The sequence below is a fragment of the Apium graveolens genome, chromosome 3, assembly GCF_009905375.1.
Source record: "Apium graveolens cultivar Ventura chromosome 3, ASM990537v1, whole genome shotgun sequence".
NCBI lineage: Eukaryota > Viridiplantae > Streptophyta > Magnoliopsida > Apiales > Apiaceae > Apium > Apium graveolens.
In genome coordinates this window covers 222,760,856-222,832,944 of record NC_133649.1, presented here as the reverse complement: position 1 = coordinate 222,832,944, position 72,089 = coordinate 222,760,856, and the positions used below count along the sequence as shown (strand labels likewise).

The following is a 72,089-nucleotide window of genomic DNA, read 5'->3' as shown; positions in this document are numbered from 1 at the left end:
ATGAACCAAGTTTGTTATTTTAACGCGACCAAGTCGCAAAATATTCAGTATACATATACATATATACTTTTCACAATCTTTGAAATCCTCTGACATGTATAATATACACAGAGTTCCAGTTTATAACTGTATAAAATATCGTTGCAAGGTGATCTCATATATCTAACCTTGTCTCAACGTTTTTCTGAAAATCTTTGACATGCATAAGATAATCATTTACTAGATATAAGTTTAAAAGATGAAGTTACAAGATACTCCAATATACTTATATCTTTTCCAAATACTACTTAAACTACCACCGTTCAAGTTATAATCAGTTTCAAAAGTTCATCACACTGATGAGACTATAAGATAAGACTTGAATAGATTCAATCTTTGAAATATCATTATAAATAATGAAGTTACGAGATACTTCATTAAGTCCTGATATATATATATACACACACCTATATATATATACATTTCATACACTCCTTGAAAACCTCTGTTATGAAAATTATAAACAGAGTTGTAATATCCAATGAATTTGGAAAGGAGAAAACCTTGGCATAAACCTGATATCTTGCTGATCAGGCAAAGATACCAATAAGTAACATTTTCTACTAGTAGATGGACGAATTCCCCACCGGTCATCACCCTGGCCGCAATAGGACCTAATGCTGGACTGCCACTCAGCCACTTACGCATTCGATGGACTCCCACTGAGCCACTTACACTTTCATGGACGCCCACTGAGCCCATGTTGCTTATGCCAACTCAATAGATGGACTTACTTCCCGAACGTTGGGTAAGTAATCAATTCATTTATCAAAACAGCAACCTCGTTGTGAATGTAAAATACACCACTGAGCCGGATCCCTCAAGTTTTGAGCGAGTATTTAAATCCCCTTCGAAAGGAAGATCTTAAATATAAAAATGAGTTTTGGGATCCTCTCTAACTTTTAAAATCATTTTGAAGACTCGAAAACATTTTTAAGAATGTTTGGAGTAATGCTGATTTAATGAAATAAATCAGTCCCGATATATTAGAAAATATCTGAATATTATTATTTAAATAATATTCCCAAAAGGATAATCTCTATATAAATAATTTGAAGTAGAAGTTTTAAAACTTATACTTGAAATGAATATTAAATAACCAAAGATATACTTATACGAAAGTACTATCTTTATTTGAATAATCAAAAATAAGTTTAATTATCGAAACATTATTCTTTAATAAAATAAAGAATAATATTTAGTAAATAAGCGGAGTCATAAGTCCTCAAATGAATATTCAAAATAATATTCATTAAATAAATAAAATAAAGTTATCGAATAAACCTTATTCGATTAATAGTTCTGAAAACTATATCAATATATATATATATATATTATACTCGGGAACATCGACTCCCGGTTTAGAAAAATGTTCACCTTTGGGTCCCCTATACTAAGGGTATACGCAACTACTGCTTATCTCTAGCATAGGTATTATGCAACTATAAGCATTTGAATCAACAGATATATATCAAGATTACGAAACAGACATGCATATATACCATATCATATGCTCCAATATATCACAAGATTTGCTAATTAACCATCATGCATCTATCACAAGATAATGCATATACATATGTATACATCACAATAACAGTATAACGGGTAGAAAACTTGCCTGAGTGCTCCCGGATAGACTTAAGCTTAGAGTGGGTCCGATAACCTATGAACAACATCATAAGTTGGAATTAAACCCCGGTCGCTTAAGAAACTAGACTTTAACCAATTGAACCCTAACGTTCGCTTATGGTCACTCCTACGCTTAACGAATCACCTAAGTCGTTCGAGTACCCTCGGCTCCACCATTTTTAATAAATTAACCATTAAGAGTTTTAAGGCGATTCTTTTGCGAGTACCTTACCAACTGCCTAATGCACTTAACATAATTGTTTCATATCCCAATTAGTCATTTAAAGTCCTTAACCAAGGTTTCAAAGTAAGGCGAGGGGTAATGGTTCGTTCGCGAAACGCCGTTACTTAAAACGGTTGTTTCTCCTAAACCGTACATCGGATTCAAACGAACCACATATCAAAACGAAGCTCGTAACATGAACTATCTAAGCTTGGCAGTGGTCAAAACCTAACAGTGAGTTCTCGGGTCCTGATGTTAAGAACAAAACAGTCTAAAGTAAATCGGACATTACGACGACTATGTTTACGCGATTAGCAATTTTTATCCTACTCCAAATCAACCACCAATCAACCACAATTCAACCATACAACCAAACTCCATACATACAATGCTACAACAGCCCCCAACAACTCAATATTTCCAATTTACACTACTTCCCAATCATGAACTAAAAGCTTACATAAGTTCTTTAACTAATCAACAAGATTTACAACTCCAAACACATCACAAAACCAACACATCTCTAAATACACAATAATCAAGCTTCTCATGAACCATTCCAAACACAAAAACTCTAAATATACAAAAGTAGGGCTAGGGTATGAGATTATACCTTCCTTGGTGAGTAGAAGTAACTCCCTTGAAAGTCCTTACCAAAGCTTAATCTAAACAAAATCTCAAGAACAAAATTTCAAGTTCTTGAAAAAACTATTCACCAAGAACTTTGATGAATTGATTAGCTATGTTAAACATGGAATCTTGAGCTTAAACTTATGGCTCATCTAAGTTATGAATTATGGAAGCTAAAGAAACAAACCTCTTGAATTATGAAGGTGTGTAGCTTGATTTTTGAAATTTTTCCTTTGCTTTTCATGGAAAAGCCGAGAGCAATAGATGGGGGAAGAAGAGAAATGAGTTTGTTTTGGTTGCTTTTGATTTTGGTGTTTGTGAAATGAATACTTGGTGGAGATTGCTTTGATAAAGTGATGATATCACTTGGATGACCTCACCTCCAAGCCACATGTCTTTCCCTTAAGGTTTGATGATGTCACCTTCTCTTTTAACCACTTGTTTTAGCTTTTCTTGGAAGCTTTCTTCCCATTCTACTTGTATGTGCTTGTCCCTGGGTCGTTTATTTGTTTTACGGTTCGCTTAACTCTGTTCTCTTTCATTGTTTGAGGGATCACATCCGGGATCTTATTACTTGGGTTCCCCTAAATCTTTCTCAATATCTTATAATCCTTTAATGATCCTCTCTTATAATACTTGAATTTAAATCCCTTTAACCATGTTACCTTATACTCAATTCCTTCGGTATCTGGTGGATTTTCGGGAAAAATCAAAGTGTTCGGATTTGGATTCTGACGATCTTTACATACACTTATATACCACATAGAGTACTAATAATATCTCAGAAGATCAATAAAAGAACCCCTACATAGTGTGGTATGAAAAGTTTTCTTATTCAGCATAATCGGCAAAATCACTATTCATAAGGGTTTCAAAAATTCCAAAAATTGGGGTTATTACATTAAATTTGATTAATTAATTAATCATATTTATTCTACATCGTGAGGCATACCTCTCAGCATATCGCGACTATCCGGATAATACGAATTCACAGCTTAGAATACCAAGAACCTATTCAGTGAGTAGTTACCGTACAATTAATTCCTTCTACCCTGCAATGTCATGATTAAATACAAGGCATGGAACTTGTGTCAAGCCTATCTTATTTAATCACTTGCTTTACCATTCACTATGCTTAGTTCTATTTAATGTAAATTAGAAACTCCTTTCTAATTTCATTCACTCTGGCCAGAGATTCCTGAACTAGCATAAGTGGATCAGCATTGAACATTCTCTTCCTTCACTGGAAGGGGTCGATCCTTTATTGATCATACACTATCTTTGTGTACAAATTCCTATACCCAGTAGAGCCCTTATAATTGTCCCTTGAGACTAAGAACTAAACCAAAGCATAGTTCAGTGTACACAAGATGATTATGATGTCCTCAAGTCTAAGGATACTTGTACAACTATCACTATGTGAACAACTGCTGACACGTGAGTGAACTCCATCAGTTGTTCAGCTGTGTGAGTCATGTTCAGTGAACTTATTCTATAATAAGCACCTACATACTAGCTATAGTGTCACCACACAAATGTCTATGAGAACAGACATCCTTCATAATGAAGCAAGCATAGTATGTACCGATCTTTGAAGATTATTAATTACCAATTAGTAATCCTACGACCAGGAACTATTTAAGTTTAGAGTTATCATCTTTTAGGTCTCATTATTATGATCTCATCACAATCCATAAAAAGCTTTACTCTAAACTGTGGTATATCTTATTTAAACATTTAAATAGATAGACCCGCAATAAAAACAAAACAAGTCTTTTATTAATATCAATGAAATCAAAACAGATTACATAAAAGTTATTCCTAAATCCTCATACATGATTGGACTTAGGACATATCTCTTTCAATCTCCCACTTGTACTAAAGCCAATCACTCTGGTATCTAATACCCATCTTATCTAATACCTATCATTCTTCTAGATCTATCTCTATAGATCTTCATACCGAGAATGTAGGATGATTCTCCCAAGTCCTTCATGGTGAAGTTCTTTGATAGCCATACTTTGACTGATTGTAGCATCGGTATATCATTTCCTATAAGAAGTATATCATCCACATACAATACAAGAAATGTTACCGTACTCCCACTAACCTTCTTGTAGACACATGGTTCATCTATGTTTTTTGATAAAACCAAACTCTTTGATTGTCTCATCAAAACAGATGTTCCATCTACAAGAAGCTTGCCTTAAACCATATATGGTTCGCAGCAGCTTACACACTAGGTGTTCATTTCTCTTGGAAAGAAAACCCTTTGGCTGTGTCATATACACTTCCTCCTCAAGTTCCCCATTGAGGAAGGCCGTTTTCACGTCCATTTGCCAGATCTCATAGTCGTAGTAAGCAGCAATCGCAAGCAAAATCCGAATTGATTTTAACAGGGCTACAGGCGATAAAGTTTCATCAAAGTCAATCCCTTGCCTTTGTTTGAATCCTTTTGCCACGAGCCTGGCCTTATAGGTCTCCACCTGGCCATCTGCTCCAATCTTTCTTTTGTATACCCACTTGCACCCAATAGGCTTAACACCTTCAGGCGCCTCAACCAGAGTCCATACTTGGTTGGTATACATAGATTCTATTTCGGATTTCATGGCACTATGCCATTTCTCTGAGTCAACACTACTCATAGCCTCATTATAGGTCACAGGGTCGTCATCATCAATGATTGACAACTCATTGTCATTCTCAATGACAAGGCCATAATACCTCTCAGGTTGGCGAGACACTCTCCCTGTCCTACGAATGGGCTGTTCCACAGAAGGTTGTTCAGTCTGAACAGGTGTTTCCACTTGATCCGTAGTAGTTTGTGCTTCTTGAACTTCATCAAGTTCAATTTTGCTCCCACTGTTTCCTTCAAGGATAAACTTCTTTTCCAAGAAGGTAGCATGTCTGGAAACAAACACCCGATGATCGGTGTAAAAGTAATACCCCAAAGTCTCTTTAGGATATCCCACAAAATTACATTTTACGGATCAAGATTCCAGCTTATCTGGGTCAACTTTCTTGACATAAGCTGGACATCCCCAAATCTTAACATGTTTAAGACTCGGTTTCCTTTCTTTTCATATCTCATATGGTGTTTGAGGAACAGATTTGGAAGGCACCTTATTTAGTAAATATGCTGAGGTTTCCAATGCATAACCCCATAGGAATACTAGAAGATTCGCATAGCTCATCATGGACCGAACCATGTCTAACAAAGTTCGATTTCTCCTTTCAGATACCCCATTTAACTGTGGAGTATATGGAGGAGTCCACTGGGAGACTATACCATTTTCTTTGAGATAATCTAGAAACTCTCCATTCAAGTATTCACCACCTCGATCTGATCGAAGAGTTATAATACTGTGTTTGGTTTGTTTCTCCACTTCATGTTTATATTCTTTGAACTTTTCAAAGGCTTCAGACTTGTATTTCATCAAATACACATATCTGAATCTAGATCTATCATCTATGAAAGTAATGAAGTACGAAAATCCACCCATAGCTTGCGTAGATATTTATCCACATACATCTGTGTGTACCAATCCTAGCAAATCTGCAGCCCTCTCTCCATGTCCACTAAATGGAGATTTGGTCATTTTACCCAATAGACAAGACTCGCATGTAAGATATGATTCAAAATCAAAGGGGTCAAGTAACCCTTCCTTATGCAATGTCCGCAGTCTATTTTCACTAATATGACCTAGCCTACAGTGCCATAAATAGGTCAGATTTTCATCATCTCATTTTCTTTTATTAGTTTGTTCAATCGGAAGTAAATCATGCTCTACGTCACATACATACAGACCATTATTTAAAATGCCACGTCCAAAAAGAACATTATCTCTAAGGATAGAACATTCATTATTCTTAATAATAAATGAAAAACCATCCATATCCAACATAGGAATAGAAACAATATTCCTCGCAATAGAGGGAACATATTAACAATTATTCAAAATAATAGTCTTGCCCGTAGGCATATGTTTACTAAATGATCCTACAGATATGGCCGGAACCCTTGCTCCATTGCCTATACGTAAAATCACCTCATCTTTTTCAAGAGTCCTACTTCCCTTTAGTTCTTGCAACGAATTGCAAATATGAGAACCACAGGCGGTATCTAATACCCAAGTAGAAATTTGACCTAGTGACATATTAACTTCGATCATGAACATGCCTGAATCAGAAGCGGTAGTCTTACTACCCTTCTTCTTCTTCAATTCTGCAAGGTAAACCTTGCAGTTCCTCTTCCAGTGCCCCAACTTGTTACAGTGAAAACAAACAGCTAAATTAGGACCAGTCAACTTGTGAGCATCTAGTATGCTCCGGAGTGATAGTGCAGAAGACATGACGAATATAGTAAATTTGTAAATGATAAACACAACAACACTTACCAAATATTCAATTTCATTTCAAAACACTATATGAATCGGGTCTTTATTAATAAGTGTCTCCCACTAGTTTATCTAATTTTTTCAACCCCCTAAGTGAAAATTAAGCATTCGTAATGCTAGTGGGAATAGGGATCCTACATTCCATCACACAACCTCGGCTGTGGCACGAAACGTCATGTGATGTTCAATAGGCAGACAACTCTTGTCAATCACATCTTATGTTATTCCCTAATATAAGTTTAACCTCTTTAATAATTGAGTCACGGTTGTGGCACGACAAACTCAATATTCTAAGCCAAGTCTAACCCAACATTTCGTACAATTGAATCAGTCTCCAACGGCCCACGGCTGTAGCACATACCGACCTTTAGATTCTAATTCAATGTACACATCTCTATGTAATAGACAAGTATTTCTTATTTCGAAATCAAAGCCCTCAGCTGTAGCACGAAACGACAATGATTTAAAAATAAGAACTACTTTCTACCATGTTGGAAGGCTATGACCGACACAAGCCCGTTGTGTCATTGGCCAATTACTATTTGATATTATTTAATTTTAGAGGGATTATATTATGTTACAATCATAATTATATTATAAAGAGATTCTTCCTTTTAAATTAAATATTTCAAATCAATAATCGATAATCAGATGATTCCCAGATCGGGTGGAGCATTGTCAAGAGGCGTCAGTTAATAACCCTTTCTTACAGATAGAATTCTGTTGTTGACAGAATCATCCTTTCTCTCAATATTGAAAATTCATATTCAATTACGTGTTTCATAAACACAAGAATCTCATGATCGTATTCATAATATTTATTGTTAAGGCAAGAAATGATTCCTATTCTAGATTTTCTAGAGCACGCCTTATATTGATTTAAGTTCACCTAAATCTATCATCGCATGGTAAACATAGGCATATATCTCATATATATAATTAAATAAATAAGTAAATGTAAAGTGCAATAAAGTAAATGTGTTTGGTTATGGCCCCATCCTATGTGATCTTTATCAAGCTCATGATAAAGATCAAGGTCAATCTAATATGGTGATGGAAATAAATACAACTACTTATTACATAAGTCTTCTTTTTTGTTTAGACTTCTTGTATGCCTCGTCTTCTTCTTTGTATCACCTCCATTGGATAGCCTTCTTGAGTCTTCAATTACATTACATGATTGAAAGTAAAACTAATCTAATGAACTTACAAGAATAACTTGAGTTACATTCGAGATTTATGATTACAAAGATTGACGACATGCAAGTCGTATTTAAAATCAAAACCAAAACCATTACACTACGGTCGAAAGGCCATAACCATCCACCATGCTCATACAACACATAAAAGCATGTTAAAATACATAATCTGATCTTAACATATCATATTATCCATGATCTAATCATAAAAAGAAAATATGACAAAAATCAGAAAAATCATAATCAAATCAGAAAAACAAGAATCACTGTTTACGGGCAGTAAACGACGTCAAACGCCTTACAGACGAGTCGTTGATAGCATCAGCTATCAGTTTTGTTCAGACGCTCGTTTACCTATGAAATAGGGTATTCGTTTGCGTAAATCGGACACCAGACCCAGATTTCAGCAAATCAATTCAGAATCCGTATCTAATATGATTCTCATAATTAGAACAAACATAAATCATGTATATATAAGTATATATACAGATTACATAATCATCTTATGATTATAAAACTCACATGAATATCATATATTCAAAACCATACATATATAAGCATATTATATCAACATCAAATCATGGTGAATCACGTACATGCTCATATATCGAAAACAGTTAAACACATAAACGAATTTAAAAACTTTCCGCAAGTACCTCTGATGCCATTGAGGGTTTTTAGCACATAAACGCAGTGAAAACGTAAATTTAAATCTTAAAAAACCGAAACCCTTCGCAGGATCCATGCAAAAAATAATATTTAATTCGTAGTTCGGTCTGTTTACCTTAAGAAACGTTAATGGAAAGATGGAGGTCTTTAATGGCGATCCAAAAATGATGAACGGAGATCCTTAGCAGCTGTTCCTCAAGTGTGAAGCACTCCACCGGTATCCACCAAGAAAACGATGTAATGGAGAAGGAGGAGGTGGAGAGAATTAGGGTTTTGTAAAATTTTTAGGTTGAGGCAAAAATAAGGTCTATAATAGTATATTTATAGGCAAAAATTTCAGCTAAAAATTTTCCCATAAAATATTATTATTATTAACCCTTTATTATTCTCACTAATAATTAAAACACCTTTTAATTATTAATCATTTTTCTAAACTCTTTAGAAATAATTCTCTCACTTGATTTAATTTCCAAAAATTAAATTCTTAATTAATAATATTAAGAACCTTTTCTTAATTAATTTATAATCAATTAAATCTCATTTAATCAATTATTAAATTTGCCAATTAATTATTTATTTCATAAATAAATAATTATCAGTCATTATTAATTAATTCCTCCACCATTAAATTATTCTCTTTTATGGTGTGACCCTGTAGGTTCAATATTAAGCCGGTAGTAGAAATAAATAATAATAAAACTATTTTATCATTATTTATATAAATTCTCTAATTCATTAAATATGATTAATTAATTAATCATATTTAATCTACATCGTGAGGGATACTTCTCAGCATATCGTGACTATCCGGATAATACGAATTCACAGCTTAGAATACCAAGAACCTATTCAGTGAGTAGTTACCGTACAATTAATTCCTTCTACCCTGCAATGTCACGATTAAATACAAGGCATGGAACTTGTGTCAAGCCTATCTTATTTAATCACTTGCTTTCCCATTCACTATGCTTAGTTCTATTTAATGTAAATTAGAAACTCCTTTCTAATTTCATTCACTCTGGCCAGAGATTCCTGAACTAGCATAAGTGGATCAGCATTGAACATTCTCTTCCTTCACTGGAAGGGGTAGATCCTTTATTGATCATACACTATCTTCGTGTACAAATTCCTATACCCAGTAGAGCCCTTATAATTGTCCCTTGAGACTAAGAACTAAACCAAAGCATAGTTCAGTGTACACAAGATGACTATGATGACCTCAAGTCTAAGGATACTTGTACAACTATCACTATGTGAACAACTGCTGACACGTGAGTGAACTCCATCAGTTGTTCAGCTGTGTGAGTCATGTTCAGTAAACTTATTCTATAATAAGCACCTACATACTAGCTATAGTGTCACCACAAAAATGTCTATGATAACAGACATCCTTCATAATAAAGCAGGCATAGTATGCACCGATCTTTGCGAATTATTAATTACCAGTTAATAATCCTACGACCAGGAACTATTTAAGTTTAGAGTTATCATCTTTTAGGTCTCATTATTATGATCTCATCACAATCCATAAAAAGCTTTACTCCAAACTGTGGTATATCTTATTTAAACATTTAAATAGATAGACCTGCAATAAAAACAAAACAAGTCTTTTATTAATATCAATGAAATCAAAACAGATTACGTAAAAGTTATTCCTAAATCCTCATACATGATTGGACTTAGGACATATCTATTTCAGATTGATGGTGTCGGCTTGAGTCTGACTGGTAGACAATGATATAGGGGAAGTGCTGCCCAAATTTTTTGAAATTACCCTACATGTAAGGATAAAGAAGTATATTGTCGTTCTTGTCAGTACTCCAAATAACTGTGATCTCGGTTCTTGAGAAAGTTATCATGCCCAAACTGACTTTATATAATTGGTCTTTGATTCCAGTTAGCTAGTCAGCACTTGGTTTCATTGATCCGTTCATTGATCAACTTTATCAACTAATGGTTAGCTAAATGGGGATCGATTCCAATTAGATTGAGTCAAGCTCTAACATGATTTTCAGATCCGAAATCAAAGCGGTTAGCAAATTGAAGGAAGTGATGGCATTAGCAGAAATTGAAAGTTTAGTGGAATTAGCGTGATGTTATTGCAAACATATGCGGGATTTTATCTAGATGAATACGCCCTTTTCGATAAACAAGAGGAACAGAAAGTAATTGGTACATGCTAGTAGGAAAAATATTTTCAAGAATTGAAGGTTCAAGATAAGCAAAGAGATTCTATCATCTATAATAGCATTCCAGGAAGGACTTGAAAGTGTACCCATATCGAATGGCGATTGAATAAAAGTTTTAGAAAGCTCGTGAATCCAAGTCTTCGAGGTAAGACGAAGACTAACGAAGTCTGCATGTGAACTCAGGAAAAAAAATGTTGATCAATGGGAAAAAAAGCTGAATATGCGATCAATGATAATTTAAGTGAGGTTAAGAAAATTAGGTTTTATGATTTTTAAATCATAAATAAATCATTTAATAAATATTTAATAATTAAATATTAATCGTTAAATAATTAAACCTCGAATAATTATACTTTTAAAAGAATATTGATATAATATTCCTCAAATAGTTTATGTTTAAGTAATTTAATAATCTTTAATATTTAATCGGGTTGAAACAAATAATCGTTGGAGTATGCTTCTCCCATAATCAATGAATAGTTATATAATATTTATTATTCGAACAATAAAATATAGTTGAGGGAATACGATCTTTGGAAATCGATTTAATAAAAGTTTGAGGTATTTAATATTTTGTAAGCGGACGTCAAGTCCCTTAAAACGTACTACTATGGACTTTTAATCGTCCTATAATATCACCAGAATGATTTCCGGGTTTTTATTTTTAAATCCCGACCGACTCTCGGTCTTGTAATTATACATCACGCTTAGAGCGGAGTTAAACATTTTACGACATATACTTATCGTGCAATATCGCTACATTATACGAAAACTCAATTACTAAGTATCATGACAAGCATGGTATTTATGCAATGATAATAAAATAATACTTTCTCAACACAACAGTAAATGGAGTTGGGTTCGTAAACTTGCCTGGGTATCTCGAGGTGGAGGATGCTTTAGGTTCCGCTCGAAAATCTATAATCATAAACATAATTCGTTTTGTTAGGTCCCGTTCTAATTTACGGTGACTCACACTCATATGCTACTTATTATGCACCCTCTCAACTCATATTATCCTTATCATTTCTTTAAGTCCTAATTTACATTATGGTCGCTTCCTTTTTCAAAGTATCTTAAGTCCGTTTTCCATTTTCATCGTCAGCTCCGCTTACGGATTCTACGGTTTTCTAATCGCATGGTCTCGGCTCTAATATTTTTATAAAATTGAAAATTCATTATTTTTACTTGCAATTTTATGGAAGTTAAGGAACTATATTTAATACTCTCTGTAAAAATTTCATGATTTATGAATATTTTTAAGTCGATCCTTTTTATTTTTAAAGTTCGTAATTCGTAGCAATTTTTGCCGCGTAAATCACTTTTAGTAAAACGGCCATAACTTTTGATCCGTAAATCGGAATCCCGTGATTCAAGCGCCTAAACGATACTTATAACATTTTCTATCATAATAAAGTGTTATTTTTCAAGAAACTACCGTTTACATCTTCGGGATTTTCTGCAGAAACTTTAATGTTACATTTTATTTGTTTTAGCGAGACTACGGTTACGATCCGAGTTTCGTTTATGCCTTAAATATTTATACTACCACCAAAAATCAACATATCATCATCAACACACTAATTCCTCTCAAGAACATCATGTTCTTGAGGCAACAACCATCAACCTTAACTCTACTTAGCTAAACATCAAGATTACAACAATACTTTCACCAAAACTAGGTTTATAACTATGTTCTAAAAGAATCTTGAACTTAAATCTTAAGTAAGGATGGGTCAAAGATTTATACCTTTCTTGAGAGCTTGAGATGTGTTCTTGATGATGATGAAGTCTTGGGAGTGCTTGGTACGGTTTTTGGAACCTAAAATAACTATTAAAATCAAGAAACCAAATAAAAGTTACTATTCATACTATTCACTATCATCTTTCTTGAATTTATTTCACCCATCAAACCTTGATAAAAAGAGCTTAAAGATTTATCTTACCTTAGTTTAGGAGGTATGAAGCTTGAGAATTAATGGGGGAATTTTTCCATGGCTAGAGCTTGGTGTTTTGAAAATGATTTCTTCTTCTTTTTGTAGGGCCGAATGAAGCTTCTTGGGAGAGAGGGAGAGAAATTTGTGTTTGCTTCTTGGAATAATGCTTGTGTTTAATTTTTTATTCTCTAGTATATGTCCTAGGATAGATTTATGTTGGCAATCCTTGGACAAATCTAGCTAGCCCTTTCTAGAATTACAAGTTAAGCTAGTAGTTTAGCCATTAGCTTTACTATTCTCTTAGCCTTAGATGATCACCCTACAACCTTAGATTACTATTTGATAAAGTAACCATGGTTACTTTTCTACCATGGTTAGTTAGTGCGATACGTTTATTTAATCATTTACGCGTTTGTTCAATCGTTTAAACATTTTCGTAATAATTTCTCGTAAACGGTTCGCGGCGTAAATCCTTTCGTATATATTCTTTATATTTTGAAGTATCATCCTTGTATATAAATCCGTAGGGTTTTAAATTTATGATTATATTGTGATTCCCGTAATCCTCGATGATTCGTAAATATGGTCATTTTTCAAAGTTCATTTTCTTCGAAAACTATTAGCGTTTGCATATACTCATTTGGTACGTATAATCATGTTATTAACTCCGAAACTCAATTTCTCATGCACAACATAGTGTGGGCTAAAAAAAATTTCCCGTCTATCAGGGTTACTATTCATTAATCATTTTACAAGGTCTCAAAGATTCGAGTTATTATATTACTATTCATAAAGGTCTTTTACCGATGACAAAAATTTGGGTTCTTATAGAGACTCTTTGGAAAATTTAAGAATATGCACCTATGCAACAATGATATGGTTATTATCCAATGCTAAGACAAATAACAAGTTGAGATTGTTTATAACTAAGAATTAAACTAACAATTATAACTAAGAGAACAAGAATGGTTGAATTAATATATATGACAAATATGGGATCCTAACTTCATTAAATACTTCATTCAATAGCCTTTTTGTTCCTAACCTTAGCATGTAATGGTGATGACACTAATCAGATAACACAAAACTAGTAAACACCAACTTTCATTGTACGAATACCCTACTACCAAGCATCCACAAAAGAGATAGAAGTTGAATAGACACCAATTATGCTTAGTCCTTATATGTCTATAAGAATTGAAAACATAACGGTTTAATGCGCAAGTTATCTATCGTGATTACATAGGGCAAGTAAGATGGTTAAAATTACTTACGAATCATGCATAACAATTATACATGAACCTATGCTAGCATGGCAAGTTCTAAATCTCTATATTCTCTTTCGCTTCAATAGAGATTAACACGCTATCTTATATGTTAGCTACGCACATAAGACGAATAAGCACAACCAATACTAGGATATCAATCAATCACCACACACCAAGATATTGAAATAAATTAACTATAGAAATCCATAAGTAAATCTGTTAGAACCCCACGATAACGATTAGTTCATAATCGAACTCATCATCACCATGGGTTCCAATGAAAGCATGATATAAAATAACTTAAGAGTACTAAGGTTCAAGAACAAATCGAAAACAAGCATATAAGTATAAACTATATTAAGGAAAACAAAAGTCTCCTTCTCCATAGCCTTCTCGTGCTCTCTAGGTCTTCTTATTGCTCTCACAGGTCTCCTTGTTAAAAACATCTTTTTATAGGTATATATAGGCTCCAGGATGAGCAGGATTCTCAAACTCTTCAATTTCGACTAAAATCAGGATTCTGGGGTAGAAACCGGGCGCGGGCGTGCTGTTTTCGGGCGCGGCCGCGCTGAAATAGTGTTTTCAGTGGCGCGGGCGCGCTGACATTCTGGAATTTTTCTGACAAATCTTCTTTTGGCCATATCTTAAGTTCTGCTCGTCAGAATTAGGCGATTCAACTGCCCACGCGAAGCTAATGAGATTCTCTACAAATTGAGAATGGCCTAGGCTTCCAATTCTGAACTCTTTTCAGCATATTTCCTTGAAAAACTCTTTTCTTCGTATAACTGATGTCTTAAATGCAATAACACAAAGACACATCAAAAATACCAACTTGAGCCCAAAATACCAACTTAAGCCTGAAATGAAGCATTCCAAGTAGATATAAAATCTACTTATCAAGTACTCCCAAGGGGGAGCTATCTAAAACCTCTCCAATTCAATTGGAGGTTCCTCATATAGGGACAACTCCCCTCACAACCCTAGCAGATATTGCCTTGACAGTTGAAGCTAGGAGTACAATTTCCCATGATCCTGTCATAGGGGAGGAAAGCGTAGCACATTCAAGTGCCAGTGTGTTGCAAGATACACAAGGATTTGAGGCTGGTGTACATGACAGTAACCCAGTCAAATCCCCTCCAATTCAATTGGAGGTTCCCACTACAAGCGGAGGACAACACACTATCAAAACCACAGAGCCATCTGTGAGTCAAACTGTGACCCCAGTCACAGGTGTTTTTCGATGAACCATCCATCTCACAACCTCAACAACCTCACATACTTTCTCAGTGGCTGCAAGAATCTTCTTCTCAACCAGCTTCTATAGATGATCTACTAGTAGAGCAGATATCTGGACTGGCCAACATCTCACAACATCTCTTGACTTCAAATATGAGCAACCAGGACTATCAAGCTATAATGCTTGCTTACAATAAAGAGGTTGAGGAGCAAAAGGAGAAAATTGTCAATGATGTTGAGCCAGATGGGAATATGGATGCATGTCTGTCTAATGAATTTTCCTTGGAGTTGAATCAAGTTCTGGCCAGATTCAGAGAAGAGTATGTTACTATTCTGGGCAGTAATGCAAAAGACTTGAGTTCGGAAGCTATCTATGATGCCATTACAGATGTATACAAAGCTAAGCTCAAAGCATTTCATCTGTTTGGTAAAGCTCTTGAAATCAAGCTTACTGGCCATGACGGCAGAATCAGGAAACTGGTGGATGAGAAAATGGACAAGATCATACCATCTCAAGAGAAGATCTCTTCTAAATTCAAGCATTTTTCTGAGCAAATGGCTAGGATGGATCTTGCCTCTATTGAGAAGGAAGTCAAAAACCTCAAACTATCCTTCGACAATCTCCATACAGTGGTCCAACAACAAATTACTCACTCAAATGAGACCAAGGTCTAGCTGGATCAACTTCACCAGAGCAGATTTAAGCCTTCATCTTTGCTAATGGAACGAATCAAATAGGTTGTAGAAGAACACTTTGGCACATCTAGCAGCTCTTATCAGCCTGGATCCACTTCAACAAATCTGCAAATTCAGTCTCTTCAAGGTCAAGTCACAGCATTACAAGACTCCAACTCTTCTATCACTACACAAGTTCAGACCTTGACATCTCTTGTCAAGAGCCAACAAACAGATATCTAAACCCTGGTGGACTCCCATAAGCATCTTCAAATGCAGAATTCTATAGCCTTGGGAGCCATCATGGGTAAACTCAACATACCACTACCTTCTTTGCTTGAACAAGTAAGGCCTGATATTCCTACTCCCCTTCTAATGCCTGTCAACAAGACTATGGGGGAGATAGAGGCTAGGTTGACACGATCAAGGTCATCTCAACAGCAAGTCCTGGGCGCTGAAAAGAAATCTAAAGAAGTTGATCTTGATATGAAGAGACTTATTAGGGCTGCTGAAGGACCTAGTCTGAGCAAAGAGTTTGACGAACTACTCACAGCTCTAAAAGCTTCTCTTAATAATAATCACTTCACATACAAGAAGGCCCTGGACAAGACAATCAATTTCATAAGAGTGATCGTGGTCAATCAGGACAACTTTTTGGACAAGAGAATAGTGATCAATGCAAATGACTCGGGGACATACAGATGTATGCAAGTGTCCTTAAATTACCTTGTCTCAAGGAGGGCACCTGATTTAGATATCTTCATCAGCAAAGTTAAAGTTATAACTCATGAAGATACCTTGCTATTGACTGAATTGAGGGATGCTCAAAGGGCTGCTTTTCCTGAAGCATATTTACAGCCAAGCAAGGGCATAACATACATCTGTCCAAACACCAATCAATTCAAACATTTTCAGATCCCCAAACTATGTGTCATGAGCAACAAGAAGCTTATCATGATCCTAGAAACTGGCTTAAGAGCTAAGGAAAACAAGAACAATGATGATATGGAAATGATAAATCTACTGAGGAGATATCTGGAAAATGCACAAGCCAACTTTCCCAAAACTCAAATCAACAAGGATGACTTGGATGATGGTGAGCAGAAGAAAAATGATCAAAATCCTTCTGGCTCAAATCCAAGTGGGTCCAGTAAGCCATCTGGCAGCAAGGATGGAGAGAAGAAGAAGGAGGATGACAAGAAAGATGAAGAAAGGTAGAGAAAAGGTGAGAGGAAGAGCAGAAAGCCTCATGATGATTCAGAAACTCAGAAAACCCTAAAAATCCAAACACAACCAACTCAAACCTCATCTCAATCTACAACATCAACTATCTCAAACATTAAACCTTCCCAACCATCTAAGCCAAAATTTATGTATAAACAAACATCCAATTCTTTTCTAAAATTTCCAATCACCTCAAGACAAACTAATCTCAAGAAAATGACAACCCAACCTTTAGCCAAACCTTCACTAAAATTCAAGCTCAAATCTGTTGGGAAAAAACCTAAGAAAGTCAAGCCTATAAAGAAAAGAGAAGTCACTGAAAGGGCCATCTGGAATTGCTTTAAGGAATCTGAATTTCTGCCTCCAAATTGGTGCATTTCAGATGAAGACCATTTCCAATTTCTAGCTGAGGAAATTGTTAAAGTTTGGATTATATCCTTGAGAGAAGTTAGAATTTATTTTGAGGATGGTACATTCACTCTTCTAGATAAAAGTTTAATGGATTCTTTGGCTCCCACAGAAATTAAGAGAGTGATAAGTTTGTTAAAAGACAAGGATACTGCTACAAGGGCATGGAGATCATCTCTAGCTGAATGGTTGATTGAAAGGGAGGAAACAAAGAAAAAAATGAGGCTGGAGCTGAAGAAAGAAGAAGGAGGCATGACAAAGAAATAGACATGTACATAAAAAGATCAGAATAGTTAAAAGCAAAAGGAATGAGCAGAATTTTTAAAGATGGGAGATTTCTAAACATCAAAGCTGGTGGATTCTCAAGATTCTGCCTAGAGGTTCTGGATAATGGTTATCCTAAGGCAACAAGATAAAAAGTTGTAGAAGCTCTAAGTGGAACAGTTATCATAGAAGAACTTGAAATTCTTGACCATTTGAAGGATAAACTTAGAGAAGAAGCATATGCAAAAACTGTCTTTACCTGAGTCTTATAATCATTGAACCTTGTGAATCTTATGTTGTACAAGTTGTAATTCTATCAAACTCTATGTATTAATTTTATTCTCCATCATTTCAAACTTGGGGTTAGTCTTGTTAACATGCATGAATTTATGTTATGCAATCTTCTCAAAAATTGGGGGAGATTGTTGCAAAAGACATGCTTGTACTTTAACAAGACTAAGACATTTTGTCAACCCTAAGTAATTTGTATTGTTATCTTAATCTGTATTTTGTACTTGTAACATTTAAAGTCTGTAAAAATGTCAAAGGAGTGATAAGTGGCATTTTATACCACTTAGAACGTCTTAAAATAGCTTAAATTGGTGTCTTGAAATCAAGTATTTTGTGTATTTGATGCGTTTTTCTAGTGTTTGTGCATTTCAGGGTATTAGTTGCATTTCGGGGGAGTAATCATCAAGAATAAGCCTTGACATGTGTCTATCATTGCGAGAGGAAAGAGAGGAGCATATTACAGCGAAGAAACGGAGCAAACTCAGAAAAATTCCAGCAGGGGTCTGAGCGGCCGCTCAGCTATGCTGAGCGGCCGCGCAGGGTCGGGAAAAAAGAATATTTATTTTAGACTTCTATTTCTGTTTGTCTTCCAACTTCTGTGTAATCTGAGTTTTATGGGACTTCTATATAAGTAGATTCAGAGACGTTTTCACTAAGGTTGAATCGTTGTATTAAGCAAGGAGAGAAGGAGATAAGGAAGAAGACCGTTTTAGCACACCGCAACGAAGAGGAAGCATATTTTCTTGTGATTCTTTATTTCGTTGTAACATTGGATGCTAGTTTTCTTGCTTTGAACCTATTTACTCTTGTGACGTACTCTGGTTTAATATAATTAGTTTAGTTATTATTCTCTTGTGTTTATTTATCATGTTTTCATATAAACCCGTGATGACGATAAGTACTATCATGGGCTAATCGTGATCATGGGGTCGTAACGGATTTACTATGGAATTCTTTAGTTAATTGTTTAATACCTTAGTGTGTGATGATTGTATGATATCTAGTATTGGTTGTGCGTATTCGTCTTATGTGCGTCGCGAACATATAAGATAGGGTGTTAATCTCTTGTGAAGCGACGGTGGATCTCGAGATTTAGAACTTGCCATGCTAGCATAGGTTCATGTATGATGTTGCATGATTAGTGGGTAACTGTAACCGTTTTATTCGCCCTGTGTAATCAAAAGGAATAACTTGTGCTTAAATCATTATGTTGTCAATTTCTGTAGACATATAGGGACTCAACATAATTGATGCTTATTCAACTTCTATCTTAATTGTGGATGTTTGGTAGAATGGTATTAGTATAATGAAAGTTGGCTTTTATCAGTTTCGTGTTATTCGATTAATATCATCACTGTTGCATGCTAAGGGTAATAACAATGACTATTGAAGGAAGTAGTAATGAAGTTGTGATCTCATGAGTGTTTTAATATTGTTAATTCGAAGTGTTAATTAAGTGGTTAATTTTAGTAGTTGATAATTAGTTAATCAAAATCTAAGTGTTATTGTCTTAACATTGATAATTAATCATACATTGGTGAGTGAGTTTAATTGAACATAATTAGTCTGAGTCTCTGTGGGAACGAACTAGAAAGTATTCTATATTACTTGCGAATACGTATACTTGCGTGTGTTATTAGCGCGTGTTTTCGCCCTAACAAGGAGCAGACTGGAGCCTTTTTCTAATAAACAGTATCAAGCCTAAGAATTCTATCTGGAAGAAGATCAAGAAGATCATGCCTCAGAAGAATTATGAAGAAGCTTGGAGTTGAATAAAGTTATTTTAGGAAAAATACTTTAAGTCAAGATCTCTATAAGTCACAGATTTAATTTTATAGAGAAGTCATTCGAGAACTCCAAAATGGCTTATCGAGAAGTCAGGAAAGCTACTAGAAAACTCAGTAAGATATCGACAAGTCAAGAAGACATGAAGGTTGGACATATCGACAAATCATTTCTTCACTAGAGAACTCAGAGTTATCGACAAGTCTACATTCATTAGAGAACTCTGAGTTATCAATAAGTCTAAGTCTACTAAAGAACTCAGAGATATCGATAAGTCTAAATTTACTAGAGAACTCAGAGACATCGACAAGTTAAATTTTGACTTGAGAACTATGAGATATCGACAAGTTAAATTTGACTAGAGAACTCTGAGATATCGAAAAGTCAAGAAGCTACTAGAGAACTAAGAGTTATCGATAAGTCAAAGTGAAAATGTGAAGATTAGAGGTCTCGACAAGCTAAAATTCTCTTATAGGGAACTGAAGACCTCTACAAGCCAAAATAAATATAGAGTACTAGAGTTCTCGATAAGCCAATATACTTATCGAGATGTTAGGTGCTCTATAGACCTAAAACTGGAGATCTCGAGGTAAAATCTCAATGTACAAGTTACAGATCAGTTCAATATCCAAGATTAACAATCAACAAACAATCCAAACAGCTGGATTGACAAGTCTACAAAAAGCAGCTTGAAGAATGTGCAAGATCAATGGTAAAGATTAACTGACAAAGGAAAATCAAAGTGAACACGGGATGCTAAAGATATGCTAAGCCAGAAATGGAAGATCTACTTTTCTATAAATAGAAATGATAAGTGACAGTTTAGAAAATCTAATAGCATGTCTTATTACACACTGTGTAAACCAGCAGTTAACTGAGTTATAAAGTTAACACTGGTTCTTAGTCAGTTGTAATAATTTAGATCAAATTTCTTGTAACACTCCCAAGAAGAAGCTAAGCTCTTTATCAACAAAGAGCCTAGAAATTTTGTAGCAAAACAATCTTAATTTTAACATAAAATTAAGTGAGTTTTGAAGATTTGTGTTCTTTATTTTTTGCAAGCTTAAATTCTGCATGAACACATTTTATTACAAGATTTAGTTTACTTTGTTCAACCATAAACATTAAAGAAAAGCATAAAACAGTAAAACACATTTACCCCCTCTGTGTGTTATTCATTTCCTAACAGTATATTAGTAGTATACATCGTAAACATTATAAACAATATGTATGAGCTGCAATACAACTTAGCAAATAACATTTACCTATAAAAAATAATACGCTGCGGTTTCCGCCCAGTTGCTCTTCGAAATGAAATGAGTAGTTCCCTGCAGCAAAGAATACTTATTATAGCATGGGTTCCCCCTTCCACAATTTAATAGGTTTAAGTTCGAAATGATTTTATCCCACCAGATATATTTCTATTAGCAAAAAAACTAACTGATAAACAAAAAATATATGAATGCACAGCACAAACTTCTTGAAAACAGCTTGAGATCATACTTTATCATGCCACCCTTTATAGTTCCTCTAGTAGGGTCCTCCCAGGTCTTGTACAGATCTTGGATTAGCTCTTGCCGATGTGCTTGGGCACAAACTAGGCCAACATACTTGGTAACCTTCGGCCAGTCTTGCTAAGCAACAACCTGTAATTCCAATGACCAACTGATTCATATTGAAGACCGCAATATATTTTAACAATGTAGTGACAAACTGACAATACAAAGAAAAATCACAAAGCTAGAATATTATATTTGAGAAAATTCATATCGCTGCTATTGAGGGACTTGAATCTTCCCCTGGGTGAGGATGTGTGACATTAGCACGAAATATTATGGTAGGCATATCACTAAAAAGAAGAATGCGCCTTGAAAGTGCACCAACAAGGACTGTATTTCTTCCGCCAACTTTTACATTAATTTTTAAGGCCACATTTACAAGATTAGCATTCAAAGTTTTAAGTGATAAACAATTCAGAACCACAATTCACTGATGTGTTAAAGTAGCTTAATCAAACAATTCACATAATAGATCACTAAGTTTATCAGGTTCCAAAACTGTTTGTCATCACTAGTGGACTGTTTTAATTCAATGGTGCTTAAAGTATAATTACACTGAGAAAACATAAGCCTATTCACCACTTCATCAAGTAAAGTAAACAATTTATACCAGTTTAATAACAATATCTTTATCAAAAAGTTGAAGCTGGTTTTATTTTTAGAGAGCTAAAATATTAAGTTACGACTTTTAACTATAAAAATCTTAAAATACTAACCTTTTTCAAGCAAAAAATACCAAAATATAAATAAAATTATAAGCTAATCATGAGCGAATGAACATATACCAAGCTAATTATGAGTGAAATATAGGAACTATAATTCCTGCTTTCTGGAGTTAAAAGTCAATAAAATTTCTAACTGGCCATTTCCAGAATTTCAATAAAATAAGAGCTATCAAGCCAATGAACAATCATTTCTAGAAACTATAGCCATTTTAAAAAAAACATATGCATTATCAGATTACCCTGTTGTGGCTCACTATACAGCCCAGCTGCTGTCCAATTCTTAACCCTTTTCATAAGATCTGCGACATAATCACCTTTATTGTTGTACTTGAATCAGTTATTCCATATTAATTCCACGTCCTTGTACATGTCTTCTGAATTTAAGTATGTCGCACCATTCTCAAGATTGCTACATATTGTACCAAAATCCATTGATGTATCAATGACTTCAAAGTAATCCTGAAACTCACACAACAGTAAGAAAAGAGTATCAATCAACTTGCATATTGATATATATATAGTATCAGAAATATGGATACTGGAAAACCTCAACAAACTATGAGAATGTTTCTAAGGAACTGCTATGAATCTACCATTCTGATATTAGTAATAGCAAACCACACAGTATCTACTTTAAATTCAATATATCCATCTATAGTCCGTACATCATTTATCTTGGAACAATTTAATATAAAATTCCAACCATAAAATTTAATGAATGGAGTAAGTACATTTAAAAATATGCATGGTAAGACATATTTCACATATTTATCGTAAGGAATCCGCTAAAATGCAATCTTTTTTCCTAAAATGAGAATCAGAAACTAAAAAATGCAAGACATGTTTTCAAGGTACCTCTAGAGCAGTATCTAGCTCCTGCTTGCTATACAAGGTGATCAGTTCCTGTTGAAGATCCTGTCCCAGCCTCCATGCCGGAGTCAACATCATTCTTATTAAAATCATTTGTTCCAGAATTATCTTCTGTACTTACATTAGATACATGGGGAACTCCTTTGCCTGGAAGCATCACCAAATGCCTTTTAGATCTTCCATTCTTATTTCCATGTTTACGCTTCATCTTTAATACTACACATATAAAGAACTATTATTTATTGCGGTAAGAATGTGAATCTAATATATACAAATATCTCTTAGCTTATGACTAGCCACCACTAAACAAGAGTATTAACTACCAATTCCCAATACACAAGCAAAGAGAAACAGTGAGCACGTATCAAACTGAATTACTAATAAATATTAAGTTATAACTTTTAACTCTAAATTCCTACTTTCTGGAGCTAAATTGTGATAAGTGGATTTTATATCCACTTGGAACGCTTTATTATAAGCTTAAATTGGTGTTTTGGACTCAAGTTGGTATTTTGATGTATTTTTATGTTATTGCATTTAAGGTATCAATTAAATGAAGAAATGAGATTTTAAAGAAAATATGATGAAAAGTGATCAGATTTGGAAGTCAAGGCCATTGTCAAGTTGTAGAGAATCTCATTAGCTTCGCGTGGGCAGTTGAATCACCTAATTCTGACGAGTAGAACTCAAGTTATGGGCAAAACAAGATTCATCAGAATTTTTCCAGACAGGCTGCAGGCACCCGCCTGGGATGTGGGGCGGCCGCTTGGGAGCTGAGGCGCCCGCCTGGAGAGTGGAGGCGGCCGCCTGAGGCGCGGCTGATTCGCCGATTTGGCTGAAAAACCCTATTTGAGTGGAATTTGACGATTTTAAGGGTCCAGGTCCACTAGGGGCGTATATATACTTAAAAAAAGGGTTTTCATCATCCGGGAAGATTTGGATACCAAGGAGAAGACCTAGAAGCACAAAACAACTCTAAAAAAGAAGATCTTGTTTTCAACTTGTGATTCTTTGAATTAGATGTAACTTTGGATGCTCATTTTCGTTCTTGTTGAACCTATATCTCATTTATTCGTATTTTAATTATTATTTAGTTTATTAAGACCTTGTTTATACCATGCTTTCATTGAAACCGATTGTAAAGCATAATGTAATGTAACATGTAATCGAGGATTTATAACTCAACATGAAAACAGAAATGGATAAACTTTATTAAACTGTGAAGCACAGGAACTCTTCAAATGAAGACAGGATAAACACAAAGAACCAAATGATGTGATTAATTCATTAAGCTCTCCTATAGATCATGGGAAGAAGTTCATTACTATATTCAAGCAGCCACGAAGAATAAGACATCAAGAGGCTTTAAGTATCAGCTGCATGTATTGACTTCAAGTGTTACAAATCAAGGGTTCAGTGAAAGAAACAGTGGATAAACATCAGTATGTATCAACTAAGAATCATAAGACAAATTGAGCTAGGATCCTCTCAAGGCTAGTTGTTTGTGAACCAGACCAGTGCACCAAACATCAGTATTCAAGAAAGTATTTTGATTTAATTAACAGAAGAAAAGTGATTGATACATTGAAGAATGGTTTGACAAAGAGCCAAAAATATTTTAAGTAAAAGACAACTCTCTACATGTCACCACAGGAGATGTAACCACAGAGAAATGGTATCAAGGCACCCCTGTCGCCACAGGAGATGTAACCACAGAGGTGTTGGAACAATTACTCAAGGAAACTGTCGCCATAGAGGCTTTCGCCACAGGAGAATAATTGCCGCCACAGAAGCATGTTGCCACAGAGATTGTCACCATAGAGAACAAGACAACTCTGTCGCCACAGAGCTGTCGCCATAAAGGATACTCAGAGAAGCCTTGTCGTCATAGAGATGTCGCCACAGAGGATACACAGAGAAGGCTTGTCGCCTTAGAGCTGTCGCCACAGAGATGTTGTTCACTGAATTAAATGCAGCAAAGTTAAATGATTTGTGTGGACATGAATTGGCCAGCTGTTCATTTAATTTTGAAAGACTACAAATCTGAAGTGAATGTAATTCAATTCAGTAAGTTATCTTCTTCAGCAAACACAGACAATTTATGAGAGCTCCATTAAAGCTTGAATTTATTATCCTTGTAAACATAATGTTATGCTGCTGAATTTATTGTAGCTAATCAATACTTTGATTAGATTGTAGCAACCTCAAGGTTTATATTAATAAAACAATATATTCCTCGAATTGTTTTGTATTGTTTTTTATTCCGTACTTTTAACGAAGAACTTAAAACGAATCGAAAAAGATTGAAGGTATCGTATTCAACCCCCCCTTCTACGATACTTTGGGACTAACAATTGGTATCAGAGCTTGTTGATTGACATACAAATCAATATCCGGAAAAAGAAACAAGTTCTTGAAAAATTCTTGAATTTTTTAATTTTCAAAAATTCTCATTTCTTGAAATTTTTTGAATTTTAAATAATTTAATTCCGCCAAGAAAATGAATAACCAAAGAATTGGAAGCATAAAGGTTCCTCCATTTGACAGAGATAATTACAACCTATGGAAGAAAAAGATGATGTTGTTTATGAAAGTTTCGAATCCACTTTACATTGGGATACTACTGAATGGACCTTATGTTCCGATGGAAGTAATTGCTGAATCCACAACTGCAACTGGTATAAGAATTCCTTCCACATATTCTCCCAGGGATCCGTCTAAATACACGGAAACCGATAAGGAGTTGATAAATCTGGACACAAGTCTTCAACTCATAATTGTGGAATCGACCGATAATGATATGAGCCATCAGCTTCTAGGAAGTAACAGTGGCAAGGGAAAGTCTACCCCATACGAGAGTCTAACAGAAAGTTTATGCTGACGCTCCCAGTTCATCTGGAATAAAAAACACTTCAATCAGGGAAAGATCAGATTTTATCACTATGTCCCTGGATGTGATCTATGGTAAGTTAAGAACACATGAGCTGGAGCAAGAGCAAAGAGCCATTATCTATGGTCCTGCTTCTGTTGACAGTAAGAGTACGACACTTGCAAAAACCACTGCACTTGTAGCTCATGAACCAGAATCTCAAGAAAATAAGGTTACACCCTCCTCAACAATTAAAGAAATTGTTGTAGCTGAAATTACTCATGGTGAGCCAGAAGATGAAAGTGAGTTCTATACTCAAGAGAAACTTGAACAGTTGGAGGACAAATCTATGGCTTACATGGTTGCAAAGTTTAGTCATGTTAGATTCAGAAGAAAGCCCAACTACAAACCAAGGGGTTCATCAGGGAGATTTCAGAAAGGAAGCTACTCGTCAGGGTCAAGCTCTAGAGGAGGCTACAAGTCAAGCTGGGTTGACAAGAGCAAAACCAGATGCTACAACTGCAATGAGTTAGGGCACTTTGCATCTGATTGCAGAAAGCCCAAGGCAACAAAATCTAATGATTTCTATGAAAAGAAGGAAACTTATGAAGATCTAAAAAGGAAGAATGAGAAGCTAAAACAGAAGCTGAATGCTTATGTGGTAAAGGAAAAAGGAAGAGCCTACATCGCTGAAGGAAAAAGCTGGGATGATATTGATTTGGATGAAGAGGAAGAGCATGTAAATCTGGCTCTCATGGCAGACTCTGCAGAGGAATCACCACGATCATCTCAGGTTCCTGAACTTACTACTATAGAAATGTCTGTATCTGAATACAAATCTACTGTGCATGAACTTACTTTAGAATTGTATAATGTTCATACTAGCATGCTTGCATACAAAATGGAAAATGATAAGTTAGTTCTTAAATCTGAGAGTTTAACCTCTAGGAATGAAGAACTAGAATTGCTTGTAGTTGGACTAGAAGACCTTAAGCAAAAGAATGAATATCTAGAGAATAAGGTTAAGTGCAGTGTAGACATAGAGGCCATTCTTATAACCCAAATTGCTGACTTAGAAAAGAAATTACGGGCATTTAAGAATGCAGCTCTGACTCAGAAGGAGATAATAGATAGTCAAAGATTTAAATCTAAGACTTCAATAGGACTTGATTATTCTAAGCTGAACAGTAAGAAACATAGTGGCACATCAGAGATAAACATGTTTGTCTCAGAAAAGGTTCCATATGTTATTAAGGATGCTGTATCTCCCTTATTCACTGAGTCTATTTCAGAACCGTTGGATGAAGTAAGTTTGCTGATCAATGAGGAATTGATTGCTGAAGATAGAGAGAAGATAGAGGAATCCCCTAAGACTCCTAAGGCTCCAGCTACGAAAGCTAAATCCATAGCCGACCTAGGTACTAAGGTGGATAGAAAGGAACCTGAAACTCTTAAGAAACCAGAACCTATAGTTAATCCTAAGACTGGTAAGAGTGCTAAGGATAAGACTAAAAAGAACAGGAAGGGAAAGGTAGGTGTTAACAAGAAATCTGATTTTGCATCTTCCTCATCTGCAACTAGGAAGCTTTGTAATAATTGCAATTCTGCTACACATCTTACACATGCATGCACTAAAGGTAAAGTAGAATCTATTGCAAGTTCCAGTATGCCTGTCATGCCTAACATGCCTAGTTTTCATGAACCTTGTGGTATAGTTGGATGTATACCATGTACATTTGTTACCATGTCTGATTATTTTAAAGTTTTTCATGCAACTGCTATCACTTGCATCGACACTAAGACAAGCATGAGTAATAAGCACACACAAGACAAGACTGTTACTCATATCTCTAAGTATGACAACTCTGTTGAGACTGACACTGAGAAGGAGCCAGCCATAGTGAAAGCTAAGCCTGTTAAAGGTTCAATTATTGATTCTGTTTCTACCCCTAAACCTTCAGGACCCAAGAAAGCTTGGGTATCAAAGTTTTCTTAATCAATCTGTGTTTGCAGGGTAAGGTAAGAAAAGAAAATATCATGTGGATTCGGGACAGTGGGTGTTCTAGGCACATGACAGGAGAAGAGTCCCTGCTCACAGGTGTGGTTGAGAAAGCTGGCCCTATAGTTACCTTCGGAGATGACATCAAAGGATTTACTAAGGGATATGGCAATTTGAAAATTGGCAATGTCATTATTGAGAATATCTCTTTTGTGGAAGGATTAAAGCATAATCTCCTGAGTATAAGTCAATTCTGTGACAGGGGATACAATGTTGATTTCAGAACAGAAAGATGTTTGATCTCCCACAGGAAAGATGAGAAGCTTGATTTACAGGGAGTAAGGAAAGGTAATCTGTACATAGCTGACTTGAAGTCTACCTGTAATGGAGTAAGCAGATGTTTCTACAGCAAAGCTTCATCAGATCTAAGTTGGTTATGGCACAAGAAGCTCTCGCACTTAAACTTCAAGACAATGAACTCTCTAATCAAGAGAGAACTAGTGAGAGTACTACCACAGATGGAATTATGTCAAGAAGGACTCTGTGAAGCATGTGAAAAAGGGAAATTAAGGAAAGCCTCACACAGAAGCAAGGAAATGACAAGTATAACTGAACCTCTTCAGTTGATTCACATGGACTTATTTGGTCCAGTGAATGTATTGTCACTATCAAGGAAAATATATGCTTTAGTAATGGTTGATGATTTCTCCAAGTACATATGGGTGTTATTTTTACAATCCAAGGATGAAGCACCTCAGCTAATAGTGGATCATATAAAGAAGATTGAGATGGAAGTGAAATTACCTATTAGAAAGATCAGATCAGATAATGGGACAGAATTCAAGAATGCATTTCTAAAATTTTGTACGGAGAAAGGTATTTCGAGACAGTATTCAGCCCCAAGAACTCCTCAACAAAACGGGGTAGTAGAAAGGAAGAATCGTACCTTGGTTGAAGCAGCAAGGACTATGCTAAGTGAATCAAGACTTCCCACCTACCCCCGGACTGAAGCTGTCAACACAGCGTGTTACACTCAAAATCGTACCCTGGTCAACAAAGATCATGACAAGACTCCTTATGAGATTATGGCTGACATGAAACCTACACTGAAATACTTTCACGTATTTGGTGCCAAATGCTTTGTGCTAAAGGAAGGAAATGAACATCTAGGAAAGTTTGATGCTAAAGCAGAAGAAGGTATATTTCTTGGCTACTCTCTGGAATCTAAAGCTTACAGGGTTTATATGATTTCTGATCAGAAGGTGATTGAAAGCCTTTGTTAGGAATATATGTGCATTAGTTTGATGATATGTTTAACAAAACACTTAAGTAGAAATTTAGTGTCAGTAGCCTCAACGGATAAGACCACTTTGGCTATCCGTTGATGGTGTAGCTTTACTTAGAAATAAGTCTAGTATTGTAGCATATTTCAGTCTCTGTATTTAAAATGTAATTCTTAGAAGTTGAGAGAAACTATGAGTCATGTTGACTACTAGATGATATGCAGATAGGAAGGCCAATTGTAAATATTTCATGCCTTGTAATTTTGTATAAATGAAGTGGTATCAACGGATGACTTAAAGACCTTCAACGGATGAGAAGCTAAGCTTCAACGGATGTCTCTAAAGCTTCAACGGATAACATCCTTCAACGGATGAGAGCATCAACGGATAAATGCATCAACGGATGAAAGCTTCAACGGATAACATCCTTCAACGGATGAAGTCATCAACGGATGAAAGCTTCAACGGATGTTCTGCTAATTACCCGTTGATAAGTGGTAGTTGTACCTACAGACAGAGGCACATGGGTTGACAGAGAAAACTGAGATGTGGTAGCCGAATTTCAGGATCAACAGAAAAAGCAGCCGTTCTTCTTTAGTACAAAGATGCAATAGTCAACAAAGTACTTGAGTGAACAGGAAAAGAAGCAAGTGAAGAACTTATTTTACTATTGTAATTTTATATTGTTTTTCACTTGTACACTTGGTAATATATAAACCAAGAAGAAGCTAGTAATTAGAGAAGGATTTTCCAGAGCTGTTAAGAAATATCTTGAGAGAAAATTCATCTAGTTTGTACTAGGATGCAGCTGTGATCAACATTGTTGAACACAGATTTTCTAATATACCATCTCTGGTGGAACAACAAATCCACCAGAAAAGTTTTTAAGGTCTGTTGTGTTCTTTTCATTTGTGCTTGAATATATATCTGTCTGTATTAGCTTAAAGCAATTCACACACTTGTTCTTCTTGAACACACAACTTTCATAAACTGCTCAAAACTTGAAAAAGTTTTGAGATTTACATTCAACCCCCCTTCTGTAAATCTCATTGTTAGTCCACTAGGAATAACAATTGGTATCAGAGCAAGCTCTTGACACACAAAGAGTTTAAAGATCTTGGAATCTAACAAAGATGAGTAAGAAGGATATTGGAGTAAAGATCCCAGTTCTTGACAAAGACAGTTATCACCACTGGAAGGTGAAAATGCACCTTCATCTACTCTCCCAAGATGAAGGTTATGTAAACTGCATTGAGAATGGTCCTCACATTCCCCACAAAGTAGCCACAGTTGCTACGACCACAATTGATGTTGGTCAATCCATTCCAAAACCTAGAGCAGAATGGACAATGGAAGACACAGAAGAAGTCCACAAGGATAAGAAGGCTATGAACATTTTGTTTAATGGTCTTGACAAGGATATGTTTGATAATGTGATAAATTGTTCAACTGCCAAAGAGGTTTGGGACACAGTTCAGCTGCTGTGTGAAGGTACAGAACAAGTAAAAGAGAACAAAATGCAGCTTCTCATTCAACAGTATGAGTACTTTCATTTTGAAGAGAATGAATCTTTAAATGACACATTTAATAGATTCCAAAAGCTGTTGAATGGACTGAAGCTGTATGGTAGAGTGTACCAGGTGAAGGATTCAAATCTTAAATTTTTGAGATCCTTACCAAAGGAATGGAAACCCATGACTGTTTCCTTAAGAAACTCTCAGGATTATAAGGACTTTACTCTTGAAAGATTATATGGAATCTTGAAGACTTATGAACTAGAGTTGGAACAGGATGAGGTATTGGAGAGGGGGAGAAAGAAAGGAGGTTCAGTTGCATTGGTAGCTGAAAATGAGAAAGAATGCAGAAAAGAAACTGTGAGATCTACATCAAGCTCCAAAGATGGTGTAAGAAATCCAGAATCAGACAAGGGTAAAGAGCAAGTTGCTGAAAATGAAGACAACTCCAGTCAAGATGACTCTGATGGTATTGATGAGCATCTTGCATTTCTGTCCAGGAGATTTGCAAAGATGAAGTTCAGGAAAAACACTAGAGCCACTAAACCCTATAAGAACATGGTGGACAAATCCAAGTTCAAGTGTTTTAATTGTGGTATAAGTGGACACTTTGCAAGTGAGTGCAGAAAGCCAACCTCTGAAAAGAAGAAATTTGAACAAGTAGATTACAAAAAGAAATATTTTGATCTACTCAAACAGAAGGAAAGGGCTTTCATTACTCAAGAAAAGGACTGGGCAGCTGATGGAGATGAAGAGGATGAAGATGTGGATTATGTCAACCTTGCTCTCATGGCTGATTCTGAAGAAAACGAAGTTAGTTCATCAAGCAATCAGGTAATCACTACTGATTTAACACAGCTTACTAAAGAAGAGTGCAATGATGCTTTCAATGACATGTCTACTGAATTGTATCATTTGCGTGTGTCTCTTAAATCTCTTGCTAAAGAAAATAGTAGGATCAAAGAGAACAATCTGTTTTTAAGTAATAGAAATACTGTGTTAGAAAATAAGTTGATTGACCTAGAGAAAACCAAATTGCATTGTATATCTGTTGAGAATGAACTAGCTGAATCTGTTAAGAAAGTAGAAATACTTTCCAATCAATTAGAGAAAGAGCAAGAGGTGATTAAAGCCTGGAAAACATCTAGGGATGTAAGTGCTCAAATTGCCAAAGTCCAAGGAATTGAATCATTCTGTGAAACTGCCTGGGATAAAAATAAAAAGAAACTGGAATTAATTGATGGACTGTCAACGGATGTGGAATCAACGGATGATGAAAGTTATCCGTTGAAGGAAGAAAAGGAACATCCGTTGAAGGTTCCTCAATTAAAACAGGCAGATGTTTCTAAAAGAGAAAATCTAAAGAAACTCAACAAAAAGTTTGGTTCAACTTCAAAGAACTTTGTCAAAGAAGAAGCAAGCACATCCAAAGATGTCAGAAAGGTGAATGTAGGGCACATGACCTTAGAACAGTTAAACAATAGGCTCAAGATGGTTGAGGATAAAAAGGAATCCAAAAGGAAATCCAACAGAAATGGGAAGGTAGGAGTTAACAAACATAACAATTACACACCTGACAAGTATGCTCCTAGAAAAAGCTGTGTGCATTGTAGTAGTGTTAATCATCTATCTGCTAATTGTAAATCTATTAAGAAATCTCCCATAACTGTACCCTCTTCCATGCCTAACATGTCTGTATCACCTCTACATGCTATGCCTGTTATGTCTCAACAAAATCCTTATGCACATTTTGCAAACATGCCATATTTTAACAATCCTTATCTTGCTGCATTCAGTATGCCTCAAATGCCATACAATATGCCAATGTGGAATAACATGTATGCACAATCCATGCCTAATAATTCTATAAATGTGCTGGATAATGTTGTGACTAACCCTACACCTCAACCAACCACATCTAAGACCAAGGTTGACTCAAACTCACCTAAGTCTAAAGATGCAGGAGGAATGAAGTCTAGGAGAAAGGCTAACAAGAATGGACCCAAGGAAACTTGGGTACCAAAATCAAATTGATTGATTTTGTGGTGTGCAGGAAAATAGAAGAAATCTATGGTACTTGGACAGTGGCTGTTCAAGACACATGACTGGAGATTTCTCCCTGCTCACAGAGTTTAAAGAGAGAGCTGGCCCCAGCATAACCTTTGGAGATGACAGCAAAGGGTTTACTATGGGATATGGCTTGATTTCAACAAGGAATGTCATCATTGAAGAAGTTGCATTAGTTGATGGTCTCAAGCACAACTTACTGAGTATCAGTCAACTATGTGATAGAGGGAATACAGTTTCCTTCAATTCTGAAGCCTGTGTTGTCACTAGTAAGGAAGACAACAAAGTGGTTCTAACTGGAGTTAGAAAAGGAAATGTGTACTTAGCTGACTTCAACTCTACAGATGCAGAATCTATTACTTGTCTCTTCAGCAAAGCAAGTTCAGTTGAGAGTTGGCTATGGCACAAGAAGCTATCCCATTTGAATTTCAAAACAATGAATGATCTAGTCAAAAAGGACTTAGTAAGAGGAATTCCTCTTGTTGAATTCTCAAGGGATGGTCTGTGTGATGCTTGTCAGAAAGGCAAACAAAGGAAAGCATCATTTCAGAAGAAGCTTGAAACAACAATTGATGAACCATTACAGCTGCTACATATGGATTTGTTTGGACCAGTCAATGTATTGTCAATAGCAAGAAAAAGATATTGCTTAGTGATTGTAGATGATTTCTCAAAGTTCTCATGGGTCTGTTTTCTTGGATCAAAGGATGAAGCAAGTGAAATCATTATCAATCACATCAGGCAAGTCAATAATCATCCTGACTTGAAGGTTAGAAATATCAGGAGTGACAATGGAACTGAGTTCAAGAATTTGACATTAAGGCTGTTCTGTGAAGAAAATGGAATCATGCATGAGTTCTCAGCTCCAAGAACACCTCAGCAAAATGGGGTAGTTGAAAGAAAGAACAGATCTTTAATTGAGGCTGCCAGAACAATGCTTGAAGAATCAAAGTTACCAACATATTTTTGGGCTGAAGCTGTTAATTATGCCTGTTTCACTCAAAATATTTCTTTGATCAATCAAGCTAAAGGCATGACTCCTTATCAGTTGTTCAAGAAAAGAAAACCAACTCTAAACTTTCTTCATGTCTTTGGATGTAAATGTTTTATACTGAGGAATCAATCTGACCATAAAGGGAAGTTTGATGCAAAGGCTGATGAAGGAATATTTGTTGGTTATTCAGCTGGAAAATCTTATAGGGTCTACAATCTAAGAACCAACATTGTTATGGAATCTGTGCATGTTGTGTTTGATGATAAAAAGATTGATGGACTAACAGATGAGGAACATTATGAGAGACTCAAATTTGACAACATTGAGATATATTGTGATGATAGTGAAGAGGAGACTGATGGAGATGACACTTCAAAAGGGATTCAAAACATGCCCCTGGATAATGCACAAAATACTGCATCCATTGATAGAAGCAATGCAGTATCCGTTGAAAGACATAGTGCATCATCCGTTGAAGTACAAAATGAAGCATCCGTTGATCATAGTTCATCAACGGATAATCGATTTACATCATCAGTTGATAGAACTCCAAGTTCCCTGCAAAGGACCAACAACTCAGGGGGAGTTTCAACTAGTCAACACTCTGTCTCACATCATGACAATACTGAGGCCACCTCATCTAGAGCACATCTTCCACCACAAAGGAAATGGACCAAGAATCATCCCTTTGAACTGATCATTGGTGATGCATCATCTAAAGTGCAAACAAGAAAAGCCACTCAAGATGAATGTCTGTATAGTAGTTTTCTGTCTCAGGAGGAACCTAAGAAAGTGGAAGAAGCTCTATTGGATCCAGATTGGATATTAGCTATGCAGGAAGAGCTGAACCAATTTGAGAGAAACCAAGTATGGAAGCTGGTACCCAAACCAAAGAACAAGAGTCCTATTGACACAAAGTGGGTATTCAGAAACAAGATGGATGAAAATGGCATTATCATAAGGAATAAAGCCAGATTGGTTGCTAAAGGCTATTCTCAGCAAGAGGGAATAGATTTTGATGAGACATATGCTCCTGTTGCAAGACTTGAAGCTATCAGAATCTTTCTAGCCTATGCAGCCCATGCCAATTTCAAAGTCTATCAAATGGATGTCAAGAGTGCATTTCTAAATGGGAAATTAGAGGAAGAAGTCTATGTAAGTCAACCTCCAGGATTTGAAGATCCAAATTTTCCAGACTATGTGTATTATCTGTTGAAAGCACTCTATGGACTGAAGCAAGCACCTAGAGCCTGGTATGAAACATTATCAAAATTTCTTTTGGAGAATCATTTCACTAGAGGTACTGTTGATAAAACTCTCTTCTTTAGAAATGTTAATGGCTCTAGTATACTTGTTCAAATTTATGTAGATGACATAATATTTGGTTCTAAAGATAATAAACTTTGTAAAAAGTTTGCTAAGCTAATGCAAAGTAATTATGAAATGAGCCTAATGGGAGAACTAACCTATTTTCTTGGTTTACAAATTAAACAAGTTAGTAATGGAATTTTCATTAGTCAAACTAAATATATTCATGATCTTTTAAAGAAGTTTGACTTAATGGAATGCTCATCTGCAAAAACTCCCATGGCCACTGCCACCAAACTTGAATTAAATAAGACTGAAAGGTCTGTGGACATTACAAGTTATAGAGGCATGGTTGGTTCACTTTTATATTTAACTGCTAGCAGACCAGATATAATGTTTGCTACATGTCTGTGTGCTAGATTTCAAGCTGATCCTAGGGAGTCTCACTTAATTGCTATCAAGAGAATTTTCAGATATCTCAAGGGTACACCAAATTTAGGAATTTGGTATCCTAGAGAATCTGGCTTTGATCTAATTGGTTATTCAGATGCAGACTATGCAGGTTGCAAAATAGACAGGAAAAGTACAACAGGCTCCTGCCAATTCCTGGGAAACAAGCTTGTATCATGGTTTAGCAAAAAGCAAAATTCAGTCTCTACTTCTACAGCTGAGGCTGAATACATTGCTGCTGGAAGTTGCTGTTCTCAAATGTTATGGATGAGGAATCAACTCCTTGATTATGGACTTCATGTTGATAGAATACCTATCTTTTGTGATAACACAAGTGCCATAGCCATAACAGAGAATCCTGTGCAGCACTCAAGGACCAAGCACATTGATATTAAGTACCACTTCATCAGGGAGCATGTCATGAATGGTACAGTGGAACTACATTTTGTTCCAAGTGAACAACAAATTGCTGACATATTTACCAAGCCACTTGATGAATCAACATTCACAAGATTGGTAAGTGAGCTAGGTATGCTTAATTACTCTTAAAATTCATGTCTTCTTTGCAATTTGATGTGAAGCCTGAAATATATTAGTTGCTAGAACAAATTTGACTTTTAACAAGGTTTATTCCATCAACGGATGTTCCCTATCCGTTGAAAGTCAAAATTGCTCTATCAACGGATATTCATTATCCGTTGAAAGACAAGTATATCTCTGGAACTTTTATCCGTCAACGGATAAAGCTGAAGTACCTTTCAACGGATGACAATTTACATTATCCGTTGAAATGTCACATCAGACGTTTGAGGTGTTTCACAGCCGTTGATTCTATTTTCTTAACCGTTGATACCATACATACATCTGTATGTATTGTTTTTAAAGGTAGTTATTAGAATACTTACAGTTTATTCTTAAACGGCTGAAATTCACTAACACCTATTTATTGATTAATCCTTTATTTATTTCTTTTTCTTTGAAAGCATATAAGCCCTTCTGATTGTTCATTATTACTTTACGCTTTCTTAGAATTTCAAGCATTTACCATTTTCTCTCTGCAAAACCTTCAAGTTATTCTCTGCAATTTCTACTCACAACAATGGCACCAGTCGTGAAGATTATGTCTCAATCTGGGTTCATCTACGAGAAGAACAATTTCATAGCTCTGGTAGAAAAGAATGAAGCCCACTCAGATTATCACAAAATGATGGACTTCATCAAAAACTGTAAACTTAGCTATGCAATGCTGGAAGCCCCAACGATTTTCTGTGAAGTAGTTGAGGAGATTTGGACAACTGCTGAGTTCAACTCCATGGATATGACTATCTCCTTCACTCTCAAAGGTAAAAATCACTGTATTAACTGTGATGACTTACAAGCATGTTTTAAATTACCTGAGAACAATGCCATGACACCACACACTGATAGTGATGTATCCAGCATGTTAGATTCCATAGGTTACTCTCTTAACTCTGCTAATTTAGGGGGTATTAGACGAAAAGGCCTTAGGAAAGAATGGAGTTTTCTTGGGGATGCCTTCATAAAGGTTTTCTCTGGGAAAATTAGTAATTTTGATGCCATAACTTCATCTCTTGTTAATATGTTCTATATGCTTGTTTCTGATAGGTACTTTAACTTTAGCAACTATGTGATGCTAGAATTAGGTACTAGATTAGGTAACAAAGCTAATAGACCTAATAACATCTATTATGCTAGATTCTTTATGTTATTGGCTAACCATGTTGCTGAAGGTTTAGTCATTATCAATGAGAATAATAAACTCAAGTGCTGGGCACAAGAGAAAAGAGTTCTTGCAGACTTATTGAGAATGGATCTCAACAGCAGTGTGCAATTGGTATATTTACCAATCATGAATGCACCCCAGGTAGGTGAGGTAATTGCTTCTACAACTCCTACTTCTTCCAACCCCTCTATTTCTTTATCTTCTAGTGTGGCCATGAAATCTGTGTCAATGCCCCAACAGATTTCTACCAAGGTCACCAAATCTAAACTTTCAAAATCCAAGACAAAGAAAACCACCTCTGTTGTTTCTCAAAAGACAACAGTTGTAACAACAACCATTAACCCTGAGGGAAGTGAACAGGGTGTGAGTGGTGAGGGGAGGGGTGAACATCAAAGAAACCCCCAGGATAAGGAAGGAGAGTTGAGTGCTTCCCAAGCTAGCCAAGCCCCAGTTTCTCAAAAAGCTGTGGTGGTTGAAAAGGTTTCTAGCACATCCCTAGTAGCATCCTCCCAAAAGGATGTTACTATTGAAAAGAGTTCCCAACCAGGAACACAGAACAAAAGAGGGAGGGACACTAAAGCCAAACACTCACCTACAAAAGCTTTTATTAGAAGAAAGAAGGCTAGAACCCAATCTTCTACACAGGGTGCACACACTGCACAGATACATCCATCTGTCTCTGTGCCTTCTCAAACTCAGTTTGATGTGACTCCAATAAATGTGGAGTCACAGCCCCATTCTCTCACAATAACTACACATCAATCACCAAATACTTCTTCACCATCTCTGGATGTGGATATGTTATTCCCATCAATTCCTGATTCTCCCTCTTTACAACTCAGGGAGGAGCCCCACTCAAATACAGGTGATCATCATCTTTTAGATGATTTGTTGGATCACCCGCAAATTCTTTCAGATATAATTGAAGGATCTGTATCAACACATATCAAATCAATCTATACAGATTCAACAGTTATATCACTTTCAATTTCATCTTCTTTTCCTTCTTCAACGGATATCACTCATCCGTTGACAAGTGGTTGCTCTTCAACGGATAAGCTTAACAGCAGTTATCCGTTGATAACATCAGTTTCACCTTCAACGGATATTCCACATCCGTTGACAGTCTCTACACAAATAACTGAATTAATCCCAAGTGTAGAAGACATGAATACTGTGCAATCACTCTTAGGATTGAGGGAAGGGAGTGACAATTTGAGTGAGAGGCTGGGTTGCTCCCAGGCAAAAGGAGAGATTGAGAGCTCAAAAATGCATGCTATTTCTTCCAGCATGGCAAAAGTAAGTGAGTGGAGTACCACCTTAGTAGGTGAAGGTGAGGGAGTGAGATGTGTGAGCCAGGGGGAGCCCCTGATGCAAGAACATAGAGAAAAAGAGAGAAAAGCAGGTACAGTAGATACAAGGGTGGAACCAGCCATTGCTAATGAGTCAATGATTGTGGATGATGCTGAAAAGGAAAGACAATTTCAGCAACATTACAAAGCTGTAATTGATAACATTTCCTTGGATGCTGACACTTTTACTCATCCTGTGACAGCCTATCAACTGTTGGCTGCTCAGGGCAATGAGGAGGCAGAGAGGTCACTATATCTAGTGCACACAACACAATCTCTTCAAAGGGATAAAGCTGCCATTCACAAAATGCCTTCTACAGCTGGTGAGCCATCTGAGGAATTTGGAGCAAATTCTGATGATGATGACTCTATTTCTTTTGATGGAAGCATGAACATAGGGGGAGATGAAGACCCTAGTTCAATTCCAAATCTACCTGAATGGGCCCTGACTAAGGAGCATAGAACAGGTGAATTCAATGTCCACTTGGTCAAACAAATCATCACTATTCAACAGGCCATTCAGAACACTTCAAATGCAAATATCAAGGCTATCCTCCAAGCTCACCTGGACTCACTGCATCTCATGAAGTTGCAGAAAGTAAAGCAAAATATGAGTCTAGATGATCTCAGGAAAGATATTGTTGACTTGAAATCCTTCACTTCAGAAAAATTGGATTCAGTCATGCCCTATGGTACTTTGCAGGACTTGGTTTCGAGATTGAAAAAGGAATCAGTTACTGAACAAAGGCTGGCCAAGTTGGAAGACAGAGTTCAAGGAATTGAAGACTCTGTGGCCACCCTTCTTCTCAACCAACAATCTCAAACCAATCTCCTAATGCAGCTGGCCAAAGCACAAGGCTTGACCCCTCTCCTTGATGATAACAAAAAGGGGGAGAATAAAAGGGAAGGGGAAGGAGAGCCCTCCACAAAGATTCAGATATCTAAAGTGCTAGTTCCTGCCATCACTACTTCTCCAATCATTCAAATCAAGGGCAAGCCTGATGGAATTGATTTGATTCAGCTAGCAGCAGCTGAAATTCAAGTGAAAGAACAAAGGAGGAGAATTGATGAAAGGTTGCAACTGTTGTTTGGTTCTACACAAGACAAATCAACATCTGTGAAATACAGCACAAAAATTGAACCAATCAACATGGAGCTCATGCCAGTAGGGAGTCATAAGGATGGAGAAGCTTCTTCCAAAGAACTACAAGCTATAATTCTCAAGCCCAATGAAAGATCCAATAAGGACTCAACAAAGAATCATTTAAAAGAAGTGGACTTTCCTCCTCCAAAAGCTGATGAGAACAAGATTTTAGGCAGGAGTATTGCTTATCTCAAAAAGACCATGGATGAGGCTGTAAGGAGAAATAGAGCTATTATCATTAGAGAGGGAAAGAGCATATGTGTGATGCAAGGACATCCAAAATTCTCAATAGCCAAGAAGGAAGAAGACAAGCAAATAAAGGCTGACAAAAGAGCACAAGCAAAGCTTGAAAAACAGCTAAAGTCAAGCCAAGTTGAAGAAATGAAAGGAATTGAAGTCAGGGGTGAAGAAAAGATTGCTAACTTAGATGAGGTTCTTGAGAGCATATTTGGTGAAAATATGGAGGAAAGAGAGGAATGGCAGAAGGGAAACAGAAGAAAAGCCAAGGCACACAGAAGGAGTGAAGATAACCCTGAAGATACCAAATCTATATCTAAACCACTACCTTCCATACCTGAACCTTTTGTTGCTGATCCCTCTATAAATATCCATGGTGAACCAATCATTCCAAAAGAGGAACCTATTGATTGGGACAACATCACATTGCCTACCTTTTTAACCACTCTACCACTACCAAAGAAACAGAAAAGAAAATCTAAATCTACACCTCCCCTAACCTCTAAGAAATTCACTCAAAAACAAAAACCTAACCCTAAGCCACCCATTTCTAAAGATGATTATGTTCACATCTGTGACATAAAAGAAGCTTCAGACATTAATCTCTATCTGGATGAGCTGGAGGAAGTAAGGGGAATAGCTGCCTACAGACAGCTACCAGAGAGATTGGTGTTCAGATATAAGGGAGCTGGGGAAAGAACATGGCCTCTCTACAGGATTCTAAATGAAGGCTACTCTACCTTGATCAGAGTCTTTTCAGCCATCAAAAAGGATTCTGGCTTTACCAGAATAGCCAAGACTGAAATTCTCAACAAGATTGTCAACATAAGGAAGACTTGGAGGGAACCAAATGCTTTGCCCAGAACCTTACTCATACAAGAAAGGGGAACTAAAATTCACAAATCACCTCATTGGTTGATGGAATTTAGAGATGACAAAGGAGTCAGAAGATTTTTCAGACTTGAAGACCAACTCAAGATTGCCAGCAATGAAACTCTCAAGGAAATGCAATCTAAGTTGGATATCAGTGATGAAGATGAAGCTGAATTCTTCAGACAACTCCAACTCCAAATTGAGGAAAATGACAAAGGGCTAGGAAAGAAAACCAGGGAACAAAGAAGAAAATGATGATTTGCTCAGGCTAGAGGAGCACCCTTGGAAATACTGTAAATCTTCAATTACCTCCTAGTACATACACTTTTGCAGCACTTTTTATATTTCTACTTAGTTTCAATTCAAATATTTGTTAAGTGTTTTGTTATCATCAAGTTAACCCTGAATTTATGCCTACAGTTCTTATAGACATAAATAGGGGGAGATTGTTAGGAATATATGTGCATTAGTTTGATGATATGTTTAACAAAACACTTAAGTAGAAATTTAGTGTCAGTAGCCTCAACGGATAAGACCACTTTGGCTATCCGTTGATGGTGTAGCTTTACTTAGAAATAAGTCTAGTATTGTAGCATATTTCAGTCTCTGTATTTAAAATGTAATTCTTAGAAGTTGAGAGAAACTATGAGTCATGTTGACTACTAGATGATATGCAGATAGGAAGGCCAATTGTAAATATTTCATGCCTTGTAATTTTGTATAAATGAAGTGGTATCAACGGATGACTTAAAGACCTTCAACGGATGAGAAGCTAAGCTTCAACGGATGTCTCTAAAGCTTCAACGGATAACATCCTTCAACGGATGAGAGCATCAACGGATAAATGCATCAACGGATGAAAGCTTCAACGGATAACATCCTTCAACGGATGAAGTCATCAACGGATGAAAGCTTCAACGGATGTTCTGCTAATTACCCGTTGATAAGTGGTAGTTGTACCTACAGACAGAGGCACATGGGTTGACAGAGAAAACTGAGATGTGGTAGCCGAATTTCAGGATCAACAGAAAAAGCAGCCGTTCTTCTTTAGTACAAAGATGCAATAGTCAACAAAGTACTTGAGTGAACAGGAAAAGAAGCAAGTGAAGAACTTATTTTACTATTGTAATTTTATATTGTTTTTCACTTGTACACTTGGTAATATATAAACCAAGAAGAAGCTAGTAATTAGAGAAGGATTTTCCAGAGCTGTTAAGAAATATCTTGAGAGAAAATTCATCTAGTTTGTACTAGGATGCAGCTGTGATCAACATTGTTGAACACAGATTTTCTAATATACCATCTCTGGTGGAACAACAAATCCACCAGAAAAGTTTTTAAGGTCTGTTGTGTTCTTTTCATTTGTGCTTGAATATATATCTGTCTGTATTAGCTTAAAGCAATTCACACACTTGTTCTTCTTGAACACACAACTTTCATAAACTGCTCAAAACTTGAAAAAGTTTTGAGATTTACATTCAACCCCCCTTCTGTAAATCTCATTGTTAGTCCACTAGGAATAACAGCCTTAATGTAATATTTGACGACACCAAGTTGGCAAGCCTGCAGAGAGATAAGGATTCTGAATCTCTGGAATTTGAGAATCTATCAGATGATCCTTTGGATATAATAGAACCTGAGATTGCTAGAACTGGGCCTGTAGTTCAGGGCAATGCTGATTCAGGATCAAGTGATGGTAATGGTGGAAATAATGATCATAATAATCATACAGAAACTCCATCAAGAACCACTACAAACAGATCAGAATCATCCAGTCATGGTGACAGCAACTCAGGGGGAGCAGGAAGAGGATCTACAGTTCACACTCAACATCAGGATGAACAAGGGGAAACATCAAGATCTTATCTGCCTCGTCAAAGAGTTTGGAACAGAGACCATCCCTTTGAATTGATCATTGGTGATCCTGACACAGGAGTAAGAACTAGACATGCCACTCAGAATGAATGCCACTTCTCAGGATATCTTTCAGAAATGGAACCTAAGAAAGTGGATGAGGCACTAGAAGATCCAGATTGGGTTATTGCAATATAAGAAGAACTCAATCAGTTTGAGAGGCAGAAAGTGTGGAAGCTGGTACCCCGACCAAAGAATAAGTCAGTGATAGGCACTAAATGGGTATTCAGGAACAAGCTAGATGAAGATGGCATTGTAACGAAGAACAAAGCCAGACTGGTAGCTAAAGGTTATTCTCAAGAAGAGGGTATTGATTATGATGAAACCTATGCACCAGTAGCTAGACTTGAGACAATCAGGATGTTTCTGGTATTCGCAGCACATTCAGAATTCAAAGTTTATCAAATGGATGTGAAGAGTGCATTCATGAATGGAGAGCTAGAAGAAGAGGTGTATGTGGAATAACCACCTGGTTTTGAAGATCCAAATCTGGCTGATTTTGTATACTTTCTATTCAAAGCTCTCTACGGTCTTAAGCAAGCTCCAGGACATGGTATGACACTCTCTCTGAGTTATTACTTGAAAATGGTTTCACTAGAGGTGTCATAGATAAAACTCTGTTTCATAAAGTGCATAAATCTGATATGATATTAGTTCAAGTATATGTTGATGATATTATATTTGGTTCTACTAATGATGATCTTTGCAAGAGATTCTTTAAGCTAATGTAGAGTAAGTACGAGATGAGTATGATGGGAGAGTTGAACTACTTTCTTGGATTACAAGTGAGTCAAAGGAAAGATGGGATATTTATTTATCAATCTAAATACATCAGAGAACTTCTTAAGAAGTATAATCTGGAAGATTCGGCTCCAGCAAAGACTCCCATGCCAACAGCCTTCAAGCTTGATCAAGACAAAACTGGTAAGAAAGTTGACATCACAAGCTATAGAGGTATGATAGGCTCATTACTCTATCTCACAGCAAGTAGACCAGACATAATGTTTGCAACATGCTTATGTGCTAGATTTCAAGCTGAACCAAAAGAATCTCATTTAATAGCTGTTAAAAGAATATTTAGGTACCTTAAGGGAACTCCAAATCTTGGAATTTGGTACCCTAAAGGTAGAGGTTTTGACCTAGTTGGCTATACAGATTCAGATTTTGCAGGCTGTAAGATTGACCGAAAAAGTACATCAGGAAGCTGTCAGTTTCTTGGAAGAAGATTGGTATCCTGGCATAGCAAGAAGCAGCACTCAATATCCACATCAACTGCTGAAGCTGAATACATAGTTGCTGGAAGCTGTTGTGCTCAAATCTTGTGGATGAGGAACCTACTCCGGGATTATGGTCTATTGGTATCAAAGATTCCAATATTCTGTGACAGTACAAGTGCAATAACAATCTCAAACAATCCAGTACAGCACTCAAGGACAACAAAGCACATTGATATCAGGTATTACTTTATCAGAGAGCATGTCACAAATGGCATTGTGGAGTTACACTTTGTACCCACAGAGGATCAAATTGCAGACATCTTCACCAAACCACTTGATGAAAACATTTTCTCTAAGTTGGTTAGTGAACTTGGGATGTTAAATATCTCTAATTAATTTTAGAAGTCAATAACTGCAATTTGGTCTGGTTAAATTCACTTGTTGATTAAATTCTATATATTAAGGACATCTGAATTTACATGCCATTAATTATTTCTCGTAATTCAATCATTTTTGTGCTTACATACAAACTATATATATGGCTGAGCACATTCATATTGATAAATCTATTTAATTTGATCACAGTGGACTTTAAATAATTAATATATAAAGGGGTTCATTGATATTAAAATTAAATATATTGCAGCATAATCATTTTTTCACAAAAATATAGTGTTATCAATTTAATGATAATATTTGTAGAAATAGTGAAAATAATTGTGATTTATTATTTTAAACATTCTTTTTAATAACTCAATATTTAAAAGATGTTTAACATAAATCAGTAGCAAAGGATTGTGACTTAGAAATTTTTCTAAGTCCTGTACTCTGTGTTGTCACAGAATGTGTCGCCACAGAGACCTGACTTAGAATTTTTCTAAGTACTGCACTCTGTGTCGCCACAGAGACCTGACTTAGAATTTTTCTAAGTACTGCACTCTGTGTCGCCACAGAGACCTACTTAGAATTTTTCTAAGTACTATACTCCGTGTCGCCACAGAATGTGTCGCCACAGAGACCTGACTTAGAATTTCTCTAAGTCCTGTACTCTGTGTCGCCACAGAGAGTGGTCGCCACAGAGAGGGATTGCCACACAGCTCCTTTGTTTATTTTAGATTGTTTTGTTGTTAATATATATACACAATCGGGTTGGTTATCTTCCACATACACACAGCATTACCATCGCAGGAGATAATTTTTTTGTTGATCAAAACCCTAACAAAGTGCTGTTGAAATTTATAATTTTTACAGTTTTGTAAATCCTAGTTAATCAAGAGTAGTTTGATATCAAAATCACTCGATTTCATCGGTTAATTTTGTAGATCGAGATACTTATTTTGTTTAACTGTTTAAGGCCTTGTTTGGTTACTCCTTTAAGGGTTTTAGTCTCAATTAAATTTCTTTCTTAAGACATTGTTTGGTTAATCCTTTAGAACTGCAGTGTGTTTAATTAGAGTCTATTTATTTCTCTTAATAATTCAAAGTGCTCAATTTAATTTGTTTTAAATCTAAACTTTATTCTCATTTTATTTAAATGGCGAATAATATTCAGATTCCAAAAACAAATTTTGTTTCTATTATTGAACGTGATCCCGTGAAAATGGTACATTTTGAAACTTGGATCCGTTTTTTAAACGAACACTCAATTGTGCGCTCCGCATTAACGACTAACGTGAAATTGAATGTTGATCTTCTTAGGCATGTACACACAACAGCTATAAACTCTTCAAAAGATGAAAAATTAGCTTTTTCTTTTGACATTGATGATGATACCATCAGAATTACAGAGGGTGATTTCAATGAACTTCTTCAGTTACCTCGAGATAACTTTGATGACACTCCAGAAGATTGAGAACTACTCAGCTTCTTTAGAGCAATAAGGAGCACAATGATAACAAATGATGATTTACCAAGGCACTTCAACAAAAGTCATCTTCCGAAGGAATGGAATCTATTCTTCAATATACTGTCTCATTGCTTATCTCCCAAGACAGCTGGATTTCATGGACTCACTATTTTTAATCAAGTTATTGGGGTTGCTGTCGCGAATAATCTTTGCATCAATTTTGGGAGGTTATTCATGGAGCACATTTTGGAGAACCAATCAAATCATCAGAACTTTATCCTATATGCAAGGTTTCTTCAAATAGTGCTAAATAGAAAACTGTCAGAAGCCCAAAAGACATCCACTCACAGTGACTTAATGCAAGATCCTCTTGTCCTATCTCAACTGGTAGTCACAAAGCTACACAAGAAAGGGAAATATCCAAACTCAGAGGTTGCTTTCCTAAAAGACCACATGATAGATGCCTTTGCCACTATCAATGCTCAATATGAAGAAGAAGAAGAAGAAGCTGAAGATGCATCTATAGCTGCAGATGAACCCCTAGCTGAAAAGACCAAGAGGAAAACATTGCTAATGAGCCTGTTGGAGATGAGGATGTAGAAGCAGATCAACCTATTTCTGAACATGGTAACCAAGCAGAGGCTGAAGTTGAGCAATAACAAGAAGCTGAATCTGAAGAATCCTCTCAACCTCAACCTGAAGCTGCTAGTCCACCACATCAAGCTGCTGAATCTACTCATTCTAATACCTCTATCTATAGACCAGTCTTCTCAGGTATGGGTACTTCTTCTATGAGTCGTACTTTTGAAGCATGTTCTGATTTTATTAGCATAGATCAAATACACCTTGATCCTCAGCACACACAAATACTTGTTGAACAAGTAGATAGGTTAGGGAGTAAATTTGGTATGCCACAAATTCATAGCCACCCTCTAGAGCCAAACCAAACACCATCATCTCTCCTAGCTCAAGCCCTGGAGTATAAAGATCCTATGCAAATAGAGGGAGAAACTGCACTAGATGCAGCAAATAAGGAAGGTACTGTGAGTGAACCCGCAGCTCTGTCTCCTATGAAGCAAAGTAGTGAACATCCTGAGACATCTGCAAACCTCCAGGTATCATCCCAAAAGGATTCTCTGGCTAAAAAGGCACATACACAGTTACTAGATCTATCTTCTCAACAAGGTAGATCTATTGAAATTCGCCCGTCAGCCACGACATCCTGTAACGAGTCAAACACCTTATCCAATATCCAAGCTCTTAAAGCTTTAAATGAGTCAATTAGAAGAGTACTATTTGGTGAGGACGTATTGACGGTAACAGGGAATTCGACCATTTTATGGTTAGAATATCCTATTCAAGGTCCTTCAATGGATCAACTGCCTTCACAGGTGTTAGGAGAGAGTGATGTAATCGCTGCCAAATCTAGAACATCACTTACCTCCCCAGGACTAATAAACCTGGATGTATCTGCGGATAGTGGATCCGACGTAGGTGCGGATCAGCAACCCATTGGCGATGAACCAGATTTACCTGGTGAGCCTAAGGGGAATGTATCTTCACAGATACAAAGGGAAGCTAGGGATCAGATGCCAGATATGAAGGCCCCAGTGCTCCCTCCGGAGATTCAAACTCTGGACAAATCATCTCCTGATGATAGGCAACTTGTCTCGGACAAGGATGGGGAATTGCGAACTCCCATTGTACCACTGCTGACCTCCTTAAGGATGGCTCCAGTGTCTTCTGTAGGTACACCTGGAACTCGGAGCTTTGAGAGGAGTGAACTTGTGAGAATGAGTGACACACATGACCCAAAACCGAGTGATAGAGTGTTGAGTGATACACTGCGAAAAGCCTGTGAGACACCTACCATCCAAACTACACCTATAGATCTATCCAATTACGTCATTAAAGATTATCTCAAAGAGCAGCTATCATTCAAAGACAGCTATCTTAAGGAACAGCTGGCTCTTAAAGATCAACACCTTCAGACAGAACTATGTCTCCGAGATCATCAAATCTCCAGTCTTTCCAATCAACTTGAACATCAACAAGCAGCATTCGCCAGTTTCCGGGAATTCGTTGAGCGATCTCTATCTCATACAGGGAAAGGAAAAGCACCTGCCAATACTGAGCCAAAGATCTCGGTTAGCAAGCAGGCGCCTATCCCGGTCTCATCTGAAGCAGCTCTTTCCAGTACTGGGCCAAAGACCTCAGTCAGTAAGCAACCGCCTGCTTCTCTTGAGATCCCTGTCTCGACCTTTCATGCTCAATCAACACCAGCTCTGAAGGATAACCCAACTGAGGGGGAAAAAAGGGTAATAGAACAAGAAAAAAGTGGACACTGCTGTTAATCTACTTCAAGATGCCTTTCAGACCACTGGTACGTATGATGTATTTGAAGAAGAGATGAAGGAAGAGTTAGAGGAGAGAATTGATGAAAGGGTGCTCCTAAAGGAAAGATTCTTTAAAAAAAGCGCAACATCTCAGGGGGAGCAATCAGGACATCTGAACAGAATCATTACAACTCAGAGAAATCTGTTGTCTCAGATATATGCTCCGACACCCTTATTTTCTAAAGAAGAATTAGAAGAAGGTGAGATAGATGAAAGTGATGTTCCGATAGGGTGTGAGCCAAGATTTGAAAAAGTGGCTACGGAAGAAAGAATGATCATCACAGAGGATGAAGAATTTGAAGATGAAGATGCTTTCTCGGATGACTGTCTATCCTATGGAATCACAGAGAAAATAAATCACGCTTATTTGGAAATTCAAGAAGAAATAGAAAGATCCAGAGCAAGAATTCAAAGAGCTATTCAAAGGAAAAGGAACAGAGAAGAGAGAGAAGCATATCTTCGAGCTAACAGGAAAGGAAGTAAATGGGAAAAAACAAAGAAGAAAATGGACAAACCAGAAATATATCACTATTCAGACCCTGAAAACTCTAATCTGTTGAGAACTGTGGAGCACTACAAAGAGATATATATAAACATCCATGAGTTCTATGATCAGTTCAGCAAAGTAATTACTGGAACTACTGTGAACATTATGAAGAATGGATGGAAGATCACTATCAATCACAGAGATGGTCTACAGATGAAAGTGTCTACAAGTGTACTGAAGAAGTTGAATATTGTTGAACTGTTTGTCTTAGCCTCAAAGACCCCATGGTTGAAATCGAATAAAAATGAATACTTCAGAGACAGACTTTGGAGAATGATGATGGATGTATCTCCTCAAGCATTTATGTATCCATTTGTGATCAAACTTGTTGCGGGTGGTAGATTGCAGAATATCACCATGTCTGACCAACACATAAGAACCATTCGGTATCTACAACTTACCTTTCTAGAAAGTCAACTAAGGAGCAAAAGAGCTAAACTGACAGCTCCAGGTGTTAAGAGATCTGAAGCAGATGTCAAAGCCGCTGAAGTTCTGTACGCTTATAGGCTCAATAACAAGATGATCAGAGACACAGAGAAGGATATGAGGGCAATCAGAAGAGAATATCATGAGATAGTGTTCATTAATGGAGAAGCAGAAATTGGTCTTCTCAAAGACACTGAACCCATAATCAGCATTGACAGTGGAGGAGAGTTAGTCTTTAGAATCAACAAATACAGAATCAGAATCAAAGACTTCAGGACAAGTGAATCAAGCTCAATTCAACAAGCCTTGATGGATGTCAAACTGTCTGCATGTAAAGATGACAAGGTTACTTTGATCCCTATCATAAAGATTCTTGACGAAGTAACGGAAGAAGAATCGATCAATGACACCAGCAGAGTAAGAGGACATCCAAAAAGGATAACAGTCTTCGTAATGTCCAGAAAATCATCTCTACTATTTGATCTGGTTCCTAAATGCTCTAAAGTCAAGTATCTTGAGATAATGCTTTATGAGCTAAACAATCCACCTCCAGTCAATGCACTTGAAATAGAAGCTCGTGATTGTGTACAAGCTAGATTGAATGAGCTGAAAGAGTCTCCTCCAAAACCTTTAGGTCCTCAGAAGAAAGTCTCTAAGAGAAAATTCGTTCAGCCTCAAGAAGAAGAAGGAAGCAGGAAGAAGAAGAAGTCAAAGACAAAGAAGACATAGAGTATATGTTCAGGCTAAAGGAACACTTCTTTGTAATCTGTATTATAAGAAATCTGGAAATGAATATGTAATCCAGAATGTATTTAATATCTTTATATGTTTTTATAGTTCGTACTTTTTCTTATTATCAGTTGAGTTATCCTTAAGGATTTGCTTGTCGAACTCTAACAATCAAATAGGGAGAGATTGTAAAGCATAATATAATGTAACATGTAATCGATGATTTATAATTTAACATGAAAATAGAAACATATAAACTTTATTAAACTGTGAAGCACAGGAACTCTTCAAATGAAGATAGGATAAACACAAAGAAACAAATGATGTGATTGATTCATTAAGCTCTTCTACAGATCATGGGAAGAAGTTCATTACTATGTTCAAGCAGCCATGAAGAATAAGACATCAAGAGGCTTTAAGTATCAGCTGCATGTATTGACTTCAAGTGTTACAAATCAAGGTTTCAGTGAAAGAAGCAGTGGATAAACATTAGTATGTATCAACTCAGAATCATAAGACAAATTGAGTCAGGATCCTCTCAAGGCTAGTTGTTTATGAACCAGACCAGTGCACCAAATATCAACATTCAAGAAAGTATTTTGATTTAATTAACAGAAGAAAAGTGATTGATATATTGAAGAATGGTTTGACAAAGAGCCAAAAATATTCTAAGTAAAAGACAGCTCTCTACTTGTCACCACAGGAGATGTAACCACAGAGAAATGGTATCAAGGCACCCCTGTCTCCACAAGAGATGTAACCACAGAGGTGTTGGAACAATTACTCAAGGCAACTGTCGCCATAGAGGCTGTCGCCACAGGAGAGTAATTGTCACCACAGAAGCATGTCGCCACAGAGATTGTCACCACAGAGAACAAGACAACTCTGTCGCCACAGAGCTGTCGCCACAGAAGATACTCAGAGAAGCCTTGTCGCCATAGAGATGTCGCCACAAAGGATACACAGAGAAGGCTTGTCGCCATAGAGATGTCGCCACAGAGATGTTGTTCACTGAGTTAAATGCAGCAAAGTTAAATGATTTGTATGGACATGAATTGGCCAGCTGTTCATTTAATTTTGAAAGACTACAAAACTTAAGTGAATGTAATTCAATTCAGTCAGTTATCTTCTTCAGCAAACACAGACAGTTTACGAGAGCTCCATTAAAGCTTGAATTTATTATCCTTGTAAACAGAATGTTATGCTGCTGAATTTATTGTAGCTAATCAATACTTTGATTAGATTGTAGCAACCTCAAGGTTTATATTAATAAAACAATAAATTCCTCGAATTGTTTTGTATTGTTTTTGATTCCGTACTTTTAACGAAGAACTTAAAACGAATCGAAAAAGATTGTAGGGATCGTATTCAACCCCCCCTTCTACGATACTTTGGGACTAACACCCATGATGACGATGAGTTCAATTATGGGCTAATCATTGTCATGGGATTCTAGTGGATTTACTTATGGATTTCAATAATTAGTTTGTTTCGATATCTTGGTGTGTGGTGATTGATTGATATCCTAGTATTGGTTGTGCTTATTCATCTTATGTGCGTAGCTAACATATAAGATAGCGTGTTAATCTCTTCTGAAGCAACAGTGAATTTAGATATTTAGAACTTGCCATGCTAGCATAAGTTCATGTACTTGTTATGCAAGATTCGTAGGTAACTCTAACCATTTTACTTGCCCTATGTAATAATTATGGATAACTTGTGCTTAAACCGTTATGTTGTCAAATTCTATAGACATATAGGGTCTCAATATAATTGGTGCCTCTTCAGCTTCTATCTCTTTTATGGATGTCTGGTAGAATGGTACTCGTGCAACGAAAGTTGGCGTTTATCAGTTTCGTGTTATCTGATTAGTGTCATCACCATCAAATGCTAAGGTTAAGAACGAAAAGGCTATTGAATGAAGTAGTAATGAAGTTAGGATCCCATGTTTGTCATATATAGTAATTCAACCTCAATTCTCTTAGTTAATGTTATGTAGTATAATCTCTTAGTTTAATAAAAACCCAATTTGTTATTTGTCTTAACATTGAACGATAACCATACATTGTTGCATAGGTACATAAATTGAACTTAACCTAAACCAGTCTCTGTGGGAACGAATCTGATTTATATCTTATACTACTTGCGAACGCATATTTTAGCGCGTGTTTTCACTTTAACACATTGTTTAATGTTTCTTCTAGAATTTGTTAGCACTCAGACTATAATTTAAAACTTACAATTGCTTGTGGAATATTGAGTATAATGGCCAAACTTGACTTGCTAGTATTGTTCGGCTTCCAAGAAGACACATGTGTTGTACTGCTTGACTGCAAATGCATCACATTTGCACTTAAATAAGGCTGAAATATATTGCCAGAACTAAAAAATAATGTGTTATAGACATACTGGATTGGCTTCTTACCAGCTTATTATCGAAGCCCAAAGAAGATTTACTATTTACAAGTGGCCACTCCGAAGAAGGTGAATTTTGTACAGTTTCAGACACCGAATCAATGAAGCGTCATCACTTAACTGCCAACTCCAAGCCCAAGTCTCAACAATCAGGTCCTAATCCCTAAATAACCCAAAAAAGTCAGCAAAAAATTGACCCCCTCCCAAGGGACCCACATGCCACGTCAACAACTGTGGTTCCACACGGGCCCAACATGCCACCTCAGATTTATTTTCCATGTCAGCATTTATTAAATAAAAAAAATGTCTAATGCAACGCTATGACCTCTACTGTTGCATGATGTGCAACACTAACAGTTATTAGCAATGGTAACTTCAATGTACTGCAACGCTTTCTCCACTGTGTTGTAATAAACTAAAAATTTTGTAGATAATGCAACGCTTTTCGTGCAACGCTAGCTAAAAACAGTTGCCTATGTGTAATTATGACGTAGTGTTTGAAATTACTTAAGTATCCCTCATGAATATGTATTAATATATATCAAATTTAATAACATATATATTAATTACATCTAGCTCATTAATTACTAATAAATATATATTTATTACTACTCTATTATTGTATATTAAAAACTTATACTTATAATTACATATGTATTTTTATGAGTATAGACTAAAATTCTAATATTATTATAATATTATATATTTTTTATTATCGTATTTAATATATCGTGTGTAATATTTTAATTATTCCAATTATTGTACAAGAAATTCTATTTCGAATGAAGAAACAAATATCGTATTCTTATTTAACTACGTATAATACTTGAACTATAAGTTCACAACACACATGTACTCTTGTGTCAAATTAATTATCTTATAACTCATTTTCACACGATTAATATTCAAATACATACATACATACATACATACATACATATAAACATACATACATATACATTTAAGGTATAAGAAATTAAGGTAACTAACACAAATGAGCTCAATTTTTTAAGTAATCGATTAACATGATCTTATCAAATAATGAACTTCCATGTTATACGGTAACAATTATGAAATTTAAATTTTTTAAATATTTTTAAGTACATCTTTTACGAAAATACAAAATTGAAAAAAAAGTGCATCTCACATTATATCATATTCTTCAATTCTATAACATTTGTACATTTCATAACATATGAGTTTTGAAAATGGGTGTATCTCATATGGGCTATAAAATACAAAGGCCGAAAAAAACTAAACCTTACAACAAAGACTATATTCAAATAAAAATAACTTGTCGTAACAGAAAATATATTTTTATTTCATAAGCACATATACAAATTTTATAATAGTTGACGTTAGATCATGCCCATGCCTTGCACGGGCTATAGAGATAATTTATTATTTATTACCCGTAAAACTTAAACATTCCATTTTCAGAAATTGACCTTCCTTGAGAACACATTTTTTTTGTTGGATTGAGAATACTCTTTTAATTTGACAATACATATTCCAACATAAAAAAATCAGTTGTATGAAATCAATCAATCAATCAATATATCAATATATATATATAAATATATCTTTATATATATAAAGGAAAAATCCCGTGAGCTCCAGAATCACCTGAAAATTATTTGTCTATTTTTCTGGAACTCCTCTATTTTAATTCAATAATATTAATTTTTTTTATATATATTCGAATTAATAAGAAGATAATAAATATTTAGAAGTCAATCATATTTAGAATTTTTTTATTCGAATTAATAGGGAAGATAATAAATATTCAGAAACCAATCATATTTAAAATTTGTTCATTCGAATCAATTCGGAGTAATAGCAAAGATAATAAATATCTAGAAGGTGGCGCATCTCAGATCGTCTCATTCTATTTTTCTAATTTTCTCAATTTTTTGAAATAATAAATATCAAAAATTACAATTACCTTATATTTTCCTATTCTCCTAAAATTTCTACAAAATCTTTAATTAAGATTTTTGAAATTAACTTACCATCATAATATTGTTCTAAAACTTATACTTTGTATTTAAATCAACTTACCATATTGATATTCTCTTAAATTTCATTTTAATACCGATTCTCCTCTTTCTCCTTAAAACAATTTAATATATTTTCTATCTTTGGAAATTTACCAAAAATACTATTTTTTGTAAAATTATTTGCGATTTTACTAATTTCTGAAAAGATTTGCAAAAACACTATTTTACTCCGAAAATATATTGAAAAATACGATGTTGCATAATAGGTTGCAATTTAGTGTCATTATTTTAGGTTGCATTTCGGGTTGGTTGCAAATACGATTGCAATGTACATAACGCGTTTTTGCAATTTTTTTTATAATTTGAAGTTGCAAACGTGGTTGCAAAAAATGGTTATTTTCGCAAATATTTTTAGAAAGTGATAGTATTTTTATAAAAACTTTGAAAAATTTGGGTATTTATAAAAAAATCTCTTTATTTTTTATATTAAAAATTACAGTTACCTTATATTCTCCTAAATAGACTATCACCGTTCGTAATATCTTCTAAAGTTTTTACAAAATCTTTAATTAAAATTTTTGAAATCAACTTACCATCATAATATTTTCCTAAAATTTCTCCTTTCCATTTAAATCAACTTACCATCTTGACACTCTCATTAATTTCTTTTTAAATATCGTTTTCCCTCTTTCTCCTAATATCAACTTATTATATTACATTTTTCTTTAACTTTTCTTTAAATTTTTAGCCTATATTATTCTACAAAGGCAAGTAATTATAAATAAGTTTTCTCAATATTTTTTAAAATCATTATATCATTATATTATTCTATGCTTATATAAAGGAGAAGACGAGGACGATAAGGTGGCGGCTCTCAAATGGTTTCAATCTATTTTTTATAATTTTCTAAAAAAAATATATTATTAAAAAAAAAATATTACATTAATTATTGACTAATACATAATATAATTTTGTGATAATTTGTGAAAGAGAGACACTCATTAGAATAAAAATGTTTAAAGAGAAAATGATTTTTCAAACTTTTTAATTTATTATATTTATTCATTATTCATAATTTCTAAATGATTAAGATTAGATAAGAAATAAAAAAAGAACAAAAAATGAAAAATTATTTTAGAAGGCCGCTGCCAAGGGGTAAACTAGTTTTTATTAAATCAGAAAAAACATATGTATTTATAAATATAAATTAATTTAAAATAATAAAAAAATGTTAGTGTAATTTAAATGAAAGTAATTATCAACATTTTACAAGATCACGTGCCATGGACACGTGAGTCTTCTCTGTCCCTGAAAATTCCAATTAGGCAAACACACTCGTTCATTCCTTGTGTAATCAACCAAGAATCAACCTCAACTCAACTCATCAAATCAAATCTCAACCTATACACATACAATACATACTCTCTCTCTCTCTCTCTCTCTCCAGCAATGTGAGCAATGCACGCATACAATCGCTTACCGGGAAGTGGACACAACTCGCCGTCATCTCCGCCGTCGTCGCCGTCGCTCCGATCACCTCGTCTCCGTCACAGTCGTTCAAAACCTAATCGCTTCACTCAACCACCTGTCACTTTACCTCAACGTCTCTCTTACTTAATTTTATCTCTCTTACTTAAACGACAAGGTCTGTTTTTATTCGCTCCTTTACTCTATATTTCCGCTATGTTGTTTTTTATGGGAACGGTGTCGTTTGATGTTGTTCCGGTCATTAAGCATCGATCGCCTCTCGGTTCGGTTTATCGGAGTCCGCAGCTTTATGCTCGACTTAAAGCTGAGATTCATGCTGATAATTCTTCAATGGATGCGGTTAGTTTCTTCCACCTTTGATTGCGTTATTTTACGACTTTTTATTGCGTAATTGTGATGTGTTGTTGTTTGATTGTGCTGTTTTTTGACCTGTTTAGTTCTAATTTTACGAATACGATTAAGAAGAGTGTGTAATTTTAATTTTTAACTTTGGTTTAGTTGTTGTTATTAGATGCGCGATTTTACTGTTTCATTGTGTTTTATATGATTTATTTAGCTGTAAATTTATGGATCAAATAGGAAGAGTGGAAGAATTGAATCGGAACCTTATCTTTTTGTTTTGGTAGTCTTTGGTTTGATTAGACTTTTAGTTTCGGATTTTTACCGTTTTACTATTTGAATGTGGTTACAAGGAATTGTTTAGTTATACTTAATGAGTGCAAGTAAGAAGATTAGATGATATAATTTGAATTTTGCGTTTTTTTTGTAAAATGTGATTGATTCTAAATGTTCATATGAAAAAATATGTACTTTGAAAGTTACGGTTTGCTATAATTCTAGGTACGCAATTTTTTTATGGTTCTTTTTTTGAATGATGGGACTCGATTATTTTAATGATATGATGCAGAAATGTTAGTTAGGCTAGCTTACGGATCAATATTTATACTTCCAAGTTACTGATATGGGACTGTATTTGTTGTGCATTACTGAAAAGCTTTAGTGATTACGCTCCATAATAGTGCTTAGTTTGTGAATAGCATTGTTGATGTTTTTTATGGTGATGATTATAAGTTGGGGTTCATAGAAGCTGTGCTTGTGTTTGTTATGTCTCCTTTTACATTACTATTGACCAGGACACTAATAATATATAGATATCAACAATATGGAAGCATCCTAAAGGTGGTGAGTGGAGGCCTTGTACAAAGAAGTCTTCTGGAGGTATGACCGTTCTAATTTTTTAATTTAGCTCAATGTTGCCTTCTTATGAATTTTGATGAATAAAAAAAAAATCTTTTTCCTTTTTGTTCTTGCATATTGTGCTTAGATATACATCTGTTTTTTAGTTTCTAAGAGGATCATATTCCACCAATAGGCATACATTACTTTTTGCCAAGGAGCATGAAACTTATTGAAAATTTAAATAAATAAAGAGCATACCTATTTAAAAACTTTGAATACACATTGTCATCTTTTAAATAGATAACTAGGATAGCTCTTGATAACTTATTAGTTCTATAGGTTTTTAAACTGATTTTTTGTATGAAGTTGTCATAATATTTAATATTTTTTGGTTCTCTGAACTTCGAAAATAAAATATTAGGTTCTTATGTCAAATTTTCTCGCTATTATTGTATTTGTTGTTAAGCATCTTAGGTATGCCATAATTGGAAACTATGTACAACTTATTCTGCAGATTATTTCAACCTTTTACCACAAGATTTTCAAGTCCAATCCCTGCCTCATATACCCACAACTTCCACCATTAGTATCTTGATTGTTTTGCTCAAAGTCTCTTCTAAACTGAGCCGTGTTACATGCTATTTTGGAGGTTCTGTAGTTAATTGAACGTATTTGAACGAAGATGGATTACTTTTATGAGCTAGATGATAGCTGGATGATCCAAATTCTTATTTTGCTGTCACTGAATGCTACAACTACAAGAGACCTATTAGCACAAAGGAAAATGCAACAAGCTATCTACTTTCTTTTGTTTTATGATTCAGCTGAATGTTCTATCTCATATTCATAAGTTGCTTTAATATTATTACAGCAGTTGCTTCTGCTAATCAACTGACTTGAGGACCTTTGTATTTTCATATAACTACACACAACTAATAGCATTTTGTCTACTACTGCAGGATTACCTGAGTCCAATGGGTACATATATGTTGAGGCAAATGGTGGCTTGAATCAGCAGAGGACATCGGTAAGATTTGTGCCCGGCTTAATGATTATTCTCTTATATGCCTGTTTGACTTTCATTCTAATTGCTATACTTTTGAAACTTCTGCTTGTTCGTTATCTAGGTCTGCAACGCAGTTGCTGTGGCAGGGTATCTTAACGCAACACTTCTTATTCCGAATTTTCATTTTCATAGCATATGGAGAGACCCTAGGTTTGTAAAATCTGTTATTATTCTTCATGCTTTACCTTAAATTTAGTTCTAGGGTGCAATGGTTTTAAGTGTGAAAAAAGCATTTTTGGTGTCATGTCTGCCTACAAATCACATCAAATATACCTGCCACTTTGACATTGATTTATATGACACTCTGTTGCTGAGGGAGTTTGGGTTTGTTTTGTTCAAGACTTTGTTATAAATTAATCTGATAAGTTTGGTAATTGGTATGATTATCAGAAATTTTTGTATTTTGTTCACCACATCAATATTGATAGGTATAGGTATATCTATTTGAATAGGTATTCATCTATATCAAAACTTTCCCAATGAAATTATAGTATTTTCTAATAAACTAAAATGTGAAACGAAAACCAGATTACTATTAACATTTTAGACTTCCTTGAGTTGATGACCTTCTATAATGTTCGAAAGGTTATTTTCCACAGTTATGGCTCAGGTGTCTATGTTTTGCAATTATCCAAATCCTACTCAAATGTAGTGCTAACTTTGATTTGATAAAGGAATATGATTTTTGTTGATATATAAAATTAATAGGCTTCATGCAAGATGATTGGACTGTCAATTTTGACACGTACTTTATTAAGTCTGATGACACCGGTAGTACTTAAAGCAATAATGAAGCTTCTACATTACATAGATAATGATATCAATATATCATACTTCCTGTAGTTTCTTCACATGCATAGGATTTTGAAGATAGAGATTCAAATTATCCACCATTTTTCAAAGTGAAGGTCTTGAGATTAAACTGACGTCTTATCTGAAATTACACCACGTATAGATCAAATCTAGTAATTACATAGTCTACAGAAGTGCCTTATTAATTTGCACATATAATGATAGTAAAGTATTGATCTGCTTCTTGTATTAGGTTTCATACTTCAACCTTGTCATCATGAAGTAAATTAGTGGGAAAAGTAGTTGGTGTTCCTTTTATTATCATAGGCTGTTAGGAAGTAGAAAATTCAATTTTTGGGAACCTAATGAATATTTCCTCTTGGCCTATACTGCAGTGCCCATTCCTTTTGTTTTTGTTTTGAGAGTTGCTTTTAACTAAACATATTGTATATTAGAAAAATATTGAAAGGAGACAAATAAATAGAGAAAATGAATATCTTGGAATTATTCTCTTTCATAATATATTGATTCCATATCTGTTTCATGTGCAGCAAATTCAAAGAAATCTATGATGAGAGTTTTTTTATTAGTATGTTGGAAAATGATGTAAGGGTGGTTGACACGATTCCTGGGTACCTAATGGAGCGATTTGACCGTAACATGACTAATGTACTCAATTTTAAAGTAAAAGCTTGGTCACCTATTCAATACTACAAGGATGTTGTTCTTCCTAGGCTACTTGAAGAAAAGTAAGTTGGTCTATATGTTCATGTGTTATCTCTTTATATCTCCCTTTTCCTCAGCAACCCTCTATATTAACAATGTAGAACTGCGCTTTCTCGACGTATAGTTTATTATATCTGTTTGTGGGATGTGTTGACTGCTTGTTCCATATAATTTGCATAATTTTTTTCATGTAAATAAACTTTCTGTAAGGACTACTTGTAGTCATAATTAGAATGTGCTTATTTAGGTGTAGAGATTGATTTTATATTGAGTTAGCAAATCTCTCTTTCCTTTTGCTTTTACATGATTTACATGTACTTGGATGGCAATTGACTTCATTATTATGTAAATATCATACCGTGGAAAGATATGTTTTTGCTGGAGTCATATTCGAAGGAGGTATTTGCTATTTACTTTAAGCTAAATGGATCCGGTCAGCATTCCATTTGTGTTCTGGTATTCCGGTGTTTGAATTCCATTCCTATAAGCGGAGAACTCATTTTTAACATGACTTTTGAGATTCTATTCATTCCCATCCACGTCAATAATTTGAACGCTCCCCAAGTAATGGCTAATTTCAAGTTTTAAGCTTGTAGAACAAAGAGTTGTTTTATCTTAATGGTAGCATGCAGTATTGTAGACATCATTGCCTTGTTATAATTTTGATTTGTGGGAATTTGGTCTTGTTTTAATTTTTTAATTGTTAGTTAATTCTGTCCTAACTACAGTTTCTGCAGTACTGATCCTGACCTTGGGTAAACTTCAGTATTCTTCACGCTCCTACAAATTGTGAAGATAGTAATTTATGCTTTTTAAGCTTAAAATGAATTTTAGGCTATACGCGAGACAAGGCTTTCTACCAAGCAATTCTTTTAGATACTAGTTTCCTAGCACAAAGAAACATTTGTGAATAGGATGTATTATTAAAAACACCATTAGAGTTTGATGCTTTAAAGTGCACATTCCATTACTGTTGTACTACTCTCTATAGAGTAATAACGATAAGGCTTAATACATTTGACTCTCTCAACTCTCAATGTGTTGGTGATATTGGACCTTCCTACAGGGATATCTTTACTCTTTTTTCATTTATCTTGAAAGTGAAACTGTGTATTGTCTTTACTGATGTGTAAATATGTTAAGTCTTTTTGTTTTTTTATATATTTATATTTATATTCTCTTGTAAATTTTTTAACCTGCAGTACCTATTTGGACATTTTCTTCACTGTTAGATAAACTAATTTGAAGCAACTGTTTGTCAATTGTTAATTTAGAGTTATAAGGATTTCGCCGTTCGCAAACCGTTTGTCGTTTGATGCTCCTCCAGCTGTCCAACGACTCAGATGCTTGGCCAATTATGAAGCTTTAAGGTTTTCCAGCCCCATATTAAACCTTGGTGAATCTTTGGTTGCAAAAATGAAAGCACGGAGTGCAAATAATAGTGGCAAGTATATTTCCGTCCATCTTCGCTTTGAGGAGGTTAGTTTCTAGTTCTACTGAGTGGATGTAACTGTTTGTTCTCTCATCCACCACTATCAAAGAGATAACTAGAGTATATGTTGCAAACAATAGTTGCCTTACTTGTGCAGGACATGGTTGCTTTCTCTTGTTGTGTATATGGCGGTGGGACAAAAGAAGATGAAGACATGAAGGCAGCTAGAGAAAGAGGTTGGAAGGGAAAATTTACGAAACCTGGTCGAGTTATTCATCCCGGAGCAAACAGGCTAAATGGCAAGTGTCCACTAACACCTTTAGAGGTAAAAACCACACTATAAATGAATTTGTATATTTATGTAAACAAATTTATTTAATCTGTCTGCTAATGTATCTTTGTCAATTTTCATCATCTTCAATGTGGAGGTCCGGGAGACCTCTAGGCTTTTTCATCTGTCAAGCTCCTTAGTCAAGTATAGCACTCAGTTTTTCTTGAACAGTATTGGTCCCAGAATCAATACTTGTACTGCCATCATGCCATGCATGCTGTATACTGAATGCCCTCCATGATCCTCAAGCACCTTAATCAAATGTAGCTTATCTGTTTCCTTGCTATTGGAGTATCATGATAGGACAAAGAACACCAGGCTATTTTTAATATTACCTTTTGGGTAAAGTCAATTACTAGAAAATTAAATACTCGCACACATTTGTCTTCACTGAGATTTGAAGCTTAATTTAGTCAGTTCAGCTATCTGCCAAATAGCTTAATATTAAGATCTATTTTGTCCTGTAAATCTGAAATTTGTTTTTCAAATGGGTTGTGGGTTCCGCAGTATCAAGCTTTTCATACCCCTTGGTTTCTCTGTATCATCAAGTAGCTCATGTTCCAAGACAGTCTTCAGTTTTACTAGAATTTAAGAAAACAATGTGTTAGCTTAGGCTTCTCCAATTGATTAGGATTTTGGAATTTCTGAAATTTATTTCTGGATGCAACTATGCAATCATTGCTGTTTAATGGATTGGAGTGCTTATTTGTTCTGTTATGCATCTGTGCTTTTGAAGTACCACCTCTATTGTAAATTAACAGATACTAAGGACTTTAATCGACAAATATGCTCAAGTATATGACTAGTCTACATTTTTCACTCATATATCAGGTAGGTTTGATGCTTAGAGGAATGGGGTTTGATAAGAGTACATCTATATACTTGGCATCCGGGAAAATTTATGACTCGGAAAGACATATGGCCCCACTATTAGAAATGTTTCCCCTTTTACAAACTAAAGAGATGCTGGCATCTGAAGAAGAACTAGCTCCATATCAGGTACAAAGAATTTACCGATTTTATTTAAAAGCTGTTTCATTGGTGTCCTCTGAAGAGCTGATTATATATACTTCCTTTAGAACTTCTCTTCCAGGATGGCTGCAATAGACTACACTGTTTGTCTTCATAGTGAAGTTTTTGTGACAACTCAAGGTGGGAATTTCCCACATTTCCTTCTGGGACATAGGAGATACTTGTATGGTGGACACTCGAAGACAATCAAACCCGACAAGCGAAAGTTGGCATTACTATTAGACAATCCCAATATTGGGTATGCATTCATCTTGTAGCTATGTTTTTACCTTTAGTTGCCTGTGAAATATATACCAAAATGACCGGCACAATAAGTACATAAATGAAGTGGCTTTTCACATATTATCGAAGAATAATTTGGCTGTTAATATACTAATGAAGAGTTCTTTTATGTAATTTAGTGTTTGTAAATCGTAATAAAGGGAGTCGCAGGTGAGGCATATTTGAAAACCAATATTTTGCATATCTTTTGTTTTAACTTTCAAGTTTTCCATCTGAAATTGTTATAGGCTTATAGTTATGTCATTTGTTAAATGATCAATATGTTCTATCACACACACAAACTTGTATAATTTAAATGGAAGTTGGGAGGTTGTGGGTAGAGTTCTAAGAGTAGGGATAGAGGTTTTGATTTTGTCACTGTATAATGGTGTATTCATCTCTTTTATCTAGATGGAAAAGCTTCAAGCGGCAAATGCTGAGCATGAGGGCTCATAGTGATTCAAAAGGAGTCGAAATGAAAAGAACATCGGACTCTATATACTCATTCCCATGTCCAAATTGCATGTGTCGTGCGAATAAAACAGAAGATTCCAGATCGACATCCGTGACATGATGGTTCTGGTTTCATTATATTGTTTGTGTGCCAACCTTCCTTTAGGTCAAAATTCTTTCATTTTTTCCCTCCCATTGGTTCTCAGGCAAGGACACCTTGGTTTTGGAAACCTCAACCATATTGTAAAACAAAGCAAATATGATCATTTTTAGCTAAGAGTCCAATATTCGTCAGGAACCTGCAAGCATTTTGAATGTGGGAAGAGTTAAGTGGGAAATATACCTCAACGCCTCTCACGTATGTAGCAGCTGCTGTATCTAACAAGTTGGGAGTACAGATTGAAACACTTTTAGGCCCTGTTTGTACATTAGTTGATCTCGTTGTATTTTAGTAGCATTCATTTTGGGGTTAAGTGGTTTGATTTTTTAATGTATGAGAGACTAGCAGTAGGGTAAATTATTATACCATTTATTTATACCATTCAGCTGGACCAGACAAAGATGCCCTTTTTCCCTTTTTGATCAAAGGTTATATATTCAGCTTTACAGTGAGCTTACGTTTGCCAGAATTGTATTAAAGGCATTCTTTGTCCCCACAATTTGTTAGTTGATTTTTTTTTTTTTTTTATTTTTGTTTGTTAGATGACAAATGAATATTTGAAATTGATTGATAAGTAGACCGACACTTCTCTTGTTAGTTGGCCATGTTCCGTATGTCACGTTAATGATAATCAAATTACTACCAAAAAAACCAATCAGCATTAGACATCTTGATTATTTTACTCATGTTAAAGTGTGATAATTGCTTGTAAGTCAAAAGTGTACTATAAAGATTCATTGAAAACTTCTTCTGCTCCCTCGATTCGATCCCTTTCAATTGTTTACATTTTTTAGAGAGTGTTTGACACGTATTTTAAGGTGCATATAAAGTTTAGTTCTGTAATTTTTTTTTTTTATAATTTTGTTTTTCTAAATAAAAAATAAAACATTCAACTTTTATTCAGAAAAAGAAAATTGTAAAAATAAGTTATATAACTATACTTTTTATGCAACTTAAAATACGTGCCGGATACTTTCTCAGAAATGTAAATTATTCAAAGGGACTGAGGGAGTAGTTATATACTGAAAATGTCATTAATATGAATTTTTTTATGTTATAATAATAATAATAATAATAATTTAATAAATAATGAGTTCCTGACGAAAACATGTAAACGCGTACTAAAAAAAAATCCATGTGGCTGATTGTATACGAGGAGGGCGAAGTTGATGCAATAAACTCTGGGAGCCTCATGTCCCTTATTCTCATTCACATCTCCTTGCTTTGACATTTAAAGATCATTAAGATCTGATTTATAATTTGTTTGTAGAATTAATAAAATTATTATTATTTAGGAAGAAAGGATGGGGTGTTCAATATCTGGTTTGAACTCCATGTATGATGCAGCAAACGCAGGTGGAGATGTATGGATCAATGAGAGTCGTTATAGGATCATAAGAAAGCTTGGTGAAGGTGGTTTTGCTTTTGTTTTTCTTGTTAAGGAGATCCTCACCAACACTTCTTCTGATCATGTTGATGTTGCTGTTATCAAGAAATCCAACAAATCTTCTTACATTTCTGGTTTGCATCTCTCTCTCTCTCTCTCTCTCTCTAGATATCTCCCTGGTTCTGTCAGTGATATATGTGTAGGCATATCTTTGAAATGTACTTATTACAATTGGTGATGTCATGGATCTATTTCAAGTAGTATTTTTTATTTGAATGGAATCTTGTATACTTTTTTTTTGTGAATTTGTAGCTTTGTACTTCTGAACTTATTTTTATGCGACCGTGAAAAAGATGGTCTTGTGAGTTATATTTTTGTATAGTGCAAAGTATGGTGTGTACTGTGTACATGTGTTTTAAGGATTGGGGAATAACTTGGAGCTTAGTGGTTGGTGGCAAAGGCTAATCCCCTCCCCCATTACAAGATCATCGTTCTAATTCCCAATTCCCCTCTCACATTAAAACTGTATAATGTTTGAAAATAATGGACAGACGAGTCTTTATATTGTCTTTAGAATTTTCTAATGTGTGGTTAACTTGGTCATTTAATTGCATAATGTAAGATCTGATCTGGGTATATGAAATTATCTTCTTTCTGTACTATGAACGATCAAAAAAGCTGGACTTTGAATCTGTCTAGACCTTTGTTTGTTTTGCTGTATTAAATAGCTTCACATTATATTTGGGAAGCCATAAAAATTTGTACTACAGCTTCTTTTTGATAGTTTTAGTTATCTCTCATTATTACCACTGTGTTGTGATTTAAGTTGCAAATCAACTATATCAGTATAAGTATATATATTATTTTCTAAATTGTCTTTTGATTGTACATGTGATCCCTTATCTGTATTTTAAACTTGTTATTTTGCCATCAGACTTCGGTGATTGTATAGTAAACTGAATCCATTCTTAGGATATTGTAGTTTGTAGTATGTGTTTGATGTTTCAATGTTCAGATCTGTAACTCTTTTTCCTGATGATCTTAATCTACAGTTGGTTTGGTGTGCAGATGATGGAACATATGCCATGAAAAAAGTTCTCATTCAGAGTGATGAACAGTTGGCATTGGTGAAGGACGAAATTCATAACTCGTCTCTTTTTAGCCACTACAATTTGCTTCCTCTTCTTGATCATGCTATCATCTCAGTGAAGGTATGTGTTGCACTCAGCTTCTCAGCCTGTATGCATAATGCAGAAATCAAATAACTTACTGATTGAAGCAAAATTATGTGATAGTTACTTGTTTTCTTTAAGATTTCATGTCACAGATCACAGTAGAATTTTCTTGTGCTCAAACCTTGTATACAATTTTCTAAGAATTAGTGATTGTGTCTACTTTCATGAAGTTGTCTGAAGCCATCTAGGCCTGCCTAAGGATCAAATAGAGCTCATGATATGATCAGTTAATTAGTATCAAAGATCATTGATATAACGCATCCAAGTGTGATATCTCCTTCATTATCTACCTGATGTAGTTAAGATCATGCTACACATTAACCCCTTAGAATTATTTTTCATCTTGCTCTTTTCAAAAAAACTTCATCTTGTTAGTGTTACATACACAATTATGACTATTGCAAGTCATGCATAGATGCTACGTTCACAAAATAAATAAAATAGTCTTTTTAAAGGCAAAAATGGTCATGTATATTTACATGGAGAGTATGATAATTAGAAATGTGTATTTCTTCCAGACTCCACATTATTTTTTTTTGAAACATTAGGGTTATTGAACTGAAGTGTATTGTATTCTGGATCTATACTTGATTCTATCGATTTCTGAAGTGATGTAAACTTTATACTCTGTTTAAAATTTTGTATAGGCATACCCTTTGCTATATTTGTGTTCTTAATTCTTCTAATTTGTTTTAAAAATAAGAAAAACAACGTCAATATTATTTCCATTTTGTCAGGCTACTGCAGAACAAACTTGGAAGCATGAAGCATACTTGTTGTTTCCAGTTCACTTGGACGGCACATTGTTTGACAATGCTAAAGCCATGAAAGCTAAAAAAGAGTTCTTTTCTACCTCAGATGTTCTTCAAATATTTCGGCAGGTAAATGGATCATAGGTCCACCTAGAATTTATCTGGCATATATGCTTAATGAATTTACACTCTCTCTTTTTTTCTCCCTTTTTTATAATTATTTTTCTTAAATTATATGGATTTATATATGCATACCTGCACTTTGTTTTAGAGGAAAATTAAAACCATCATATTTCTTGTTCTATTGTTGTCACAGTGTATTGTGATATCAAGTCTGTTAGAGTGAACTTCTGAATATTTCTATTGCAATGTCAATGAGATATGGGTCTAAATGCAATCATATTATAGTTTGATGCATTATTAAAATAAATTGGTACACAGGTTTGTGCAGGACTCCAGCATATGCACAATCTTGACCCTCCATATGCACACAACGATGTCAAACCTGGTAATGTCCTTTTGACACGTAAAAAGGGTCAGCCACCTCTTGCAGTCTTAATGGATTTTGGAAGTGTTCGTCAAGCAAGAAGGCCAATCCGCTCCCGTTCAGAGGCACTGCAGTTACAGGTATTGATTTGTTTGTTTTCTTCCTCCTGTTGGATTCTTACGCATAATTAGTTTATTCTTTGTGTGCATTACTTGTTGTTTAATATCAAGGATGATTGTATAATTCATGATCCTCTGTTGGATAATGTTATTATATTAATAAAGATCCATAAGAGGTGGACTGCATCATACATCTAAAAATTGATATGCTATATGTGAATGCTTCTGTGACTTGAAAGTTCATTTACATATATATCTCAAATACATACAAGCTAGTCAAGTAAGTTGAAAGTTCTGATCCCACCAGGAATATTTAACTTTACGTAACAATTTCTTTGGATCTAAGAGGGAACCTGAGCTCTTTCGACGAACCACATAAGAATTAATTATGGTGCTGAATTCCTATCAATTATTGTTTTTTATGCATTTCTCATTGGTTTTGTTACATAGGAATGGGCAGCTGAGCACTGTTCAGCACCTTTTCGAGCTCCTGAGTTGTGGGACTGCCCAAGCCAAGCAGATTTTGATCAAAGGACTGATATATGGTCATTAGGTTGCACATTATTTGCTATAATGTAAGGCATTTCTTTCCTCCAATGCTAATAAATTAGTGTCTGCTGCTTTGTGCATTATATATTTGGCCCCTTATGCATCAATGATATATTTGGTTCATATTAATTCAATAGCAGTTACTTCTTGAACATATAACATCAAAACCAATGTCTTGCTTTAATAGCCATTAGATAAAATTTGAACCTTATGAGTTGATATAACTAGTAGTGAACCTTATTAGTGATACGGATTTTTTCTAGGTATGGAGAATCTCCATTTGAGTATGCGCTTGGGGAATCTGGTGGAAGCCTGCAGTTGGCAATTGTAAATGCACAGATAAAGTGGCCTTCTGGGCCTAACCCGCCATATCCAGAAGCACTTCATCAATTCGTGACATGGATGCTCCAGCCCCAAGCTTCGATTCGACCTTGCATAGATGATATCATTGTTCATGTTGATAAATTGGTTGCAAAATTTTCTCAGTGAAGAATATCAGAATCAAACAAATAATGCACTAGATCAGTTTTACAGTCAGATATGTGTCACAACAAAGATTGGGTAATTTATATTACAATTCAGATGCAATTAATTTTGCTCTCTTATTTGAAATTTTGACAAGAAAGGCATATAGCAATGGATTACAGTTTCATATTTGTTTAGGTACTCTTGCATCATTTGAACTTTAATGTACAATTGATCAAGTTTTGTTACAGTGTCTTTCCCCCAAATTTGGATGACTTGAAATATATACATCTGAATGCTGGGATTTTTAAAGCTGTCATTTTCTTCCTAGTTGGACAGAGTCACCGACTGATTAGAGATATTTGATACGTAGGGCTTGTTTAAATTTTTTAAAAATTTTATTGTTGGCAATGAATGCTGGAAACATGTGAAGAAGTATATATATGTTGAAGCTTTTTTCCAACTCTGTGTTAATTTATTGTTATACACATTTTTCACTGAAATTTAGGGAATGGCGGAATTAGTATATAGATGGTCTTGCTGCAATTCGTATACATCTAACTATAGAAAAAACAGTAATGTTTGATTAGGTCTGTTTGGGTATCCCTATATTCAAGACATCTAACTAAACCTCTTTGTGAATGCATTTTCATACACTAATACAATGTACTCTCTTTGTGAGTGTGGGGAGGCCTTCTTTATATATGCATGTGCGCATGACAAGCAATTTATTTGATGGTCCCAGAACCATTGGCACCATAGAACTTATACATATGCATCATTGTAGAGTCAACACACTTGTATCTGCCATCTATCTTAGTTCTAATCTAAACTATGTGAGAAGGTGATGGATCTGATTCAATGCTCTACTATTGGCAATGTGAAGATCGTTCATCAACTCCCCCACCCGTTGCTCTCAAGCAATGTGCTTATGTCTAGGATACGAAAAACATCCTTTTCAAATCCATGTGGTTGTGACAAATACGTTAAGTTACCTCCTCCCGCAATGCCTTGAAGCATTTGATGGGGATCATATTAAAACTTCATTCCTCTGTAATGGTATCATCCGATGCCCATTTTAGTCTGTCACCTCTATAATATCTTGACGTGTTAGAGAGAGGCTTAATAAAATAAAAATCTTTAACATTATAGAGGTCCGTTGATGTATTGGTTGGCAACAAACACTTGTGAGGACCGGCTATTAGAAATACACGAGATAATGCTCTTATTTGTTACTATTTGATTTAGGTACACTATGTGTAGATTATATGCTGGGAGCCAACAAATTGACCATATTAAAATAATACTAGTGTTGTCCCAATTCAAAGGCACAATATTAATGCAGAGCACAAAAAGTGAAGGGTGGTGAATAAGGGCTTTCCAGCCCTAGGTGATGTGTCCTCTTCAACAAATATAGAAGTAGCAGAAGGCACAGTTCAACTCACATGGAACCCAAAAGATAGCTCCATAAACATATGTATGTGACATAATACCGTTTTTCTAAATATATGGTCCTTGCAGTTATGGTGTCACCAGCCAACGAGCTGGTAACTTGTCGGTATTCAATAAGTTATGCGTAATGTAATTGGCTTAAACGATAACTATGTTCAAGCGGAGACCAGAGCTCAAATTTGGTTTAGTGTTTGTAACATCCTTTTGCACTTTGTGTTTTATGTAATTGGCTCACTCGATAACTATGCTCGAACGCTATATATGTATCGCCTTGCACTTGTGTTGAATTACAAACATTTTAGTTCTTTCAGTTCTCGATTGAGAAGTTGTGTAATAGAATTAGGATGTGAATCCCCTAAAATGATATATCAAGGGGAATAATCAAGGGGCCAAACTAGTCCAGAGTTAAGGAAAAATAGCTAAGAAAAATAGTCCAGAGTATGCCCCAATCCCACCCGGTTAATATATGTTTCTAGCTCACTTTTGTTCCTAAAGAAAATGACCTTTCAATAAAGAAAAGAAAGAAGCCAAATATTAGGTCTTCCCTACCTGTTGACAACATAAAAAACAAAATATGTGACATCTAACTTGTTTATTTACTCCTCTATTTATTGCATGCTTTACTTGCTTCAACTTGTCATGTTTAAAATCTCCCTAGTCTCCTTCATTCAGTCAACAACTCATGTACACATTTCATACTCTATTTCTAAGATTTATCTTGCTTGAAAATTTTCAAGATAAAGCCTTAGGCCGTGTATAACGAATGTTTTTGGATTTTGCTGATACGAGAATGTTGTATACTATAAAAATTAATAATGTAACTTTTCTTTTATGTTGTTGTAAATTGTATGGCAGGTGTAATGCCATGATTAAGATGATTGAATGAGTGTTTATAATATTACTTAGATGAAACTTAAGGAATGTCAAATTATGCAAAAGTAAAGGCATTTCTACATCATCCAAATACAAAGTCTCTAGCAAAATGATGATATAAAGATACTTCATTGCCGCCCAAAACTCACATTGTGCTTCAATTCAATGCCCTCAAACTCATTAAAAACCAACAAAAAAAATGCAGAAGGTGGCATGGCTTCTGAGTTGTGAATAGCTGTAAACGTGGAGTAGGTTTGTGTACTAACCATGTATTGGGACTAAGGAATATCAAATACAATAATACCCTACCATCCTGCACCAAAACACTCTATGGGGAAGGGCTTTCAAATTGATAAATTATACGATTTTCGCGTTTTGTTGAGTTTGTGAACTAAATATTGAAGGGAACATTGTAGAATTTAATTTAGCCTGCAAATTATAAGTTAATGATATGCAGAATTGAGACCAATGATTTGTAGTAATGAGACAATAATTTTTAATTTGTGACCGGTGATTCTATTAGTCATTGTTTTGTAAAGTTTGCAAGATCTTAAGGTGTTACTTGATCTTAAGGGGTTAAAGTAATGTACCAACTGGATTTTTATATCAATATTATGATATTCTCCCTCACTCGAAAGCCTATTTTTAGGTGGAAGAGTGGATCACATACGTTCGATTTTGGGACATTAATTACCTCTGCGTACCGGCTCATCTAAAATTTTAAAGTATTAAAGGAACGTCCAACCGATCTTACATTAATATTCTAGGAGTTTGAAACAGAGATAGACCATAATTTGTCAACAGAATTGATCAAGCTATGTAATATTGGTCCATGAGAACTATATATAAATAGACCTGCAGGACCAATATATTTGAGCCTATAGTAACTTTCTTGATATAATGGAATATATCTTTTGAAAGAATATACAGGAATCTTTAAAATAAAAACTCTTACATTGAAACAAAAATGGACAAGAAACAGGTGAAAGAGAACTACCACTCAAGTTAATAACCTGATCTAGCTAACTCATCATCAAGTAATTTATTTTTATTCTTTTTTACAGTGGAGAGAAATGAAAAAAGCTGTTCCAACACTTATCTATCTCACCTTTTTAATTATATAGATACAGTGACCAGTGAGAACTGAGAAGCATAAATGAGTCCAAAAAACAGGTCTTCTTCAACAGTCTAAAATAAAAATCAGGTCCTTTTCTGAATTATATATATAGTTGAGCAGTGAGTATTTAAGAACAAAGGGTCACATATTCTTCATCATCTCATCACTTTCATCATATAGTCTATGACT

General features: G+C 35.2%; 2 protein-coding genes across 3 annotated transcripts; both read left to right on the top strand.

Moving 5' to 3' along the window:
* The first annotated feature begins 55,882 nt into the window (after positions 1-55,882).
* On the top strand, positions 55,883-63,910 carry LOC141713124 (protein ESMERALDA 1-like). Of its 2 annotated transcripts, XM_074516395.1 has the most exons (10): positions 55,885-56,371; positions 57,184-57,250; positions 58,171-58,238; positions 58,339-58,427; positions 59,621-59,818; positions 61,070-61,274; positions 61,385-61,552; positions 62,390-62,557; positions 62,638-62,828; positions 63,263-63,910. In XM_074516395.1, the coding sequence occupies exons 1-10, from the start codon at positions 56,003-56,005 to the stop codon at positions 63,423-63,425; spliced, it is 1,686 nt and encodes a 561-aa protein (XP_074372496.1). In that variant the 5' UTR covers positions 55,885-56,002; the 3' UTR covers positions 63,426-63,910. The 2 variants fall into 2 exon arrangements, with proteins under 2 accessions (XP_074372497.1, XP_074372496.1); XM_074516396.1 differs by lacking the exon at positions 63,263-63,910 and having other exon boundaries at positions 55,883-56,371; positions 62,652-62,822.
* A 661-nt stretch (positions 63,911-64,571) lies between these two features.
* On the top strand, positions 64,572-68,742 carry LOC141713123 (uncharacterized). The gene is made up of 6 exons (XM_074516394.1): positions 64,572-64,985; positions 65,920-66,062; positions 66,824-66,967; positions 67,280-67,465; positions 67,895-68,019; positions 68,257-68,742. The coding sequence occupies exons 1-6, from the start codon at positions 64,769-64,771 to the stop codon at positions 68,480-68,482; spliced, it is 1,041 nt and encodes a 346-aa protein (XP_074372495.1). The 5' UTR covers positions 64,572-64,768; the 3' UTR covers positions 68,483-68,742.
* The last annotated feature ends 3,347 nt before the right edge of the window (positions 68,743-72,089 follow it).

What these genes read in the sequence shown, in the direction of transcription:
- LOC141713124 (XM_074516395.1), top strand. Translation starts at nt 56,003, where the DNA reads ATGCACGCATACAATCGCTTACCGGGAAGTGGACACAACTCGCCGTCA. An exon ending in GTCCACTAACACCTTTAGAG is followed by an intron (nt 61,553 to 62,389) that starts GTAAAAACCACA and finishes CTCATATATCAG; the next exon opens with GTAGGTTTGATGCTTAGAGG. An exon ending in AAGAACTAGCTCCATATCAG is followed by an intron (nt 62,558 to 62,637) that starts GTACAAAGAATT and finishes TACTTCCTTTAG; the next exon opens with AACTTCTCTTCCAGGATGGC.
- LOC141713123 (XM_074516394.1), top strand. Translation starts at nt 64,769, where the DNA reads ATGGGGTGTTCAATATCTGGTTTGAACTCCATGTATGATGCAGCAAAC. An exon ending in ATGCTATCATCTCAGTGAAG is followed by an intron (nt 66,063 to 66,823) that starts GTATGTGTTGCA and finishes CCATTTTGTCAG; the next exon opens with GCTACTGCAGAACAAACTTG. An exon ending in TGCACATTATTTGCTATAAT is followed by an intron (nt 68,020 to 68,256) that starts GTAAGGCATTTC and finishes GATTTTTTCTAG; the next exon opens with GTATGGAGAATCTCCATTTG.